The 72089-nt window shown below is 36.7% G+C and overlaps 1 protein-coding gene across 1 annotated transcript; it reads left to right on the plus strand.

The window, feature by feature from the left end:
- The first annotated feature begins 3073 nt into the window (after window positions 1-3073).
- Window positions 3074-58310, plus strand: GPCPD1 (glycerophosphocholine phosphodiesterase 1). Its single transcript, XM_065892746.1, has 19 exons — window positions 3074-3122; window positions 6358-6454; window positions 10971-11055; window positions 16811-16886; window positions 18753-18794; window positions 20786-20909; window positions 24470-24701; window positions 26837-26999; window positions 27309-27441; window positions 28207-28261; window positions 32583-32675; window positions 36512-36589; window positions 37295-37334; window positions 38978-39039; window positions 41675-41740; window positions 43119-43255; window positions 43732-43867; window positions 44292-44452; window positions 56922-58310. Exons 1-19 carry the CDS (start codon window positions 3074-3076, stop codon window positions 57109-57111), a joined length of 2019 nt encoding a protein of 672 aa, XP_065748818.1. The 3' UTR covers window positions 57112-58310.
- Window positions 58311-72089: the final 13779 nt, after the last annotated feature.

A 72089-nucleotide genomic window follows, 5' to 3' on the forward strand; every position in this document is an offset into this window, starting at 1 on the left:
CTAGGTGTTGATTTTAATACATAGGAATAATTACATCTGATTTCCCTAAAATTGGTTAAAATAGTTACTTAAAATTGATCAACAAATAACTGAACACCAGCTTTTAATGATGTAGATGAGATTGTTCTTAGTAACTGGCAGTAAACACTGGGTGAAAGTACAGGTTATATGTTGAGATGGTGGTTGGTTATTAAGCAATTTGCTGGATGATAGGGCTTTTTGCTATGTCTCAAAATTAATTCAGTAACTTAAAAAACCAAGCCTTTTTGCTAGCCTTAAGGTTTCTTCTTGATATGATTGATACAGATAAATTAAATGTAAGATATAGATAAATGTAAGATTGCAGTACTTCAATGAATCATTTTATTTATTAGGAAAGGAAATAGTCTTATTATCTTAGGGTTATACTCAGATTCATATCAGATGTCATATTAAAAGACAACTATTAAGATATTTGGGTTAAATAGGTAAAAGGTGAGGTAACAATCTAGAGCTAATTTTAGATTTGGAACATTCTTTGGCCATGCTACAACTGGATGTATATGCTTTAAATAGATCATGTTTACTCTTAGACACAGAAAGTAGATTAAGGTATCAAGGACAGGTGTTTTTTCCTCCAGTGTGGAATCTTGGGTTTTCTAACTGAAATGGTAGAGTGGCCAGATACGGAATTCTTTAGCCAAGTGACATGAAACCACATTGACTGGTGTTCTTGCTTAGTATATATACTGTATTTACATTTTGTAATTGATGTAGGTGGGATGATGCATAGTTTATAGCTAACATTGGCTATAAACTATGATCCTCGTTGCAGCCCCCCTGTGGTTAGATATTAGAGATTCCTCATCCTCAGCCCACTTGATATTTGGAGCTGGACAATTATTTGTGGAGAGCTGTTCTGTGCATTGTACGGTGTTGAGCATCACTCCTGGCTTCTACCCACTAAATGCCAGGAGCATCACCCACAGTTGTGGCAACCAAAAATGTCTCCTGACATTGCCAAATGTCCTTTAGAGGACAAAATTGCCTCCAGTGGCAACTGCTGCTATCGATCTATCTGCCTTGACTTGGAAGCGTGGTTAACTGTGGGTATTAGTGTTCATTAAATGACCATTGCAGAGTTGTGCATGTGTTCACAGGGAGGGGAACATAGCGAAAATGGAAGAAAGAATAGCTAGGAAAGGTACTTGAGGATTTTTTTTTTTTGAATAAAATAATGTGTAAATGAAGATAAGCAATTTCAGTTGGTAAATTAAAGGAAATGATGTAAAGACATCATTGGAATTATTTTAGGAACATTGATGGATTGGGGGTATGAAAGTTTTTTTGGAGGTGTTGGAGAAGTTATGTACAATATGATGTGACCTTGTGTGGAGTATATATTCTTTCTATATTTAAATTCTATAAACTGCATGAGAATTGATGTACATTAATTTTTTAAAAAAATTTCCTATCTTGGGACTTCCCTGGTGGGCTAGTGGTTAGGACTCCATGCTTCCACTGCAGAGGGCATGGGGTTCCATCCCTGGTCGGAGAACTAAGTTCCCGTGTGCCGTGGCCAAAAATAAATAAATAAATAAATAAATAAAACTAAAAACAATTTTAAATTTCCAGTCTTTTCTTAAGTACTTAAATTAAGGGATAATAAGGTGAATAGGTTGGTTAGGCTGGGAAAAACAGTGAAGAAATGAAAAGTAAGCTGGAGAGAAAATGTGGGTAAGGAATAAAGGACATCAAAGACTTCGGGATTTAGATTTCTATAAGTAATGGAAGTGATTCCAAGCCAGGGATGTGAGGGATATTCTAATTGACATAAAATGTATTGTTGGGAAGTGATTGAGAAACCAAAATATAAGTAGGAGACTTAGGGTTTTTAATGAAGTTTAAACTTAGAAAGAAAGGCATGTATATAAGATCAATTAAAATCTACAGGATTTGGTAATGTTGACTTGGCCAAAAATTCGTTCGGTTAATGAATATGTTGTTCAATAAAGTTCTTGGTGAAAATGAAAAATGGCAGACTTCCTGCTGGCGCAGTGGTTAAGAATCCACCTGCCAATGTGGGGGACATGGGTTCGAGCCCTGGTCCGGGAAGATCCCACATGCCGCAGAGCAACTAAGCCTGTGTGCTACAACTACTGAGCCTGTGCTCTAGAGCCTCTGAGCCACAACTACTGAAGCCCGCATGCCTAGAGCCCGTGCTTCGCAACAAGAGAAGCCACCGCAGTGAGAAGCCTGCACACTGCAGCGAAGAGTAGCCCCCGCTCCCAGCAACTCCCAGAGAAAGCTCGCCCGCAGCAATGAAGACCCAATGCAGCCAAAAATAAATATATTTTAAAAATGTCTACTTAAAACGAACGAACTTTTTGGCCAACCCAATAGATTGCAGAGTTGAGACTAAATTCAAGTCTGCAGAACTACAGTAATGATGGGCCTGTGGTTAATAAAGAGAAACTTGAAAAGAGTGATTTGTGAGGGGGAAGGGGTTTTTGTTATTGTATTTTTTAAGCCATTGGTTAGGTCACTTAGAAGCAGGTTCTCAAACTTGTTTCAGAACTTAACTAGTTTGTTTCAGTGGGTGGTACTTAAGTTCTTTGGTTGTTTTCTTGTTATTAAAATTGGAACCTTCTTAATTAAAGTAGAAATGCTCTCTTGAGCCAAGTTTTTTTCTGTCTCTAGTTGTTGGTTGTGTGTGTTTCCCTCCACTATAAACATGAGCCTGGTCAGGAAAGATAGGTTGAGTTCAGAACAGCTGCTTATTAGAGGAGAAGGTATATGACAAGATAATCTTGAATTCTTAAAAAAAGTTTGGACACACTTGTTTTGCAGATTTTTCTAGTCCATACATTCTTACAGAATAGGTTTGTAACACTAGGTCCTAAAACTTGCTAGGTACTTCCTAAATAATTCTATATATAAGGTATCTGAAATCTTTTGCTCACAGTTGAGATTCATTTTTGTTTTTGTGTGTTTTAACTTGTTTCTTGGTGGTAGCTATCTAGAGCTGATATTCATGTACTATAAATGACATCTTTTTCTTTCTAGCACAACGTCCTAAAATAAATCCATCAGAATGACACCTTCTCAGGTTACCTTTGAAATAAGAGGAGCTCTTTTACCAGGTATTGTAAAACTTTACTTTTAAACATTTAAAAAAAAATAAATGAGTGTTTTTCTTATCTGGATTATCTTAAATATAGAGTTGTTACTAGAATGAGCCTGATTATTAGATGAAAGTATCTTTAGGACATGCCTGATAACAGAAATGTGCTCGGAGTATAACAAATTCAAGAAAAAAAACTTCCCAAATAGTAAGTGTCTTAGTCTCATGTTTTCCAGGAAAGCTGTGAATTTTGAACAGGACAGATAATTGAACTGTAATTTGTTTGTTTGTTTGTTTTTCGGCTGTACTCCGCAGCTTGTGGTATCTTATTGTTTGTTTTCGGCTGTACTCCGCAGCTTGTGGTATCTTAGTTCCCTGACTAGGGATTGAACCTGGGCCCTTGGCAGTGAGAGCGTGGAGTCCTAACCATTGGACCGCCAGGGAATTCTCTGAGCTATGATTTTTAAGTCATGAAAATGAAGGAAATTTTTCTAGTGTTGAGGAGTTGGTGAAATATTTGGTGAAGGTAAATTTGTTCCTTACTTGTACATCTATTTTTTTAAGCTTTATTGTATTTTTTAACTGTCTACTGAAGCAGTGTGAAATAATTTTAGTGTAAGGTAACATGTCAAAACAGTATCACACCTTGCTACTTACCTGGTTAAGACTCCTCCCTTCTGCTGCAGGGGACACGGGTTCGATCCCTGGTTGGGGAACGAAGATCCCACATGCCGCACAGTGCGGCCCAAAAAACAAAAACAAAAACAAAAACAGTATCACACTTGGGTTAAAAATTCCTTGTTTAATACACTCTGGCTATGCTGGCCAGTTCCTCAAATCTTTTGCATTCCTTTCCTCCTTTGGGGCTTTCTCAAATTGTTTCCTTTGTTTAGATCTGTGCCCCCACCCGCCTAACTCTCCTTATCCCAGCTTCCTGTATTCAACTAGGTTAAGGTCCCTGTGAAATTCAAGGTTCTTTTTTGTAGTACCTCTTATGAGTTTTATGGAGTCATATGAGTAATTTTTCTTGTGGACAGATTGTAAACTCTATGAAAAATAATGTGACTTTATCTTATTCATGCTGAATTCCTGTACCTAGCACAGTACCTGGCTCAGAGCAGGGGTAAGTATGTGTTCGAACAATGAATAAATGATTCATTCTGTATGTCAGGCATCTTTGATACAGCATCCATCACAGCACCTGACGGTGTGTGTTTGTCCAAGTTCAGATTCTTAGCCAGGATGATTTTGTACAGCTCCACCTCTAGGCAAGATTCTGCAGATTGAAGATTGCTAGTCAGTTGATGGGGTTGCTCCCTTATGTCTAGTACTCACCTCTTGTCCTGTGTGTAACCTCTTCTGTGGAGAGAAGACTGCAGACCTATATCATACTTTTGTGCATAGGCAGTTTAAGCTAGAAGGAGCTGGCCACATCAGGCAAATGTGGTGACCACAGAGTTAGCCACAGAAGGATCAGCTTGACAAGGTGGAACGCCTTCTCAAGGACTAGTGGCAGATGTGAATGTAGGTGGGAAGGAAGGGAGGTAGAGGGACAGGGAGGGGATGTTGGGGTGGATTCTCACCTCCCCCCCAGATCTCAGGTCACCTTGATTTCCTCCCCAAAGCAAGGAGGAAGTGTTCTCTGCTGAAAGTGGAAAGACTGCAGAGAGAAGTGAAGTAAGAGGGAACAAGTAAAAAGAATATGTGGGGGTGCTGTTTGCAGATTCCTTTAGTTAGCATTCAGGTCTTTATAATCTTCTATAAATGAAATCCAATTAAAGAAATAGGTCTGTTCTGGTAAAAAGTTTCCGGTTTTTCCTCATAGAAACCATATTCAAAGGCAATCAGCAGAAAGACAGAGTAACATTGCAGGAGGGAATTGGTAAAATGCAGGAGCACTTATATAGAAGGAACGTAACCACAGATTGTCCAAGTTTCACTTTTTCCATGTGGGTTACATGTTCTTTCCAGAGCAGAGAGTAGCTGCTGTTTTGTATGGGGATAAGAAATAACTGACTCCATGAGGAAGGTTAATGAGACTCTCCTTTACAAAGGAAGTGTAACCGGCCTGAATCAGTGATTTGATGGTAATCTGGACTTTGAGCTAGGAGCCGCTGCATGTGCTGTACATATGCAGAGCAACATATATGATCTTGAGAATAAATATTTGTGCCTTGTATTTAGCAAGTGTTTATCTTTTTTTTTTTTTTAATGCGAAGAGGTAGTGATAACCTAAGTTAATTGCAAAAAAAAAATCTGGTTACTTTAAAGGATTGGTGAGTATTTTAACATGAAATCTTTATACATAACCACTTTATGTTTTTACAGACATGTGTTTAGAACCCTGAAAACTCCTGAATGACTACCACATTTGGGATTTTAGTTAAGTTTTAGACAGTCCAAGCATATATAATGCCATGCAGGTGGCTAAAGCCAATTAGAACTCGAGTCTTACTATAGTAGTGCCCAGAGCTTGGAAACCAAGCTACTCTCAGAGTGCGGAGGAGTTTGTCCTGAAGTTTGTTCACTTGGGCTCAGTTCCTTGTTTTTTTCTTTATGGATTTTAATTATAGTAATTCAGAATGTGTTGATATATAAGTTAAAGATATCTGCATACTTATATTCAAGAAACTGTAGACTTTTGCTAAATATATGGAATTTAGCAAATATAGGTGATGACTATATGTTGGTTTGTGTGTTGATGACAAGTGTTCAGATGAAGTGTGATAGTTTTTATTTTAGTAAGGAATATGAGATTTTTGTCTAGTTTTTCACTAGTCTTTGTTCTGGGGACTTTTTTTTCTTTGTTGTTGTTACATTGCTCATTTCCCATTGATAATTTTCTTGATCTTTAGCTTCTTGGTAGCTGCTGTTTGAGTTCCTGGAAAATATCAGGTACTGGTTCTGTAGGATACTTATATGCTCCTTTAAATTGGAAGCTGCCTTGAAGGCAAGGATTGCCATTTGATCACCTTGTCTTGGTGCTCATTATTGGCTCAGTAAGTAGTTGAAAAATGAAGAAAAGTCTGTCCCTGTACATCCTTCCTTTTCTCTGCTTTTGGTTCTATAGAGGTGGGTCAGGTTAATAACGTAGGTGCTAGTGTGAGTGGCACCTGGGTCGAAACCCATTTCTCCACTGAAGCTCTTCCATCTCCACTGAAAGGGACTCTGCATCCCATTAAATTAGTGCAGTTTCCTAAAACTAAAATGAGATGTTCCTACTTAACCCACTATAACTCGTTATGTTTCTTTAGGAGAGGTTTTTGCAATATGTGGAAGCTCTGATGCTTTGGGAAACTGGAATCCTCAAAATGCTGTGGCTCTTCTTCCAGAGAACGAGACAAGTGAAAGGTAAGCATGGACATGTCATAATACTGAATAATTGTGACATTCAGATTATAAACTTGGGGGTTTCTAAGATACCTTGGTATATTTTTCTTTTAATTTTTATCAAACTTATCACATATGTATAAAGAGTGAAGTCATTTTACAGAGTTTGCTGTGAAAAAACAAGTTCCTCTGTTTCTCAATTTCCACCTCGCAAAAAGTCATTTTCAACTCTTGGCTGTTGGCTGGTTCTTTTGATGCTTAATACCATATTTCTAAACAGGCTTATATTGTTATTTCTTATTTTTAAAAAATTAAGGCATTTTTTTGCTTCTCAGTACTATTCTTGATAAAAGATCTAATTTTTGCTTTAGCTTATGAAATAATTTTTTGAGACATGTATTCTTTTAAAAGTAGCAGAGGGCGGAACACATCCTTAGAAATTTTAGCTAATGTAGTGAAATAAGTTTACTACTGACATTAAATACAGCACTAAACTTAGCATGGGTGTGTTGGTGCATTGGAGTGGGGAAAGGAGGATCTGGGTGCCAGTTTCAGTTCCGCAGTTAGCTGTGATCTTGGGCAGATCTCATATCTCTAAGCCTTGGTTCCTTTATCTGCATGGTAAAGGGGTTAGGATAGAATCAGTGTTGTCAACAAAGGTGGTCCTTCTCTGTATGGATATTTTGAAGTGTTATGGATTGTCAAGATGTATGCGTGGGGGTAAAGGAAAGATGAGGAGATTCTAAATAGTATACAAATACATGCAGTGCCCCCAGGGAGAAACATCAGATTAGATGATTGTTAAGCAGTGCTACTAAAAATGTGGCCTGTGGACTCAGTGCTAGACAAAAAACATTTTTTTATCAGTGCACGATGTGAGAAATACAAAGATTGAGAGCAAGCATTTAGAAATGTTTATGACAGTTTGACATTGCTGGGATACCCATGCATGTCATGGACTTATCTCATTGAACTGGGTACATCATAGACCAGAAGTATTGGTCATGGGACAAGTAGAGTAACATAAGTAAACAGAAACTGGTCCTTCACAGCAGACAGTTTGAGGAGCACTGATGGCAAAGCAGAGGGAAATAACAAGGAAAGTAAAACAATACCATAATGTAAGCTCAGGAAAAAAAAACAAAAAACATACATAGAACACCCGTTTCTCTCTTTGTCATTAGTGTGACACGTTTTCTCAGCCAATTCTCTTCTGTTTTTATAAGTTAAGTTCTGTTGACAAATGATATTGGGATCACAGAAAAACGAGATGTTTATTCTCTTCTAGTGCCTATTTTTTCCTTGATTTGTGGATTAGTCACTCCTGTCTGAAGTGAAACCTCATGTCTTTCTAAACTTGTTTACCTCTGCTCTGAACTCTTGAGCTGCCCTGTTACCTGTCTTAAGTCCATTCTAGCCAACCTGGTCAAAGTGATGTGAACAGAATGAGAACAGTTAACTTCTTAATTTTAAGGAAGCAGCCATTTTGACATCGCTGTACAATGAAGTATAATTGATTCATATATGGCAGATAAACAGTGCTTCACAAAGAGAAAGGAAGTAGATGACACAGTTGATAAAAGTAGTTGATACAAGATGATACAAAAGGTAAACAAATCTGTTTGCCTGTAAACAACAGTCTCATGGGGGTTTTTGGTTGGTTGGTTTGTTTTTGACAGCGTGCTGGATCTTAGTTCCCGGACCAGGGATTGAACCCTTCCCGCTGCAGTGAAAACTCAGAGTCCTAACCACTGGACCACCAGGAAATTCCCCAGTCTTGTGTTTTAGAACTGTGTTTCTTTGGGATTTCAGTGTACTCTGCATTTAAGTCCTCTGTTCCTCCTTTTCAGTCTCTTAAGTCTCTCTGTACCTACAGGTTTGTGGTGACAAGAGCTCTGTTGGAATTTTTTTCTTACAAACAATTTGAAGGTTGTGGTGTCATTTCCTAATAATGCAGAAAATGTGGGTCACTTATGATTTTATTTGCCCTTCTTGGAGATTTTCATGGTATTTTTGTGGGGAGGATATTAGGGCAATTCAAAATCAGACAGGTGCACTAAACCTTCCCACTGCCCCTCGTTCCTGGTTTTTCTTGAGTTTCATCAGGTTACGTTCATTCTTGACGTCACTGAACAGTTCTGGTACATTTTTTTTTAAGTAATTTTATTTATTTATTTATTCATTCATTCATTCATGACTGTGTTGGGTCTTTGTTGCTACACTCAGGCTTTCTCTCTAGTTGCACTGAGCCGGGGCTACTCTTTGTTGTGGTGCGGTGGCTTCTCTTGTTGTGGAGCGTGGGCTGTAGGCCCACGGGCTCAGCAATTGTGGCTCACGGGCTCTAGAGCGCAGGCTCAGTAATTGTGGCGCACAGGCTTAGTTGCTCCGTGGCACGTGGGATCTTCCCGGACCAGGGATCGAACCCATGTTCCCTGCATTGGCAGGCGGATTCTTAACCACTGTTCTACCAGGGAAGTCCCTCTGGTTCATTTATAACTTTGCTATAGTTGCTTAGGGAAGTAAAGTAAAAAGACTGATTTTATTGCTCTCACCATCTGATCTTTTCATTTGGTGGTTCTTAACCAGGGGAGCACATTGGAATCACTTTAAAAAATGATTTAAAAAGCACTTTAACTGGTTTAAAGCACTTTAAAAGGGGGCTTTTAAAAAAATGCCGAGACCCTGCTCCTGTAAGATTGATAAATAGTGCACGAGAGAGGGGCCCCAGCACATTTTTAAAGCTTCCCACTAATTCTACTGTGCACATCTGGGGCTAGTTTCACATACTCTGGCTGGTTTTATGGGTGAAATAATACTGGAAATTTGCCTTTTTCTTTTTGGGTAGCAGAGATGGGAAATAAATTTCATCTCAGAGTTGGTAGAATCTGCCTGGAGCCCTGTGTTGAAAAGGATTCTGAGGCTTATCAGGGAGAAGTAGTCAGGGCACATGTTCCGAGCATTTAGGCTGTCCTTGTTGTGCAGCAGTGTTTCTCAACCAATCACATATGTCCAGTTTATCAAACTCCACGAGACAAAGCTCCACCCCAGACCTATGAAACCAGAGTTTCCCAGGGTGGAGCCAGGGCATATGTATTTTATTATTACCAGGTTAATCTGATTGTTGAAGCTAGGACCAGGGGTGACAGCTGGTTGTGGATATTTTGTTAGAAACCAAAATTGAGTCAGAGTGAGGATAATGCCCTAAGTCTGTCTTGGCAGAGCCAGGTGGGGAGCAGTGCTAGCCATCTGGTATCATGGAAGAATATTTGGAGCTGCCCTTTAGTCACTGAACTATTCATGCTGAATTAATGTTTGGGTAATGGTCTCTGACATGGGCTCTCAAACTTGTGTTCATCATCAGAGTCACCTGGACACTTGTTAAATTACAGAGTGCTTGGGCCCTCCCCCAGAGTTTCAAATTCAATAGGTCTAGATGCGGCGTGAGATTTTTTTTGTTTGTTTGGCTGTATTAGGTTTTCGTTGCTGCATGCAGGCTTTCTTTAGTTGCGTTGCGCAGGAGCTACTCTTCATGGTGGTGCGCAGGCTTCTTATTGCAGTGGCTTCTCTTGTTGTGGAGCACGGGCTCTAGGTGCGTGAGCTTCAGTAGTTGTGGCATGCAGGCTCAGTAGTTGTGGCACATGGGCTTAGTTGTTTCGCGGCATGTGGGATCTTCCCGGACCAGGGCTCGAACCCGTGTCCCCTGCATTGGTAGGTGGATTCTTAACCCCTACGCAACCAGGGAAGCCCTGGCCTGAGATTTTGCATTTCTAACAAGCTCCCAGTTGATACTGATGGTCCTGGGACCACACTTTGAATAACATTGGCCTATGATTTGAAGCTAAAAATCAGTTATAATCATGAATTGTAGTGAATTCTTTCACTGTTGAGTCTAAGCTTTAGAATTAGCATTAGAATATGTAGAATGACATAGTTCAGAGGAAGACGTTGAGTAAGATACAAGTACAAGTAAGATACAGACACTGATTGCTTGGCTAGGGAAATAGCCAGAGGCTGGGCAGGACAGAATAAGGGACAGTTGGGAACAGGCATTTAAGTTTGTGACCTTGGCCTCAAAGCCTGTTAGCAGCCATGTAACATCCCTAGCTAAGTGGAAAGTGAGAGGAGATTCAGAGGTCTGCACTGCTTGCCTTTTCTGGTTGGAATACTACTTCTCCTACTTCTTTGTATGGCTCATCATTTAGGTCTCAGCTCAGACAGTTCTTTCTTGTTGAGATCTCGCTCCAAAACTTCTTGTCACCTCAGAAAGGTCAGCTAGCCCTTCCTATGTATGCTGTTTGCTTATATATTTGTCTATCCACATAAGCAAGCAATCTCCTTGAAGATGGAGCTCTTTCTGCCTTATTCATCACTGTGTTCCCAGTACCTGGTTCAGATTAGGCCTGGAGTAAAATTTTGTGTAGGAATAAATAAATGGTATTGATCACAGACCTTACTTGAGGGGTTTTATGAATTAATGAAGACTTTATGCATTTTAGTTTGATACTGATGCTGCTGCTTTAATTCTTTTTTCTCACAGCATGTTATGGAAAGCAACCATTGTACTTAGTAGAGGAGTATCAGTTCAGTACCGCTACTTCAAAGGGTGCTTTTTAGAACCAAAGGTATGTTTTCTTTATCCAGTTTCCAGTTTCTTTAGAAGACTTCTTTCAAAAGCAACTAACTTAAGTTTGGAAACATTAAAAGTAAAATGAGTTTGTTTAGATCAAATAAGGAGAAAAGAACTCTGGATTAATAATATTTTAGCACCAAAAAGAAAGGAAGTAGCCTCTTCAGAGGCAAATAGTGTGTGCAATGGAATTTTTAAAAGACTAATAGTAAGTATGTTCTGCAATATTCTTATCATGAAATTGGTTTTAATGATAAGTGTTCTTGATAGGTGTGCATTTTCTATAACTTTTGTAAACTAGTTAGTAACCAGTAGTAAAGGTTTTTCTTTTTGTTTCAATTTTTTAATTCATCTGTGGTAAAGATATATTTAGAGGTGTATATAGCCAGCTTTAAGTGAGTAACTTTGAAAAAATTATTTCAACGCAGCTATCTCTTAGTGGCTGCATTAACTCCTATCAAAAATTGAAGTCATTCCTTTTAGATTTTTTTTCAGTGATAGTGTTGATAGACCAGGATCTTTTCTGAAGGCCTTTGGAATATCAGTTAGATCTAAATCTGCTTGCTCACAATGATTTATTTATTATTTTGGGAACATTTTCATATTTAGAAAAGTTGATTCTTTATTTTAAAGATACTTAATTTGCTGAAAGGATTATTTTCCTTCAGATTTTTACCTTTGAGCACACTTTGGGCTGCATGTGAACAAGGGCTTAGGCAGGAGTCTAGGAAGCAAACATGGATTAGATCTTTTTAAAAATTTATTTCCCTTTGGGGTCCTTGAATACTTGTTACATGTTAAAAAAAAAAAAATGCAAGCAGCCACTGTTACCTCAGTCTCTTAGCCACCATTATATAAAAGAGAAAAACTGACAAACCCACTTCAGCTGTCTTTTGCACCTATTACGTTTCTTATTCCAAGAATATATTGTGAATATACTCAGTAATTAAAATTAAATTACATTATAGTTGATCATTATGTTGGCTTATCTTGACAATAGTCTCACTTTAATGACTAAGGAAAAGATCGTTTATTTGGCATAGGGGTTGTACCTTGTGGCAAAGTTCTTTAGTATAAAGTGAACATTTGTACAGAGTTATGTAGATCATAGCACTTGTGAGTTTGAAAGCATATTTGAGGATCCTGGTATGTGAAATTAACTAAATTTTACTTACGGGGGTGTTTGGACAAGAAAAATCATGAGTCCTTTGGGCGTAGTTTCCTAAAGTAAGACTGTTGTCAACACAAATTAAGCCAACCTACAGTATTTTCTCTTTTCATTGAAAATGTAACCAAAAGCAGCAAATCCTTCCAAAATGCCTTTTCCAAAAAAATTGGCACGAAGTCTGCTTACAGTAAGAAACAAGTTTTTCCCCTTGTAATACTTGCAAAAGTTTACAGTATGTGTTGGTGAGTGTGTTTCTTTAAGTAGGTGCTCTGTATCGTGTACACATGTACCGTGTGATGCAGGGGCTGCCATGGTAAGTATGTTTTTCATGGAATAGAGTAAATAGCCACATAAAATCCCATGCATATGGCTAGAGGTTTTTTTTTTTCCCACACGCCAGCTTAAAGTGACACTTCTTTTTAAAGTTGGTGGCGCTTTTTAAATGAATCATAATTTTTAATAGACGTAATTAGAAACTTTGTCTCAATTGTGCACTGTCAAATGATAGAACTAATGTGCAAGGAATCTTAAATCGTGAAATGATGTAAATTATTGGAGTATATATTTTATGAATATAAAGAATGATTGGAAAGCAAAATGATTATGAAAGCATTGAAAAACTGAAATGGGTAATAAGGTTAATTTTACTGGGTCAAAAGTTTTAGGTTATCCAAGCAGTTGTAGAACCTAAGCTAAAAATCTTGTGATCTTGTCACTTGACCTTCAGAATTCAGCTTACTCATCTATAAAATGAAGGGTTTGAACTATAGATTTCTTACATCCCTTCGATTGCTAAAATTTTTCTATGAATAAAATTTTACCATTCATAATTTCTCTTCCGTAATTTGCTCTTTCTGGCATATTCCTTTTAGTTTAGAAGTTAAAGACTCTTGAAGTCCTTTTTCTCTTTAATTTCTCACAGCTGTATGTTCTTATGCTTTGTAGAATTAGAATAAGGTGTTAATATATTAAATTCTAAAATAATTTTTTACAGGTGACAAATATTATCTTATTTAAACATAGCAAACAAAAGTAGTAGATATTCCTGGAATGGAAACATTGCTGTGAGTCTGCAGATAACCCATTAATTTCACATCTTCACCAAAGATAATTTTTGAATTAATGTGTAATTTAAACATTTTTTAATCCATGTTCACCCCTTTTTATTTGTGGCTGGAATTAGGGATTGTTGTCTCATACTGAGATGTTAGCCACTTTTTAATTATATTGTCTTTGAAATTTTTCATTCATTTCAGTGAAATAGCTTATTTTTCAGTAACATCTGCTTTTAATTTTTACAGGTGTTAACATTCACTCATAATTAGATTCATTACAGATTCTTTTACCTTGTTCTTAATGTCCCTTGATTTTTATTTAAATCCTTTAACAAAAAAATCAGTCATCTGGTAGGCAGGCAATTGTTTATTTTCATAATAGCCCAGGTTGTCATTTTGTACAGTGGTTTCTTAATAAAATTCTTCTGCATGCTAAATACCCTCAGCTGTTAACTATGAATTTGAACCATCTGAGAGATGTATGTTGGCCTAGCCTTCTTTGCTTTACTCACTCCTAAGTGACCGTTTTTCTTCCTGGTCTTGTTAAAAATAGTGATTTTTAACTAACTGGTTCTGGCCTCTGACATAGATTAAAAATTCAGAGCCCCTTTCACATGGGCATTTTTTTTTCCATTTTTTTCAAAATCGTAGAAAGGAAACTGAAATTTTTACAGTTTACGCTTAACAGTTTCTATGATATTTGAAAGCAGTGATATTCCATGATAGTGATAGTTTTGCTTGGTGGTCTGTTAAAAACAAAACCCCCAGTCTACCTCTTATATAATCTTGTTTCTTTTTCTCAGTGCTTGATACAGCTGAGTGATGTCAATCAATAACTGTTTAAGAAAGCAGTCATTATGACTTTTTTGTAGAAACAGGTTTTTTGTATGAGAAACATTCCAGCAATCTTCTGATTTAATACATGCTAAAATGTGAAATAACTCTACCAGTCCTGTTAGTGGAGTACTATCTTGGACTGATATTGTTACTTTTGTCTCCAAAGAGCCATTTTCTGCTTGACTCTGAAGTGCTTAAAATTGTGGCAGTCTTTTACAGAATGGAACTCTTGTTTTTTTCCTAAGATCTTGAAGAATGACTTACTGCATTTAGCATATTAAAAAGGATTGTATGTTTTGGAATCGTTGCTAAGATCTTTAATTTCCCAATGCTCAGGTGTTAAGGTTTTTTTTTGTTTTAAAGAACATTGGTATGCTAAAATTTAAGATTACCTACTAAAGTTTAATAAAGTAGTCACAACAATTTTGGAAATTCAGTGTGTTTTAAAACTTGGTTCATTTGTCAATATTATCACATTTTATGTACCAACCATGAATTTGTAGTGTGAACTCCAGTAGACACAATTATAAGCCATCTGTTGAATTGACCCTTTGAACTGCTCCTCAAGACTCCATTCTGTTCAAGCCTAGTTTGCTTTATGCTATGGTTAGTGGGTTTGTAAACAGGAGTGGAGTTTTAAAAATTACTGTTCCCTCTCAAGTGTTTAATCCACAGGACTATTCTTACATGATTAAGTATAGATACTGTAATCAACACTTTTTGTGAAATTCCCCTGATACCTGAATTAAAACAAAAAATTAAAACAAAGTCTCTCCTTTCTTCTACCCACTTTTAATCCCTGCTGATATATACTATTATGTTCATGGCACCCTTTCAAGTCACATTTGATTAGTAACTTTTATAAGAATATGGATCTACACCACTTTTGTAGCAAAGAGGATTTTTTTTTTTTTTGAGGGGAGTGCAGGGGACATGGGAGGGGTGGAAGAAGGGAATAGATTAGTTATTTCTGGTTGCCCATTATTGCTAAGAAGCATTCCTATTTTTATTATATACATTTGTATCTTTTGAGGGTTAGAAAGTTTGATGTGTGAAAACAAATTCAAAAAAGTGACAGCAAAAAGTTGTAGTAAAAAACATCTAGCAGATGCAGGATCAGATGTTTCTTGTTTTTTTAGTGTAATTCACCATATTTTAAGATTAGTACTTTCACATTTACATTTTTTAAAATGTCTACACAGTATATTATCAATTCACAAGTGAACCCTTATAACAAGGATGTATTCAGCTAGAGAAAATGAGTTCCTGTATTATCCCAGGATTAAGGAATTGAATGTATATCTAATGCAATTTTAGTTCTCAAACTTCAAAAGTTTGCAAGTTTTAAAAAAAGATTTTAACCTCTGGTTATTTTAAATGACAGAATTATCTCTTGCCTAATTTGTTACATACTTATTTGTTATCATTTGGATCATTTATTATTAAATAAAATCAATATTGAAATCCTATAAAATGTTATAGAAGAGTATTTAATGTCATCTACAGATGTAATAAAGAGAGAAGCTTATATGTTCCAGACTTAAGAGTATATATGTGCCTAGACAAGGGTTTAAAGATACGTGAAAATATTGATAGTGATTATCCCTAAGTAGTGTGATAATGGGTGATTTTTGTTTCTTTTTGCTTCTCTGTATTTTACTAAATTTCTTCTTCAGAAGAAAAAAAATACCTTGTAAGGATATAGTTTGAAAATTTTCTTTTAAAATATGTATTTAAGGATTGTATTTTGGCACATAAGTTTAATTAGACAAGTGTAGGGTTTTTTGTTTTGTTTTAGATACTTCAAGGAAAATTAGGAAACACTTCATATACTTCAGTACTTTAGGAACACACAAGAGAATCCTTGTGGTAGTTCATTCTTGTGTTTAAATTGCTGTAGACATTATCAACAATACATAAAGCTTTATTTTCTTTTTTAGTAAGAGAATTTGATAACAGAAGACAGTATTAAAATTTTTCACACTGTATGAATTTATAAACTTTAAGGCAGTAAGAGTAAAACTGGATGTTCATTCCCCTTTAATCAAACTTGTTCTTCAGATTTAGCCATGCATGTGTCCTTTCCTAAAGGAAAGGGCTTCCTGTGCTCCTTAGAAACACTGGTTACTAAAATACGAGAATCTGATATTCTTCCTGTTACCTACTTACTAGTTAAATATATGTAATGAAGAACTTTATTATGCCCTCTAGTTCCTTGAGTAACTTGTGATAATTGATCTTGAAGTATTCGTTCTCAGTATTTCTACTATCAGAGAGTTTAGGCTTTTTCTGAACACTTGAGGAGTTACTTCAATCTTCCAGTAATACTTCGTTGACTTCCGACATACCAAACATAAAGTATATTTGCTGTTAACTTTAACTTACGACAGAGTATCAGTTAAAGATTAAAACTGAGTATTGTAGGCAGATTTAAGAATGGGTTTAAAATGGTTTTATTTGCCAGTTCATCTTATTTTTGTTTACTACCTCACCCTCATTTTCTTCCAGCATTCATCATGTTTTTTGACCTGGTACATTCCTGATTTTTTCGCATATAATATTGATATTAACAAGATGAATCTCTTGGTTTCATAATTAGTATAAGACTTAGGCCACAAACATCTAATGACGTCATGGGTAGAAAATAAGATACAAGAAATTATTGCAGACGTTTAACTTTTAAATTGCAGACTATCGGTGGTCCATGTCAAGTCATAGTTCACAAGTGGGAGACTCATCTACAACCACGATCAATAACCCCTTTAGGTATGGGCATTAACTGCATCTGTTTGAGGCATATGCATAAAGTTACTAATATGCTGCACAATGGCTTAGTGGGATTTAATAAATATTTATTTTAAAGTTTAAGGTCAATGCATTGTCAGTACTACAAGTTTCACTGAGCATATCATGGGTCTTACTTTCAAAACTAAACAGTTCTTAATTGCCTTTCTTCATAAACTTTATTAGAAATGCTTGCCTAGTTATTTTTAATTTCTTGAATTAGATGGGTTTATGGTGGAATATATATTTATATTTGGAGTAGTTACAAAAGTTTATAAAATAGCATTTTTTTTAACTGAGCATCCATCCGTGGCTTTGATATTACTTGCTCAGAGAACTTAGAACATTTGAGGAAAGAATTAATCCAAAACAATGATTCTTACATTTTTAACTTTGAATAGTAATAGAATAAGTTATTCTATTTGTGGGTGTTTTTTAAACTAGTAAATACTTGAATAAACTTGTATGAATGAATTCAGATTTCTTGGTTGTAGCAGACATTTTCCCCCAATACCCTGCTGGCTATGTTAAAGTTGCTATTTAGATAATTTTTGTTTGTTTGTTTGTTTAAACGTTATTTAGTTTTCTTGTGCCTAAAAGTGGCATTTCTCTTCATACAAGTATTTTTGAATTTCCTTTTCCATACTGAGATTAAAATTTGAAGTTCTTTTCACATACATTAAATTACCTACTTGGTTTCATCTATAAATTGACTTAGTGCTGAAAACTCTATTTTAGTTTCCAGAGAAAATTAGAATTTAAAGAATAAATGGCTTGTTATTTACTAGCTTAGATTAGAAAGTAGTGAGAGATTCTGCTTTACCCTATATATAGCAAGGACACATCTCGTTTAAACAGCTATCTCATTCCATCCTCTTTATTGGATTTTCTTTTTGTATATACATTTTTGTAATACATTTTTGATAGTATATTTAGAATTTTTATGTAGTGTACTTTAGAATTAAAAGAGTGCCATACTGAGGTTGGAAATTATTAGGAATTGAATATTTTAAAAATTGCATTTTGAAGCATCTTGCAGTTAAATATATTTTCTTATTTTGAGAAAGTAGGATGATTTTGTTTCTGGTCTTTTTAATCTATTTTATACTTTTGGAAAATAAAACTTCTGAACTTAAGAGCTGTGTGAAATATACCAGAGAATCTTTATTGGGAACTGTCACACTTATTTTAACAAATTCAGGTTTATGTTTAAAGTAAACTGGGAAAGGAAATAGCAGGGAAGATAATTAGTATTTTACTCAGAGGGTGGGGCTTAACAGCTTTTCTCATTTAGTTGAAATTTCTGTTAGGAGGCAATGTGCAAACACTTACTTTTTGGTAATTCCTCATAGCTCTATATATACAGGTAAGTTTATGCTGTTTTAAAAAGCTTTTAGCTGGCTATAGAGAATAGTTGGGGTTTGAGGAGCATTATATTTTAGGTAAGTTCAGAATACGCACTACGTAAGAATAAGCATTTTAATTGTGCCAAGACCTTTGGTTTGAAAAATCAACCAGGAGATAATGTTTTCCAGCACCTTGTCAGTCTCATGCATTGGTTGGTATAAACATTTGTCCCAGTGCCTCTAGAGCACCTCTCTGAGGAGTTTTCTTTCTCTTCCTTACAACATTGTGAATAATCACCATGAATATAAGAACCATTAGTTTGATAGCCTCCTTAAAAGGGATTTCTTTATTGAGGGCTACAATAAATATGCTTATTCACTTTGGGCTGCTTTTAAATTCTAAATTTTTAAAAAAATCCTTAAGGTAGGTAATTTCTCAATTGTTCATTCTGTATATACATCATGAATTTTAACTAGATTTTCTATTTTCCTTCAATTTTAGAAAGTGAAATTACTATTGACGATGGACAATTTGGAATCCACAGTAAGTGAGACTGAGTTTTGAAAATTTTTATTCACATGGTTGAGATGTTACCTTACATTTCATTAGAAACAGCACAGGGAAATATGACAGTATGATATTGAAAATAGAGACTAGAAGACTAGATCCAAAAAACAAATGCATTCTGTTAAATAATAGTTTCCAGTATTATTATTATTATTATTATTATTATTTTGGGCCATGCCACGTGGCTTGTGGGACCTTAGTTCCCGAACCAGGAGGATTGAACCCACACCCCCTGCAGTGGAAGCGCAGTCCTAACCGCTGGACCGCCAGGGAATTCCCTCTAGTATACTTCTTATGCTTTAAAATTTTATTTATTTTTTAGTTTTTATTTGGCTGTTGACTTTAGGTATATGAATTAATATAATCAATTTAAAAGTATTGTACTTAACTGTTACTATATCATCACTTAACACTATGTTTGAAAATGATGTTAATTGTTCTCAACATTTAAAGTGTGAAATGTTACTCATAAGCTACGTTTGTGCATTTTGTGTTAGTATGTGCATTTATAGTAAAATCAAGATTAAGTAGCAGAACGTTCTAGTAATTATGGCTGAGTATTTAAACAATTAATTTACAGTCATATACTTTCTGCATCAGTAAATACTTTATCCTAAGGATTCAAGTTTTTTCTTCAATGACTGGAATTCTCACAGTGTATCAGCATTATCATGCTAAACTGCATTTTCATTTTAGATACTATACTGTAGGAGTCAAAAGGTGTAAAGGGGGTGGACAGAATGCGTGCTTGCATTGACTGTGAACCAGAGATAATTGCTCATAACCAGTTTGCATTCCTGTTGAGTACAGGAAGGAATAGGGCCTGAATGTTTTGGTTGTGGTTTTACTAAGTACATATGTTTATCCACTTTAGAAATGTACATGCTTTTGCAGTATTTGGGCAGGAATTTAACTTATTTTTCTTGATTTTGTTTGGGATTATTTATATCACATCATAAGGTAGTCTAACATACTCGAATAGTTTTATTTAGTGTTTTAGAGACTACACAAAATTTATGCTACATGTTTTGGAGAGCTTTTTTAATGGAGAAGTTGTTTTCTCATTTCTTCAACTGTAATGATGACATTATATCCTTCTATTATATGTTAGTTACTATGCCTGGTTATAAATGCATGGCATTTCTTTCGTCATCTGTTGCTGTTGTCATCATCTTCCTAAATTCAGCGTTAGTTGGCCTTCAGGATAGAAAGCCATTTCTCCAACTCTGTCCATTTCTGGAAACAGTTTAAAATTAAGAGATGGTAGTGGTTTCTCTTCATGTATGAAATTTGATAGTTACGAAATCATACCGAAGAAGAAAAGTTTCTTGTTTTTTTTTTTTTTTTTAAGTTCTCTTGATGAAGAACTTAGGTCCAAAACAGTTGTCAGCTCCCTGGTATTTATGAAAATGTTATTACCTTTGTTAGTAAGAAACTTCAAGTTAAACAGTGCTAACAGTGCTATCACAGTCATACAGTTTATCTATGGCAGAATATGTAAATGGAGAATACATTTGTTATTACCACCTCATATCTACGCTGCCAGCACTAGTGGAATAACTAGTTTCAGCTGAATATTTCATGTGAAACTTCGGAAGTGTAGTAGTTATCCACTGCCAGTGGAACAAATGCTAGGTTAGAAGCCATCTTGCAATATGTATTCTTTCTGAGATAGATTTGTATTACTTCAATAATATATTCAAAAAGAGTATTTTAATTTACTTTAGTGCTAAAGTTTGGCTAGTTGTTAATGTTCATTTAACTTTTCCCTCCTACTTGATATAAAAGTTATTTTTCAATGACAAGTAAGACTACTTATATATTTGCTTTGGAGAGAAATACCAGTGATAGATAACCTGAGTATATTAAACGGAATGTGAACTAGAATTGTCAATATATATTGTACTTATTGGATTGGCTTTAAAAATATGTATATTAATTACTGTTCTTCATATTTACTTTGCCAGATGGTGTTGAGACTCTGGATTCTGGATGGCTGACTTGTCAGACTGAAATCAGATTACGTTTGCATTATTCTGAGAAACCTCCTGTCTCAATAACCAAGAAAAAATTAAAAAAATCTAGATTTAGGTATGACCATGTGTATTTGTTACTTAGCCTATTTATTTTCACTAATGGTGTAGATTTCTGATCCATCTGGTTATAGCCTTTATGTGTATAAACTAAGAAAATAACACACAGATAATGTCACATTTTCTAATAAATGCGGTGTCTTGTGAGAGTGAACTGCTTCCCTGCCTGAAGATTGCTACAGTTAAATGTACTTATGTTAGTCTTAATCTCCAAATTGGAAACAAGAAAATTTTGTTTTTACTTAGATAAGTGATTTCTAGGCTTATTATCTTTGTAGTTTCTACCATTTAAAATTTCTTAGTGTAGCAATAAATATTTTGTTTTAAAATTGACATAACGAAATGATTTTGAGCTAAATGAAGGGAGAATGGCATGAACAGAAAAATGATTGTTGGAAATATACTTCAGTGTCCTAAATTTTCTGGTGGCTTGAAAACGAGAAACTTTTCCATTAAGCAGGTCACAGTTATCATAGCAGTTCCAGGTTAGTTTAATTTTAATCTTAATTTAAGAAGATTTAGGTGTCAAGCTTTGTATAAATAACAAAATAGTAAGTAACTTAATTTTTCTGTAATGTCACCATGTATCTGTGGTTTTTTTTGTTTTGTTTTTTGTTTTTGTGGTACACGGGCTTCTCACTGTTGTGACCTTTCCCGTTGTGGAGCACAGGCTCAGGACGCGCAGGTTCAGCAGCCATGGCTCACAGGCCCAGCCGCTCCGCAGCATGTGGGGTCTTCCCGGACCGGGGCACGAACCTGTGTCCCCTGCATCGGCAGGTGGACTCTCAACCACTGCCACCAGGGAAGCCCTACCATGTTATATCTTTGAGTGAACTGATTTCTCAACGACGGAGGCAGCCCTATCATTTGAATTTTTGTAACTTTGGGACTGAGAGTTCTAAGTCTTGATACGTTATGCAGCTTTTTCTGACAATGTGTCAGGGCTGGGTTTAAAGGGCCATTTTCAGTAACTGAAGTAATTAATAGTAATACTTATTATCTTCAGAATAAAATTGATAATGATGTTGCAGTTTGTAAATCCATAAATGTTTTACAATAACTGCTGAAAATATTATAGTACTTACCTATACCAGTAATAAAATACATAAGGGAAAGGGTGGGTAACACTTCACAGCCCTTTCCATTGGCTATTCTGTGAGTAAATAGTGTTGGGTGTACCTTGCCTCTGTTCATTAGCTTTTCTAGGCCTGTGCTTTGCTTCTGAAAAACCTAGGTAATTGGACCACGTGGCTGATCTGCAAGATCCATTTGATCGCAGAGATTCTCTAACCAGTTAGTCATAAATAACTGAATATTTTATTTACATGTTAAAAGAAGCAAATAAATTGTGTTAACCGCTGTAAAGTGTTTATTAGCATAAGACCCTGAAATAAAGGTAGCAGTAGAAGATAAAGCCTTGGTTGGTTGGGCTTATTAGGATTTTTTTTTTCTTTGACTATAATTAAGAAATTAATAGAGGGAATTTCCTGGCAGTCCAGTGGTTAGGACTCTGTGCTTCTACTGCAGGGAGAACAGGTTCGATCCTTGGTTGGGAAACTAAGATCCTGCATGCTGCGGTGTGGCCAAAAAAAAAAAAAAAAAATTAGTAGATAATTAATGGGGTTCTGATTGCATTGCACATGCATCCTGAGTCCTGTACTGTTCTTGTGTAAATAGTGATTGATTATATTATTGTATTGCTTAAGCTTAAATTGGAAGATTTTTATAACCATACTTAGTTGGGCTCTACAAATTAAGTGACTGATTCCTACTGAAATAATTGTGCGTAGCTAGAAACCGATGTTGTTTTGACCATCTTTTTCCCCCAGAATTCATATTATCGATAGGTTAAGCCTTCAGTGGCTAGAAAATAAATTTATCTGCAGGTTTATCAGGACTTTTAAAAACTTAGCAACAGCATTTAAATTTTAAATAAAACACTAGACATGATGTTTTATCTCATTACCACCACGTTTTCAACAACACAAGTTTCTCTTTCGCTTGATTCCACCAGAACTTGGAAAGCAATGTTACTTATGATAGACTATAACATTTATATAGCTATTTGAGTAAAACCTTTAATGTTTAGTTCTTTTAGAACTAAATTCTTTCATAGATCCCTTTAAACTTGATTTTTTGGGGGGGGGCATAGATGCACATTGCTATTTGTAGGTTAGCCTTTTTTTTGGGGGGGGGGGCTATGGCACGCGGGATTCTGGTTGCCTTACCAGGGATCGAACCCCTGCCCACTGTGTTGGGAGCGTGGAATCTTAACCACTGGACCACCAGGGAAGTCCCTAGAATAGCCATTTTTAATCTTCCATTCCTTCCTTGCTTGTTCATTACTATCCACTTGTGGTCGCTTTTCATATGTCCTGGTAGAGAATGTTTGTTCCTTCAGGCTGACCAACAAAATCAGTTGTTCAGAACTGTTCCTAAGAGTTTGGAGAGAAGAGATTATCATTTTTGTTTGGATTATTAAAGTGGTGCTGCTTTTGGTTTTACAGTATGATTACGGAACATTATTACTAATTGAATAACCTGTGTTCATATCCCCTCTGGAAGGTTTCAGAGTGTGTGCCTATGAGGCAAGTCTGCACTGTGGTTGAAGGCAGCAGCGTCATTTGGACAGAGCAGGCCTCACTAATACAGTTCTGTTACTTGTATTATTAAGTGGATCTCATTTAAATCTAGAATGAAAAGTTTTCTTAGCGCAGCTGTATTCTGTACAATAACGTTGCTTCTACATCACTGGTATTAAAGTTGTTTAATCTATGTACATTCCAGTTGGTGCAAGAAATATTCTAGAATTGAGTTGACTGTTTGGCATTACAAGTGCTCTGTGCAACTAATCGCTTCTCATTGGGAGTAAACTAGTCTTTGTGACCCAGTAGCTTGGGTAACTTGTATTTTGTTTTCATTGCTGTGGAGTCTGTAAGAGTTTTAGACTCTTGGTTTATTTTTTTATTCATTTGTTTCATTAAAAAGGTACATACATATAAATATACATACATAAAAACCATGAATACATGCAAATATATATATTTAATACAATAGTTTTCTTTAATGATGTACTGTTCACAAAGTACGTGGACTCACTGTGGTGAGGAGAAGAAAGAGGAAATTTAAAAATTTACAACTATGAACTCTAACAGTCTTTTAATGCACACTAACAGAATATGGTTCAAATATGTACTTGTTTTATATATATATTTGTGAAACTTCTCATAAGAAATTGAGATAGCCAATTATAAATGGATAATAGTAAATGCCCTTTTAGATTCATTTTAAAAAACCTAAAGAATTAATGAAAACAGCCTTAGCATAATGAGCATTTATCTCATTTTAATACTTTGCAGAAATGTGTGGAGATAAAATCACTATTTTATAAAGTATAACTAATGCCTTAACCTGTAGTATGTGTAGTCTGCGTAATATTTTTATTTGAGGGTTTAGCATATACAAGGAGCATTTTTAAATTTAATGTTTTGGTAACATTTATATGGATTTTCCTTCTTTTTCACTTTTTGCATTTCATTATTTTTTCCTTTTATGTAGGGTAAAGCTGACACTAGAGGGTCTGGAGGAAGATGACGATGATAGGGTATCTCCCACTGTTCTTCACAAAATGTCCAATAGTCTGGAGATATCCTTAATAAGCGACAATGAGTTCAAGTGCAGGCATTCACAGCCAGAGTGTGGGTATGGCTTACAGCCTGATCGTTGGACAGAGTATAGTATACAGACAATGGAACCAGATAACCTGGAACTAATATTTGATTTTTTTGAGGTGAGTATATTTCACTGAGGGGGGTGAGAGACAACGCAGACAAGAGCTTATTTTTACATATGCTTTGATTTTTATCATAGGTTAATTTGTATAAATGCATGATTCATACAAATTTTTAGATGTTTACTCCTCTATACATGTTAGCAGATTTTAAAAATGCAAGAGTTGACAGATTCAGGTACTATTAAAATTATAATTGAGAACTTCAGAATTGATGTTTTCAATAATTTTTCTTTGTCTTTAATTTTTGTCAATTTGATTACTATGTGTCTCGGCATGTTTCTCCTTGGGTTTATCCTGCCTGGGACTCTCTGTGCTTCCTGGACTTGGATGGCTATTTACTCTCCCACATTAGGGAAGTTTTCCACTATAATTTCTTCAGATATTTTCTCAGGTCCTTTCTTTCTCTTCCCTTTCTGGGACCCCTATAATGTGAATGGTGGTGTATTTAATGTTGTCCCAGAGGACTCCTGGGCTGTCTTCATTTCTTTTCATTCTTTTTTCTTTATTTTGTTCCATGGCAGTGAATTCCGCCATTCTGTCTTCCAGGTCACTTATCCGTTCTTCTGCCTCAGTTATTCTGCTATTGATTCCTTCTAGTGTATTTTTCATTTCAGTTATTGTATTGTTCATCTCTGTTTGTTTGTTCTTTAATCTTCTAGGCATTTGCTCTTTAATTCTTCTAGGTCTTTATTAAACATTTCTTGCATCCTCTCGATCTTTGCCTCCATTCTTTTTCTGAGGTCCTGGATCATCTTCACTATCATTATTTTGAATTCTTTTTCTGGAAGGTTGCCTGTCTCCACTTCATTTAGTTGTTTTTCTGGGGTTTTATCTTGTTCCTTCATCTGGTACATAGTCCTCTGCCTTTTCATTTTGTCTATCTTTCTGTGAATGGGGTTTCATTCCACAGGCTGCAGAATTCAGAATTGATGTTTTAAATCAAGACCATATGTCTTGATGTCTGTGTCTATTCTAAATATAAATGAATTGTATCCAGAGGAGCTTCCAAGGATAGAGTGAAGTGCAGGCTGTGTAACTTTTGGTGGCAAACTGATGTAACTAGCATGATTGAGTCCTTTATGACTGAAGTCTGTGGTTTATTGAAGCATTTTATAAGAATTCATTGTAACAGTGGACCCATTTTTGCAACTTTACTTGATAGTATAAATATGTAAGAAAAAATAGTTGCTATGAAAATTGTGCCAGGTTATTCAGAATCTGTGCTGCCAACTTTCCAGAGCTGCTTGTGCCACTTTACACTAGAGCTCTCTGCTTATGGGCTGTTCAGCTGCTCCTCATGAATAACACTGGGTCCTCCCCTAAGGTCCTGGCTCTTTGGTGTTTCCACTCTCATTTCCACTAGATTAGAGTTTAGCTTTTTGAGAGTAAGGAATATTCCTTGCCCAACAGTAGCACCTAGCCACTGTTTCTTAAAATAACAAGATTCAGGATGGATTAGAATCCAGTAAGTAACACTTATAATAAAGTTATAACCTTATAATTAGATCTTGCCTAATTAATAAGATCTGGGAGACTTTTATTCTAAAAATATGAGGTTTTGGTTGAACATTTCCTTGTTCTTTTAGTACCTACCTCTTAATAATTTCTCGAGCAGCCTAACTTCCCTTTCATTTGGTTAGCAGTTTTGGAAATACAAATTTATTCATAGACTGAGGATGAAATATGCTGTATAATCTCAAAGTTGAGTATTTGGTGTCCTATCCCTCTGTGTCATCTGTGTAGATGCATTTTTAAAGAATAAAATATACATTAAAAGTCACTACAGGTATATCTTAGTCTTGGAATGTAAAAAGTACTTAGAAACTTTCAATCTGAGCTTTATATTCGCCTAATACATGTTAGAGAATCAGAAGTGCAAATCAACAGTTTTGATCAATAAAGTAACACATAAAATCTTAAATATACTATATACTAAATATCTTTATATACTAAAAGAAAATGTGTTACTCATTACAACAAAGCTGTCTAAATTACCTGAATATAAATTTGGTTGTGTTTCTTACTGATCTTCCTCCATAGATTCTGAGTTGATTTTAAAGGATGTCTTTTGATCTTTAAATGGAAAATATTGAAGTATAAGAATTTGGGTTATTCTTAACCTCATTTTTCAGGAAGATCTCAGTGAACACATAGTTCAGGGCGACACTCTTCCTGGACATGTGGGTACAGCATGCCTCTTATCATCCACCATTGCAGAGAGTGGGAAGAGTGCTGGAATCCTTACTCTTCCCATCATGAGCAGAAATTCCAGAAAAACAATAGGCAAAGTGAGAGGTAAGCCTGGAGAAGCAGGGTGACCCTTTACAAATAAGCAGATTAAGTTAGGATTTTAATTAGTTTCAAATTGAGCTTTTGAGAATGGTAAAGAATTAAATTAATAAGTAGTTTTAGAATATTAACAAATACAATAACAATAAAGACATATCTTATTTTCTGGAAGCTTTAATTTGAATGTGTTTTGACTTGATTTCTTTCTATTTGATCGATTGATAAAGCTGTTTTGAGTGGTTTTTAAGTGTAATTGAGCTCATCATAGCCTTTTTAATTGTCTTTATTTCCCTTCCCCCTTTTTTCATATGAAAGTTGACTATATAATTATTAAGCCGTTACCAGGATACAATTGTGACATGAAATCTTCATTTTCCAAGTATTGGAAGCCAAGAATACCATTGGATGTTGGACATCGAGGTGCAGGAAATTCTACAACAACTGCTCAGTAGGTTGAATATTTGAGTAGTACTAGCATTTGGTAGCTCATGCTTGATAAGGTTAAATAGGTTTGGCCAACTAAAAGGTCAAACGATCCTTTTAATTATTACCCTGGGATTTAAATGTAATTTGGTAATTGGGGTTTCCAGTTCAAATTAATTAGAGACTAACTCTCTTGTAAGATTCTGGTCAGTCTTTTTAGTATTCTGCTGAATTGATGAGAGAGACATTAAAACTAGAAAGCCAGGAGGGGAGAGCTTGATGCAGTCACCCTGATGACATCAGTGTGTCTGTGTTGTGGTCCTGACTTTCAGCATGTTGTTCTCTCAGGGTCTTAGTTTCCTCACCGGTTCTCAGTACAGTTTCCATTCTTTCAACCTGTTGGTGTGTCTGCCTTTTTCCACCCTTCCCTGGTCTGCCAGTATCAAGTCACCTGAGGCTTCAATGCAGGGAGCAAGTTTCTCCACTACTTCATGCCCATTGCAAAGGATTGTTTTCCTTAACTGGTCACCTCACTTGGGGAGGTATGGGGTGGTATAGGATATGTCTGTATTCAGCTTGTAAATACCTAAAATTGTTAGAGCTTGATTGATGGAATGAATGCACACACCAACCAAGTCATGGTCACAGTCTTATTTTGGGGATGGCAAAGTTAGCCTCAAAATAGAGAATAAGTACTATGTCCATTGTTTAAAATGTAGTTGACTTCTTTACTAAATTTTTTTTTCTATAGTAATGATAACTATATTTCTATATATTTCTTTCCTCGCAGACTTGCTAAAGTTCAGGAAAATACTATTGCTTCTTTAAGAAATGCTGCTAGTCATGTAAGTGAATCTCTCTTTCTTTAAACAACTTTGGACTGATGGTCCAAAGGTAGAAAAGTAGAGAAATGTAGGCCTGGAGAGCCTCCTTCAGTCTGCATTAATAGGTTAAAAGGGAGAATATTTATGCTTTTTCTGAATATATTTCTAAGTGAAGGTAAAGTATTTCTAGGCATTTTTATTTAGATTCATGGTGAAGATTGAAGTTAATGGAATCCTAAGCATCCTCTTAAAAAAATTAATTAATTAATTTGAAGTATAGTTGATGTATATTATATAAATTACAGCTATACAATATAGTAATTCACAATTTTTAAAGATTATTCTCCATTTATAGTTATTATAAAATATTTGCTGTATTCCCCATGTTGTACAATATAGCCTTGTAGCTTATTTTAAACCTAATTGTTTGTACCACTTAACCCCCTACCCCTTTACTGCCCCTCCTCCCACCTTCCCTCTCCCCACTGGTAACCACTGATTTGTTCTCTATATCTGTGAGTCTGTTTCTTTTTTGTTTTATTCACTCGTTGTTATGTTCTTTAGATTCCACCTAAGTGATGTCATACAGTATTTGTCTTTCTCTGACTTATTTCACTTAGCATAATACCCTCCAAGTCCATCCATGTTATTAAAAATGGCAAAATGTCACCCTTTTTCTATGGTTGAGCAGTATTCCATTGTGTGTGTGTGTGTGTGTGTGTGTGCGCACACACACACACACACACACACACCCCTTCTTTATCCATTCACTTAGGTTGCTCCCATATCTTGGCAGTTGTAACTAATGTGCTGTGAACATTGGAGTGCATATGCCTTTTCGAATTAGTGTTTTTGTTTTCTTTGTATACTCTGGAGTGGAATTGCCGGATCATATAGTAGTTCTCTTTTTAATTTTTTGAAAAACCTCCATACTGTTTGCCACAGTGGCTACACCAGTTTACATTCCCATCAACAGTGTAGGAGGGCTCCCTTTTCTTTACATCCTTTCCAACATTTGTATTTGTGTTCTTTTTGATGATAGCCATTCTGACAGCTGTGAGATGATAACTCATTGTAGTTTTGATTTGCATTTCCCTAATGATTAGCGATGCTGAGCATCTTTTAAAAAAAAAAAAATTATTTATTTGGTTGCACCAGGTCTTAGTTGCAGTAGGCAGGCTCCTTAGTTGTGGCATGCGAACTCTTAGTTGTGGCATGCATATGGGATCTAGTTCTCTGACCAGGGATCGAACCTGGGCCCCCTTCATTGGGAGCACGGAGTCTTATCCACTGCGTCACCAGGGAAGTCCCTGAGCATCTTTTCATGTGCCTGTTGGCCATCTGCATTTCCTCTTTGGAAAAATGTCAGTTCATTTCTTCTGCCAGTTTTTTACTTGGGTGGTTTGTTTTTTTGATGTTGAGTTGCATAAGCTTTTTATATATGTTGGATATTAACTCCTTATGAGTCATAATCACGTGCAAATATTTTCTCCCATTCAGTAGGTTGTCTTTTCGTTTCATTGATGGTTTGCTTTGCTGTGCAAAAGCTTTTAAGTTTAATTCTGTCCCATTTGTTTGTTTTTTAAGCATCCTTTTTTTTTGAGATAACATTTTAAGTGTTTGAGGCATGAAAAACATTCCCCATTAAGCACTGCATTTCATCAATTGAATTACTATGCTTATTTAGATACTCACTTTGGAAATAATGTTTACAGAAGGATTTGATAGTGTTTTTTTTTTTTTTTTTTTTTTGCGGTATGTGGGCCTCTCACTGTTGCGGCCTTTCCTGTTGCGGAGCACAGGCTCCGGACACGCAGGCTCAGCGGCCATGGCTCATGGGCCCAGCCGCTCCGCGGCATGTGGGATCTTCCTGGACTGGGGCACAAACGCGTGTCCCCTGCATCGGCAGGCGGACCCTCAACCACTGCACCACCAGGGAAGCCCTGATAGTGATTTTATGTAACACTTTTTGAAGTCTGTCAGTTTGCATCCTGTATACCAACTTGATTATGTTGAATTTCTTAACTCCTTTTATGTAATTATTCAGAGATAGTCCTTTTTTCTTCTTTCAGCTTTTAGTTTTTTCAGCACCTGAAACTTGACATTTTTAATCAAGAACCTGCATTATTTCCCCCCACATTCCACTGTACCTCAAGTTAAGCCTCATGTTCTCAAGTTAAACTAAGGGAAAAATGGAGGAACATCTCATTTTATTTTGTTTTTTTTTTCCAGTGTCCTCCACATGCCTTAAACTTAGCCTTTTTTAAAATAGTTCACCAAATAAATTTGATTTGTCATATGTTTAACTTTATCACTTATATGAGCAAACATCTATTCTAAGACATACTTTTTTCATATTTTAATATCTCTAAAATTGGGATAGTTTTACAGCTGTTTTAGCTTGTCATGGTTTGATTGGCATTGTTTTTCTCCCTCTTAGTGGTATATAAAATAATGGTGCATTTTATATTTCATGACATATTAGATTGATTATCATAATTATTTTGATATTTAAAAATGTTAATAGTGGATAGTTCTGTCTTTGTATTGAAAGGATATTAAATCTGTGAGTATGTTGTGCTGTAGGTCATTATTTGGAACGAGTTTTAGTTCATTGTAGCTAAGTAATCTAAGCGTGGTTTTATTAGCTGTCAACAGATGAAGATCCTTGATAAAGAATTTTTAGGGTCTCTGCTTTTTTGTTTTGTTTGCGGTACGCGGACCTCTCACTGTTGTGGCCTCTCCCGTTGTGGAGCACAGGCTCCGGACGTGCAGGCCCAGCGGCCATGGCTCACGGGCCTAGCCGCTCCACGGCATGTGGGATCTTCCCAGACCGGGGCACGAACCCGTGTCCCCTGCATCGGCAGGCGGACTTTCAACCACTGCACCACCAGGGGAGACCTAGGGTCTCTGCTTTTTGAGAGAGGATTTCATTAAGCTCTTTTCTTCTGTTGAAACCCTTTGTACTTTTATGGATCTTATGTTAGTTACGAAAATCTGGTTTGATTTTAATGTTAAAGACATCTTTGAAGAGATTTTGGTTATTATTGGCTTATTTCTTAAATCTTGCTCACACATGAATTTTTTCTTTTTTTTTTAATTTTTGGCTGCACTGCACGGCATGCGGGATTAGTTCCCTGACCAGGGATCGAACCTGCACCCCTGCAATGGAAGCGTGGAGTCTTAACTACTGGATTGCCAGGGAAGTCCCTTACACATGAATTTTGAGATCAAGTTCTACCTCTTAGTAAATTTATCTTTCTAAAGGATGGTGATCATGTAAAATTAAACTTTTAAACTGGAAAACTATAATTTCTTTTAATTATTGTAACTATTTAGGGGACATAGGGTTTGTTCTCTTTGGTAAAAATGATTTGTGTCATTGTCTTGTTGACAATAGAAGGAGCTAAGCTTATTTCCTGCTTCAGAAGTCATTGAGGAAGTAGGCTCCTTTTGTTCTAGTCTCTGATCCATATGTACTGAAAAGTTGGGCATCTTCCTTGACCTAAAGCTAGGGTAAGGGATGGAAACGTGTCCATCCATTCTTATACAGCACTTGTCTGGGCCATAGACACATTACAGAATCCTCAAACCTTGTATTCTTTGATCCCAGCTGGCTTTCTTTTAGTGAATGCACAAATTTGTATGTCAGTTTATGTTCTCAGCCTTTATTTGGATTAATTCATATGTCATGATGGATCTGACTTAAGTCTAATTTGTGTCCACCTTTCTTCTGTTTAGGCTTCTATTAGGAAATTTGGCATATGCATCATTCTTGTTGCCCATTTCTGCTTTCTCTTTCTTTTCAGCAGAAGTTACAGTTTCCTCTGTAATCTGATTATTGAGGTTTTATTAAGAAAGGTTGTAAAGTGTACTGCTCAAGTGCACCAAGGAGCAGAGCTAAGAGACTGAAGCTTATTCTTGTTCCCACCTCACCGTTGAGGTTCCCCTGTCCATCTGAGGTGTGTAGGGGCAATGAGGTGCGAGGTAGCCATGCTCCAGGTGCCATTTCTGCTAATAGCAATAGCAGAGGTGACACTGGTGGAGGCTGTCCACTGCCACAGAAGGGCCCCAGGGTGTGTTCGAGTAGGATCAGAACCCATTTTTTTGCCAGGAAAAAATTGGTGTGCTATTGCAAAAAAGAAATTATAATTGTTTTAAAAGAAGAAATTACCTTTTAGGAAAAGCTTGAAGTATAGCATTAAATGATTCATGAAGAAGTTTTGTGTGTACAAGTCTATAATTTTATGGTGAACAATAAATTTCTCATGTTCTTATAGTTTTAGATGTATCGTGGGCCAGATAATATTTTTCAAATACTTGTTTCTTTTATTTCTGTCAGGGTGCAGCCTTTGTAGAATTTGATGTACATCTTTCAAAAGATTTTGTGCCTGTAGTGTATCATGATCTGACCTGTTGTTTGACTATGAAAAAGGTATGTAGAAATTCCTTTATTTTAAACTCTTACAGTTAGACAATAGGTTTTAAAACTAGGAAGTTTTGTATACACATATTATGCCATTTTACATAAGGGACATGAGCATCTGTAGATTTTGGTATCTGTGAAGAGTCCTGGAACCAATCCCCTGCAGATACTGATGGATGACTATATATTTAATTATTTATTTAATAGAGTTGGTTAGTTCATTTTCTTAGGGAATTACTGCCAGTTCTTTCCTCTCTCAAGCTCCTTCCTAAAACATCAAGAGAGAGGGAGGAGTCAGGAATTAATTTTCTAGAGTATTTTCTCTGTATGGCTGAATTTTCTTTTTTTAATGTTATTTAACAAAAAGGCTATTACACGTGGTTTCTGTGTCCTTCTGCCACTGTCCCTCTGTTGAGGTAGGAAAGGAAGCTATCAGAGTGTTTGTTTTCAGGCTCCTTTCTCTTTTTGCTTCAAGCTTTTTCCCAAGTTAATAAGCTTATATGATTTGACTAGTGGGAAGAGCCACAGTGAAAAATAAAATTGGAGAAGTGCTTCAGAGCCAGATAGTGGAGAGCCTCAGGGGTTTAGACTTAGGAGCTAGGGACTTCTTTTGAAAGACTTTTGAACCAAGTAGGGAAATGTTTTAGAAGTAAACTTTCAGATGAATATTTTGATACCTGATATAAGGACAACTTAAGAGGACAGAGACTAGAGACAAGGGGAGTGGAAATGTGGGCCAAACCTTAAGACAAGCCAGAACTGGAGTAGAGACAATGAGAATGGAAAAGAGGGCATGATAGAGGAGAAAGTCCAGAAGGAGATTTAAAAAGCATATAATTTCTTTAAAATTATAATTACTGTTGTACGGAAATAATTGTAATAATTATATAGCATCTGGACTTCAGTATACAAGTTAACCAAGTGATTTCTCAGGGACTTAAACTAGGAGGGTCCTTTAAAACCCTTTTCTTTGGCATTTTCTTTAAAACTGTGTTGGGTATCATTTTCCGTTGTGTTGATCTAAAGTTAAGGCTGGGAAAACTTGACAGCTGCATGTGGAAGAATGAATTAGAACATTCTCTAACACCATATATAAGAATAAACTCAAATTGGATTAAAGATCTAAATGTAAGACCAGATACTATAAAACTCTTAGAGGAAAACATAGGCAGAATGTTTGACATAAATTGCAGCAATATTTTTTTAGATCTGTATCCTAGAGTAATGGAAATAAAAACAAAAATAAACGGGACCCAATTAAACATTAAAGCTTTTGCACAGCAAAGGAAACCATAAACAAAACAAAAAGACAGCCTACTGACTGGGAGAAAATATTTGGAAATGATGCTACTGACAAGGGATTAATTTCCAAAATATACAAAGAGCTCATACAGCTTAATATCAAAAAAACAAACATCCCGATCAAAAAGTGGGCAGAACTAAATAGACATTTCTCCAAAGAAGACATACAGATGGCCAGCAGGCACATGAAAAGATGCTCAGTATCTCTAATTGTTAGAGAAACGCAAATCAAAACTGCAATGAGGTTATCACCTCACACCAATCAGAATGGCCATCATCAAAAAGTCTAAAAATAATAAATGCTGGAGAGGGTATGGAGAAAAGGGAACCTTCCTACACTGTTGGTGGGAAGTAAATTGGTGCAGCCAGTATGGAGGTTCCTCAAAAAACTAAAAAATTAAGTTACTATATGATCCTGCAATCCCAATCCTGGGATTTCTGGAGAAAACTATAATTCGAAAAAATACATGCACCCCAGTGTTCATTGCAGCACTCTTCACAATAGCCAAGACATGGCTAAATGTCCATTGACAGATGAATGGATACAGATGAATGTGTAAAGATATGCACACATACAATGGAATACTACTCAGCCATAAAAAAGAATAAAATAATGCCATTTATAGTGACATGAATGGACCTAGAGATTATCATACTAATTGAAGTAAGTTAGAAAAATAAAGACAAATACCATATGATATCACTTACATGTATAATCTAAAATATGACACAAATGAACTTATTTACAAAACAGAAACAGACTTAGAAAACAAAGTTATGGTTACCAAAGGGGAAAAGGGGTGGTTGAGGTATAAATCAAGAGTTTGGAATTAGCAGATACAAACTACTATATATAAAATAGATAAACAAGGTCCTATTGTACAGCATAGGGAACAATATTCAATATCTTATAACCTGTAATGGAAAAGAATCTGAAAAAGAATAGATATATAATTACTTATATATGTATACACACATATATAAAAGTATAACAATCACTTTTCTGTACACCTGAAAGTAACACAATATTGTAAACTAAGTATACTTCAAGATAAATAAAGTTTGATTTGCTGACATGTATCAGACACTGCATGGTGTAGTATGCAAGGCACCTATGACAAGGCACCTAGCTCTGCCTGCTAGTGGATTCTAAACAGTCGTATCAGTTTGGATTATTATCATTTATAGAAAAGGACCCTTCCCTTTCTGTGAAAGGGTATTAGGAGAAGGAAGGAAGGTGATGTACCTATTTGTTTGTTTAAATTTATTTATTTATTTGTTTAAATTTATTTATTTTTGGGGGGCCATGCTGCATGGCTTGTGGGATCTTAGTTCCCTGACTAGGGATTCAGCCTGGGCTCTTGGCAGTGGAGAGCACTGAGTCCTAACCACTGGACCTCCCGGGAATTTCCGAGATGCACCTATTTAGATGACAGAAGTAGAATTACTTAATAGAATTGGGGCAGGTGGTTTTTGCTGTGGGGAAACGTTAATGCAAAGCGAAATGAGAAGGAATGGAGTGGTGAAGGAACTCACTAACCAAGATTGAGATTAATGACTAGCTGTAATTTCTAAAAATTCATGAGGGCTAATTGAAGAGTATAACTGATCCCCAGTTTTCACCAGAACTCGTCCTGCTCTTAAGTTGAACCTGGTTCAGTTAATTGCGGAATGAAAGCAATAAATTATATATTTTTTAGTATTAATTTTTAAGTTGGTATTTTCCTTAAAAAAACAATTTATGTTCATTTATAAAATTATAAGTAGTTCAGAAGATTATGAAATGAAAAGTAAATCTTCCTTTACTTTTTCTCCTTGGTGGTACTCCCTTCTCTTAATAGTTTCTTGTGTGTCCTTCCAGAAGAAATTTATACATATATAGCCTCATACTATATATACATGAATGAATATAAATGTAACGGATTTTAATATATTTGTTGGATTGATGATTTATTGGTGGTACATTAACTCATTTTCTTAAGATAGAAGTGCCTAAACAGTGTGACATTTGATATGATATTAAAATCTAATAAAACAGATTTGCTCCTTGGGAAAGCATTTATAATAGATTAGGGTTCCTATTAAATATTACTACTTACAGCTAACCAGACGATTTTTTCATGACAGTTGATTTCTGTGGCTATTTTTAACCAAACTTCAGTTTAAAAGGTTTAGAAACTTAGTGATAGAAACTAATCCTTAGTTAGATCCTGCATGCCTGTTGATTTCCTAGTCCTGTAGCATGGATATGTGTCAAACAAAATGTATACAGCATGACAGGAAATAGGGGAAATGACTGACTTGTGGCTTGGTTCTCAGTGTGTCTTTAGTGCTACAGCTTCTTCCCAGCTGTTTTCTTCCAGGCACTCCCACCTACGTTAAAAACAAAAGCCAGAATTTAAGAGCTGGGAGGTGGTGTTCTGTAGCAAGGGCTCCCCTGCATGGGCTCACTGTGGCCACCAAGCTGTTATTCTCATCAGTAAATTGAGATATTAGGCCAGTTTAGAGTAATAACGTGGGGCCCAATTTTCTCTCTCTTTTAGAAATTTGATGCTGATCCAGTTGAATTATTTGAAATTCCAGTAAAAGAATTAACCTTTGACCAACTCCAGTTGTTAAAGGTAGTAATAATAATGTAAAACGTAAATTATCTTTTAGTTTTAGGACTATTTGTATTTGTTTGTATATAGTAATGTTCTCTTTGTGCATGGGGATGACTAGATATATACAGCAGGTATTGAGTCTGTGCTTTGGTTTTCTGTTCTGTTAGGAAGAATGGGTTCGTGCTCATCCATCTGTCTTCTTTAACAGTTTCTATGGGCCCCATCTTTTTTTTGCTTTTTTGAAGGAGATGGGCTATAAGTCTTTATAGGCCATAGGGGCTAGCCATAATCTTAGGTTGTCTCTGGTCTGCTTTAGCTCTTTTTTATTTTATACTTAGCCTTCTGTACTATTGTTGATTTTTATAGCTATGCTACTATCTAAGATCCTCCTGTATTTTACTATGTAATTTTACATGATCCCTCTTCTTATTCTCATTAGATACCTAAATTATTGGTTGATTGAGTATAAACAGTTTCCTAACCTAATAATTTTTATATTCTCCCCTACTTGGGTATTTGATCATGATCTTATGCATATGTATGTAAATATAAAATATGTACAGTGGTAAGTGCTTATTCTTATTAAACTGATGATTCTACATTTTATAATTTCTCCTAACTTGCTAGCTTTTCAAGTTATAGTTCTATTAACCATATCTTCATAAACTAAGGCCTTTTTTTGATTACATTTTGTGTGTGTGTGTGTGTGTGTGTGTTTTCTAGCTCACTCATGTGACTGCACTAAAATCTAAAGAACTGAAAGGTATGTACCAATGTGAAAACACTGTTTTCATTTCATAATTAGCATCATGAATTTCCTTATCCATTTTAACTTACTCTTGGTGACTTTAATATAATACTGGCTTGTATAAATGTAATTTTATAGACATGAAGGCTTTATGTGTATTAATTGCCAAATGCATACATGTCATGTATAGTAAGCATGATTTTTCACTTTTATGAATTTTCTTAGCTTGATGATCAAAAATTCTTTATAATTTTGTACCTTCCATTCTTTTTTTTTTAATTAATTAATTTGGGTCTTAGTTGCAGCTGGTGGGCTCCTTAGTTGCAGCTCACCGGCTCCTTAGTTGTGGCATGTGGGCTCCTAAGTTGTGGCACGTGGGCTCCTTAGTTGTGGCACACAGGCTCCTTAGTGTGGCATGTGAACTCTTAGTTGCAGCATGCATGTGGGATCTAGTTCCCTGACCAGGGATCGAACCCAGGCCCCCTGCATTGGGAGCACGGAGTCTTAGCCACTGTGCCACCAGGGAGGTCCCTCTTTCCAGACATTCTTAAGCATTACAAAGTACAGAATGTATCAAGTATAGAATCTGGCTCCAGAGCCAGGAATTTGAAACCAGCTCTAGCATTTACCAACTGTGACCTCGGTTACTTTATTTAACCACTCTGTGCCTCAGTTTCCTCAAAGCTTGTCCTACCCACAAAATCCCTTTGTAATTCCACTTTACTTTCTACTTCCACAGAATTTAATAGTCTGTGACATTCATTTTAGCCTTGGTGTGTCCTTTTTTTAACCCTTTATTTTTCTGTATGTCCTGTCTCTTCCTCCAGGATGTAAATCTCTCAAGGGTGGGGGAAATGTTTTTATATTCCCTGAAACATTTACAGTACTCTGGTTATAGTAGGTACTCATTAGATGTTAATCTGCATTTAGGATAACAGGATAGTTGGAATGCCTTTATGAAGAAATTACTGAGGTGCCAAAGACTCCAAAGATTATTCTCAGAGCATAAATATGACTTTACAAGCTTGTAAATAGTTCATAACTATTAATAGTAAAATCAATTTTACCTTTATTTGACTGGAAAATTTTACATGATTTAGTTTTTGAATTTGTAATGCACTAGGGTTGGTTATTTTTGTTGTAATTTTTGTTTTGCTTGTTCCTGGGTGATTTTTTTTTTAATCTTGATATAAAAATTTTTCTCTTTTGGAAAAAAATTCTTGTGCGCCTTGAGACATAATCAATTTTGGATTAAATGGTAATGGTACCTATAGATTCTCTTAGTTTCTAACTTGATATCTCAAGTAGAAGTATTAGCAAGATTACACAGCCCTTAATTTCACTGAGAAATAACAAATCACTGCTTGTGACTCCTTTCTTAAAATTATATTACAGTTTTTATAAGAAAATAATCACTGTTGAGGTCATAAACTGTGATGTTCCTACTAAATGTTGTAAACCAGTCTTCATAAAGGATGCTTATTTTGAAAATGGGGGTTTTAATGGTTAAAATTAATAAATACAGGAGCCTTCAAAAATACTATATATGAAAGGATCTCATAACTACATCTTTTTTTTTTTTGCCTTCAGAATTTAGGAAAAGGTCTTAGTGATAAAATGGCATTTATCTACTGAGTTTTTGTAATTTAAATTTTCAGAATCTGTGGTTGAGGAGGAAAATTCCTTTTCTGAAAATCAGCCATTTCCTTCTCTTAAGATGGTAAGTTCCTTAGGAAAACTAGGGCAGGCTATCATTCTGTTATATCTGAATAATTTATTTTGGTCTTTTAAATGGGCACTAAAAAGGCTGTGTAAAAGACAACATTAATGTAAACTTATGTTTGATGCTTTTTAGAGAAGATACATTCTTGTGAAGTGTTCCTATGGTGCCTTTTTTTTTTTTTTTTGAGAAACTTATTTGCTCAAATGAATAAAATTCCTACCTCATTGGGTTAATTTGGTAAGAATAGGAAATTCACATATTTCTGTATATAAACAGGAAGGAAAGGGCACAGAAAAGGGGTTGGGGAGTGTGACGATGGGAGAGGCATTTTTACAATATGTAAGGCTGGTCCTTAGCTTTTAGAGAGAAATTCCCCAACCAAAGAAAGTAAGTACCCTGGTTACTTAAAATGAAATACAGATTTCAAGTATTCACTCTGAAAATGTGTAACAAAAACTGGCATGAACATTTAAAAACTAGACCCAATTCATAGAGGAATTCCTTTGACAGCGTCAGGCAAGCCTGCGTGAATACCAGATACCTTCTTTGGCCATGCTGAGTCTCATTTTCTTGCTGGCTCCATTTCCTAATTTTTTCTCTTCTCCACTGTCTTTTTCTGGTGATGTGTCAGGTACAATAGACTTCTTAGGCAAAAATAGGTAATTTCAGTTTATCATGATTATTCACCCTCCAAAAAGGATGCTACAAGAGAGCCCCTAAAATAGACATTGTCTTAGTGAATTTAGAGCATGATTTGTATAAATTTTCAGATATTTATGAAGCCCAGCTAAGTCATTCCTTCTAGTCCAAAATTCTGAAATAGTTTGGTTCTTAGAAATTCCATGATTTCTAGACTTGTGATTTCATAGAACAGAAAAACAGGCTTTAAAAAAATTGTTGATCAAAGGTTTGACAACTTTCATTTAGCCAAATAAACACACATTTATTCATTCACTTTGCCATCACTATAATTTAGTCAGAAAGTTTGAATCCAAAGAAAGGCCAAACGCAATCTTAGTATAAAGGGGAATCCTGCAAATTTGATGTATACCAATCTCAACACTAATATACACTATTGTCCTTATTTTTCTGACTTTACATTAGTCCAGTAAAATTGTGGAAGGTATGTTAACTAAATAAGGCTAAACATATCGGAGAAATTCAAAAAGCCCCATAGGAAATTGAGTACAACCTGTTTTAGGTACTGTACTTTTCATGCAGCAGGGGCTAGATCCCAGGTCACCAGAGTCCCAGGCTGTGTTCTTAACTCTGTTAGCATTCTTTTATTTGCTATTATAAAATTAAATACCATATATATTATACATGTTAAGTGATTTCTATACTTTGAAATACTGACTAAACCAGCTGATTGTAAGTTAATAACCAAGCTTCATTTTTTTTTTTTTTTTTTGTGGTACACGGGCCTCTCACTGTTGTGGCCTCTCCTGTTGCGGAGCACAGGCTCCGGACGCACAGGCTCAGCGGCCATGGCTCACGGGCCCAGCCGCTCCGCGGCATGTGGGATCTTCCCGGACCGGGGCACGAACCCTTGTCCCCTGCATCGGCAGGCGGACTCTCAACCACTGCGCCACCAGGGAAGCCCCAAGCTTCATATTTTAGATTGGATTTTCTAGTTATGCTGCCCAAGTGGTGTTATTGCAAAGTGTGTAGATAATTTAGTTTTTATTTTTTAATAAATTTATTTTACTTATTTTTGGCTGCATTGGGTCTTTGTTGCTGTGCGTGGGCTTTCTCTAGTTCTGGCGAGCGGGGGCTACTCTTCATTGCAATGCGCGGGCTTCTCATTGCAGTGGCTTCTCTTGTTGCAGACCACAGGCTCTAGGCGCGTGGGCCTCAGTTGTGGCTCATGGGCTCTAGAACGCAGGCTCAGTAGTTGTGGCGCACAGGCTTAGTTGCTCCGTGGCATGTGGGATCTTCCCAGACCAGGACTCGAACCTGTGTCCCCAGCATTGGCAGGCGGATTCTTAACCACTGTGCCACCAGGGATGTCCAAAGTTTCTAGATAATTTAGATATATTGACACTATATTATTTGTTAATTTATATAGATATAGACTTATTTATTTATGAGCCTCTTTAATTTGGAGTTAACATCTTTCCAGGAGGTTATCACTGTGGTGTTAAGCATCACCACCTTCACAGCAAGCTAGAAATCATGGTTTTTCATATAACCATATCTTAGTAAAGTAGACTGACATACCTGAATGCAATTCAGAAAACATGACAAATGTCTTTTTAAATTCATGAGGCTGCCTATCTTATTACTGCTCACTTTAGCTGTTCAGTAGTGATGGTGAAAAGGATTTTAGGTCAGGATCATCTTTGCGGTTAGTAGTGATCGATTATCACAGATATTGCTAAAGACTACTGCCTTTGCTATTTAATTTCTTTTGACTTTCTTATCCAACTTAATCATCAACCAGGTTGTCAGTTTGAGTATAAGAAAAGATAGTGGTTTTTGCTGAAGGCACAAAACACTTTATCCTTACTAGTGATATGTTTTCTTATAGTTTGCTTTTTGTAATTAATCCATTTTTCTTTTTTCCTTCTTATTCTACCATTCATCTCACCAAAAATGAAACAAAATTTACCACCAACAAACACAACTCTAGGTTTTAGAGTCTTTGCCAGAAGATGTAGGGTTTAACATAGAAATAAAATGGATCTGCCAACAAAGGGTAAGTCATTTTCCATGTGGCACATTCTTCGTTCCTCCCTCCCCCGTTTCTTTAAATGCATTCATTCCTGTCTCTTTGTTTCAATGGAATAAATGAAACTGAAATTGTGGCTTCTTCCAGCAAGCACAGTGCTTGTTGGAACTTTGAAGTAAAGCATATCTTACACTTACACTAATATTTAAGTTCTTAAAAGTAGTGATGAATGTATTATAGTAGAAATTCTAATTTACATGTGTCTCATGTGCACATTAATATGGATGGTTTCTGGGCACACTTATAAAGTGAACAGTGAGAACTGTGGCCAGTCAGAACTTTATAACTCTGATTAGTTTTTGGGTTTTTTTTTTTAACCCCCTGTCTCAATATATACCTTAAATAAGTACCTAAGCAGTTTTCTGTTAAGTGGCAGTAGCTAGTAATAATTAATCAGGAAAAGAAGTTTCTGCAGGCATGTTTTAAATCACTCTGAAGTTTAGTCATTCTTTTGTTCAATAATTATTGAAAAGCTGCTATGCGCCAGGCATTTTCTGAGTTCTGTGCTTACATAGTGAAGAAAACAGAATAAAGCCTTGCCTTCCTGAAACTTAACAGTCTTCTAGTCGAGGAAAACAACTTGGATGTATCAGATGGGGATATGTGTAAATGGATAAGTCTGCATGGTAAGAGGGCTGATTGGGCTGGGGGGACATTGGAAGTAGTTAATCCAGGCATCATGATTGGGCAATCCTGGTATTTGTTCTGGTCAGAATAATCTATAACTGCCCTTAAAGCATGTCTTCTATGTAGCTATTTATGATAAGCCGGTCCTGGCTAACATACAACATCAAGTGCACAACCATGCTTTTTCTAGTAGGTGATTTTTAGTTTTCAGAACTTTTAGAATTATTGTAATGACTAATAATTAAAATTTTTAATATTTGAATATCAACAGGGCTCTTGGTATCTTAGCTATAATTAGAAAATTATTTTTATTATTTATTGAGGGCACTTGATATGCCTAAGACTCAAAAAATGAGATTTTTAACTGGTAATTCTTAATTACCAGGGTTTTTGGGGTAGCGAGTTAGCAAATGAAGTGGAGTCTTTTTGTCCACTTATAGTTTATGAAGATTGCATAAAAATATTTTAAAGTCATGGTAGATTTCAAATTTACAGAGTTTTAGTTTTTATTTTGTTAACCTTATTAAAGCAAAGGTCTTTTGATGTTATAATTGCTTTGTATATAAGTGTCTCTATACCTAATTATGATAATAATTCACACAGGCCTTTGCTTTCTCATCTGTAAAATAAGAGCTGGACTAAATGTTCTCGAGAATTTTTCCTAGCACTGTGATTCTAAGGTATTTAATGACTTTTGTTTTCCTATTCTTCCATATAGGATGGAATATGGGATGGTAACTTATCAACATATTTTGACATGAATCTGTTTTTGGATATAATTTTAAAAACTGTCTTAGAAAATTCTGGGAAGAGGAGAATAGTATTTTCTTCATTTGATGCAGATATTTGCACAATGTGAGTAATTCAGTTTTTTTCTCCTATATGCTTAGACTGTAGCTAGGACTAAGGGCACAGAGATTGTAGTTGGAGGTGGGGAAGTTCCCAGACAAATCAAGTTCCCACCCTTGATTTGTCTTCTCAGTCCCATTGTATATATTCTCTACTGGGATGGCCTCCACACCCGCTGGGTTATAGCACCTCATGCCTTGTGTTTCATTTTACAGATGTATAATATCCTCCTTACCAAATTGTAAGCCCTCAAGGGATTTCTTTTTGCCCATTTCTGAGAATATTTTAACTCTTGTATAGAATAATTTAAATTTTTCTTTTTTTGACTAAAAGGCAATACACATTAATGGTGGTTATATCTCAGTAATGAGTATGCTTTTAAAATTTTGTTTCTTTATATTTTTCGTATTTTCTAAAATTTCAAAACAATATGTTATGGTTATCTCCCCAATGAAAAGTAGTTTTTAAACTGTCTTTTTTAGGGTTCGGCAAAAGCAGAACAAATATCCCATATTATTTTTGACTCAGGGGAAATCTGATATTTACCCTGAACTCATGGATCTCAGATCTCGGACAACCCCCATTGCAATGAGCTTTGCACAGTTTGAAAATCTACTGGTAAGCTGTGGTTGAATATTTTAATATTTGTTTTTTAAAAATGTTTTAGGGCACTAGTAAATAAAGTTATATATTAATTTAACATCTACTTGGTTAGTTTTGACCTATGTATAATGAGCAGGTAGCTCTACTTAAAATGAGGATATTAAATCTCAGACTGAAAAGCAGTTAAATGATCACCACCATCAAAGATTTTCTTGCAGGCCTAGGTTAAGTACGTTTTGTAGTTTAGTTTTCTGAGTGGGTTTTATGAATCATCTAAAATGGTTAGACTGTAAACTTGTTTGATTGCATAAATTGGAAGAAAAAATTCTAACATTTTCTTTCCCTGTCCCTTCTGTTTTGCAGCAGGTTCTTATTAGTTATGTATTTTATACATATAATAAGTTTCTCTTTCATGAGTAACTTATCTTTCTTCTTTTAGGGGATAAATGCACATACTGAAGACCTTCTCAGAAACCCATCCTATATTCAAGAGGCAAAAGCTAAGGGACTGGTCATATTCTGCTGGGGTGATGATACCAATGATCCTGAAAACAGAAAGAAATTAAAGGAATTTGGAGTTAATGGTCTAATTTATGATAGGTATTTGTTTTTCATGAAAAATTTTCATGGATTGTTAGAAAAAAAGTAGTAGAATTATCTTAACATTTGTCAGTGGAATTTTTCAAATTTTGAAGTTATACCACAGTCACTTGGGAAGCTTGTTTAAAAATTCAGATGACTGGGCCCTAAGCCAGATGTATTGAGTCATCTTGCGGGTGAAGGTGGCCGCCCTAGACCTCTTCTCTATCTACACCAACTTTCTTGGTGATCTCATCCAGTTCTGTGCCTTTTCCTACCTTTGTATATCCCAACTCAAGCCTTTCCCCTGACCTCTAAACTTTTATATCCATCTATCAACGCCTATTCTTCCTATAGACTTCCTGATTTCAGTATAAATGACAACTTTCTTTCCAGTTTCTGAGGCCAGATCCCTGGAGTCTTTCATGATTCTGTTCTTTATCTCATACCCAAATCCAGTCAGACAAAATCAGAATCATGTTAATTCTGTCTTCGATATATATCCTGAATCCTTTACTGTTGTCATTCTCCACTAAGCCACATCATTTCTCAGGTGGATTATGAAAGTAACCTGCTTACTGGGACTGCGTCCACTCATGCACCCTGCTGTCCATTACGGGGGCGGGCAGGACAGAAAACTGAAGTCAGATCATGTTACTGCTTAACCTTCCCCCCCTATTCTGTGTCTCCTAGTGTAAAATCCCACATCCTTAGAAGGCCCTACGTGAGATGATCCCCGACCCCACCCCTAATTGGCCTCCTGCTGTTTCTCTTCTGATAAAGATGTCAGGAAAGACTAAAATGTCACCTTCTTAGTAGGGCCTTCCCCAAATATCCTAATTCAAATCAAAACCTCTACTCACAGTGCACTTCCTGACTTTTCTCCATACATTTACCACCACGTGATATATCCATATACATACTATATTTTACTTATTTTCTCCCCAACCTCCTTTCCCATCCCACCCCCAACACCCCCCCACAAGCAGAAGCTCCATGAGGGCAAGACTTTGCCTGTTTTGTGCACTACCAGAGGTTAGATGTAGAAGCTCAAATATTTGTTGAACTAATCTTTTCTTTTTAAATAAACTCCCTGGGTATTTAGGATGTAAGTCTGAGATCTCAGATGAAAAGGTTGCTCAGCGTAAAGAAATTTTGGGTTAGAGGGAATGTCATTTGTTCTGCTGAGGGGATTAGTGGGCTTGCTAATGCTTGAGCAGCATCATACAAAGAGTAAGTGATGAAATTGTTACCAGGCCTGCTTTAAAAAATACAGTTGTTGGATTTAGTTTATATTACTGTTTGTTCTATAAAGTTATATCACTTTCTTAATAAAGCTTTTCCCCACCCCAACTTTTTTGTCTGAATTAGTCTGGTTTTAAAACTGCCACCCGGATAATGCCTGCCTTTTAAATACTGGTTAATACTGCTTTAAGTGGCATGATTCATAGCTCTTTTTAATAGACGTTTCCAACTTATTAAAGGAAAATTAAAATTTTTAAATTACAATTTGATGGAAGTACTTTATTTAGCAAATTTTGGGAGAATATTTCTTTCTTGGAGGAGGAGGAAGGGATGATTGCAAATATTTTCAGGCAAGAAAAGTATATTGTGAGATTATACCAGGTATGGCAGTTGTAGGGTATACAAATTTTAGTTAGATCCTTCACTAAAGGGCCTTACTTGGTTGTAGCCAAACACTGACCTTGCAGGGAGAACAGGAAGATACTATGTGATACAAAAGGCCCTAAAGAAAGTAAGTTCTTCCTGGCTCAGGGTCAACAAGAATAATTTTAAAGAGGAAGGATTGAGATGGATTTGGGCAGGGGTGGGGTGGGGTGGGGGGCTTAAATCAGCTTTGACAGGATTTGCATTTTAGGCAGAGGTGCAAGCAGGCACCAGGGCAGGACTGTGTTGAGGGTGTGGAGGATGTTGAGGCAGCCCAGCACTGGCCTCCTGTTCAGACCTGGTGAGAGGAGAGGTGGACTGTGTTAGAGTCAAGTCAGTCTTTATTATCCTTGGAAGTTTTTTCAATTTTAGTCAAAGAACTACATATGTATATATAATCAGCCACACTTATGTGTGTGTTGTGTGTGTGTGTATATACTTCAAATAGTTCTACAAGACTAACAGTAAAAACCAACAGTCCTGGGAATTCCCTGGCGGTCTGTGGTTAGGACTCTGTGCTTTCACTGCTGAGGGCCCGGGTTCAGTCCCTGGTTGGGAAGCTAAGACCCCACAAGCCACGAGGTGCAGCCAAAAAAAAATTAAAAAAAACAAACTAGCAGTCCCTTACACCTATCCCTTCCATTGTCTCTAGCTGAATTCCTGTGCCCTAATATTTTTTGGAACTATTTCTTGGTACTTAAGATGCTTATGCTATTATTTTTTCATTATCAAATTTAGACCTATAGAAGGTTTGAATGATAGTGATTCAGAACCTTTGTTTCATTTTACATGTGGGAGCATTGTGATGTGTTTTAGTTTATCAAAAACCAATTTGTTCTCTTTTACAAAGGCATTAACACAGATGTTGCATTTAATCGTGGTTTTGTGATATAAGCTGCTGTGCTTGATTTGCTGATATTTGGAATTTCTGCATTTGTAGTAATGAGTAAGGTGGCCTTTAATTTACCTTTATCAAATGGTGGTTGTTTAATTTTGGCATGAGGATAATACTTGCCTCGTAGAGTAAATTGAGCAATGTTTCGTCTTTCTATACTGTGTCTGCTGAAATTATTTTTAAAAATTCAGTAACAGACACCCACATTTAAAGAACATTATTATTAGATTTGAACTCCCCTGTGTTCTCCTCTCTAATTCTATGCCCCTACCTCCTCCCATAGATATAACTGATAAGCAAGCAATTACTCGTTTAAAAGTTTTTAAATTCTTATATCTATCGCTAAACAATATAACATTTAGTTTTTCATGGCTTTAAGCTTTATTTATACTCTTTTCCTACTTGTTATATTCTTAAAAATCAATCCATTTGTTACGTTTAGCTGTACTTTATTCATCTTCCTGGCTGTATGATTCTACCACAATTTATTTTACTATTGGAGAACACTGAGGTGGTTGCCAGGTTTTTGTTTGTTTGTTTTTGTTTTGCGGTACACGGCCCTCTGACTGTTGTGGCCTCTCCCATTGTGGAGCACAGGCTCCTGATGCGCAGGCTCAGCAGCCATGGCTCGCGGGCCCAGCCACTCCGCGGCATGTAGGATCTTCCTGGACTGGGGCACGAACCCGTGTCCCCTGCATCGGCAGATGGACTCTCAACCACTGCGCCACCAGGGAAGCCTTTTTTTTTTTTTTTTCAGGTTTTTGCTATTACAGTGTTTGCTGTAAACATCGTTGACCAGCTGTCCTATGGTACGTGTATAAGTTTCTTTAGGGCAGTGACTTAAACCTTTTGACCGCAAAACCAGTTAGAAATGCATTTCACGTTGCAGCCCAGTGCACACTTAGATATGTATATCTACAAGTGTGTACCTGAAACTAAATTAAAAAGATAATGCCTCTTGAATATTTTATTTATATGTGTGTGCTTTTTAAATGATTGTGCCACTGGCTCACACCTATTTCAATGCTTTTCTTAACTTTCTGAACTGATTTGTGACCCACTAGGTCTCTAGCTCAGCATGACAAGACATCCGTCCGTGGGTCAGGCATTGGAAGTACAGCAGGAATATAGGTACATGGAGTGGGCTGTTCTGTGCTCATTGGAGCCTCCTACCAGTTCTCAGGAGTAGGCCACCCATAATAAACCTGTCAGGTAGAGTGGACACTGAATCAACACATGTTAAATGGCTCAGGGCACTCTGTAGGTTTCAAAGCTGGTAGGGTGGGCAGGGGCCCTCCTAGAGTGATAGCCCTGAGCATACCTGTCCACCCACGCAGGCTCCTCCAGTACATATTGTTTGACTTCTTTGGGCACAGCTGCCATGCTGAGCTACAGTTCTTGTGTCAGACCTTCTGTTTCCTGTAGTCCAAATCTTTTTCTCTTACTTTACTGTCATTTTTATGGAACACATCCTTCAGTATCTTCTTGAGAAAGGATGGAAAGTAAATGTTTTTGAGGTCTTGTGTGTCTGGAAGTATTGTGGCCAGGCATAAAATTCCATGTTAGAAATCATTTTCCTTTAGACTTTTAAAAGCATTTCTCCATCCTCTTTACAATTCCATTGTGCTGTTAAGGAATGTGAAACCATGTTGATTCCTACTCGCTCACATGTGATTTCTTTGTTTCTTCTCTGGAAGTTTGGAGATTTTTCTCATCACCAGTGTTCTAAACTTTCATAGAGATGGTCTTGTGGGTCTGGTTTTACCCATCATGCTGGACACTTGGTAGCCCTTTTAGTCTATTGATATATGTCCTTGAAGATGTGGAATAGTTAGTGAATTATTTCTTTGATTTTTATTTCTTCCATTTTTCTGAGTTTGTTTTTTTTTCTTTATAGAATCCTTTTGTTGTATATTATACACTCCTGGACGAGACTTAAAATTCTTATCTTTTCTCATATTTTCTATCTTTGTCTTTTCCACTTTCAAAGATTTCCTCAACCTTACCTTACACTCATGCTATTGAGTTTTTCATATCTGCTATTGTGTTTTTAATTTTCAAGAACTGTCCTTTTTTCTCTGGATTCTCTTTTCTATATATAGTTAAGAAATCCTGTTCTCATTTGATGAAAGTACTATTTGAAGGCATTAAGGAACTTTTTTAAAAAAAATTTTCTTTTGCTTACTATCTTACCTGTTAGAAGCTTTCCTCAGATATTTAGAAATTCTTGGCTGCTTCTTACGATAAGGAATTAAGATCTAAAAAGCTTGTTGGAAGCTCTGAGCGTGTGAATAGGGCTTATGGGGTTTTACTATGGGGTGATCTGGGTGACCTGTTTGGTCATACATCTGTCAGTAGATTAAAAAACTTTGCTTTTTGACTAGTCAGATTCCTCGTAGAAGACGCTATAATATATTCTTAGAGGATACAGGTCTGGTTTCTTGGAGTCGAGTGTGGGAAGAGAGATGGGGGAAGGAGGGCATGTCTGTATTTAGCATGTGTTGTATTTGTACCATCTCTAATATCCCTGATGATGATGGCCATTTTATAAAATGCCCCAAACTCTCTAACCTGGTCTTGTCCTCCATTCCAGATTTCCTGTTTAATTCTGGAAATAAACCTCAACCAAGTGGGGTAAGAGCAGCCTCCGCAGCAGGGAGTAAGAGGAAGGGAACCACTTGCTGCTGCTCAAGCCTTCATCTCATCGTTCCTCTTTGAGCCCCTTCCTTCCCCCTCAAGATCTACAGAAGTTTGGGGCTGCTTTTAACTCGCCCTTTTCATTTTTTCAACTACTGGCTTGTGGTTTGACCTATCCATTCTGCTAACTGAAACACTTTGTTATTACTTAATCCATCTGTTTTCTAGCTTCCAAAATTCTGTTGTACCGTCTCTTTGGTTCTTATGTTCGAATTTTCTTTTAATACCTTTATTTAATTTTTAACACAATATAGGGGGTGAACTTAGATGCTTTTGTTCCGTCTGATACCTTGACCCAGAGGTAACTTTTCATTTTCTTATGTATGTCTTTAACAGGAAGTCTTTATATTAGAATAGTCAAATACTTAATAGAATCAATACTTTAAAAATCTTGTTTAAGAAATTCTTCCCTACTGTGAGGTCATAAAGAGTTAGTTCCTCACATAAATTGTCTGGCTTTCACATTTAAAGCATGAAAGACCTTTCTTTCTCTGCTGATAGGCAATGCTAGCGCTGCCATTGTCACTTGGGGCCTTTTCTGGACTCTCAACTCTAGGTACATCTGCCAGTACTGCATAGCTTTAGGATAATTTTCACACTGGTGAGAAGTCCTTTATTTTATTTTACTTTATTTTATTATTATTTTTTTGGCGGCACCGCATGGCATGCAGGGTCTTAGTTGCCCAACCAAGGATGAAACCCGTGCCCACTGCAGTGGAAGCTTGGAGTCTTTTTTTTGCAGGGGTGGGTATTTTATTTATTTATTTCCTTATTATCTATTTTATACATATTAGTAATATATGTAAATCCCAGTCTACCTATTCACCCCCCTCCACCCTGCTTTACCCCTTGGTGTCCATATGTTTGTTCTCTACATCTGTGTCTCTATTTCTGCCCTGAAAACAGGTTCATCTGTACCATTTTTCTAGATTTCACATATATGCGTTAATATATGATATTTGTTTTTCTCTTTCTGACTTAACTTCACACTGTATGACAGTCTCAAGGTCCATCCACGTCTCTACAAATGACCCAATTTCGTTCCTTTTTATCTCTGAGTAATATTCCATTGTATATATGTGCCACATTTTCTTTAACCATTCATCTGTCGATGGACACTTAGGTTGTTTCTATGTCCTGGCTATTGTAAATAGAGCTGAAGTGAACATTGGGGTGCATGTTTTTTTTTAATTATGGTTTTCTCTGGGTATATGCCCAGTAGTGGGATTGCTGGGTCATATGATAGTTCTATTTTTAGTTTTTTTAAGGAACCACCATACTGTTCTCCGTAGTGGCTGTATCAATTTACATTCCCACCAACAGTGCAAGAGGGTTCCCTTTCTTCCACACCCTCTCCAGCATTTATTGTTCGTAGATTTTTTGATGACCATTCTGACTGGTGTGAGGTGATACAGCATTGTAGTTTTGATTTGCATTTCTCTAATTATTAGTCACGTTGCGCATCCTTTCATGTGTTTGTTGGCAATCTGTATATCTTCTTTGGAGAAATGTCTGTGTAGGTCTTCTGCCCATTTTTGGATTGGGTTGTTTGTTTTTTTGTTATTGAGCTGCATGAGCTGCTTATAAATCTTGGAGATTAATCCTTTATCAGTTGCTTCATTTGCAAATATTTTCTCCCATTCTGAGGGTTGTTTCTTTGTCTTGTTTCTGGTTTCCTTTGCTGTGCAAAAGCTTTGAAGTTTCATTAAGTCCTATTTATTAATTTTGTTTTTATTTCCATTTCTCTAGGAGGTGGGTCAAAAAGGGTCTTGCTGTGATTTATGTCATAGAGTGTTCTGCCTGTTTTCCTTTAAGAGTTTGATAGTGTCTGGCCTTACATTTACGTCTTTATTCCTTTTTGAGTTTATTTTTGTGTATGGTGTTAGGGACTGTTCTAATTTCATTCTTTTACATTCAGCTGTCCAGTTTTCCCAGCACCACTTATTGAAGACACTGTGTCTTTTCTCCATTGTATATCCTTGCCTCCTTTGTCATAGATTAGTTGACCATAGGTGTGTGGGTTTATCTCTGGGCTTTCTGTCCTGTTCCATTGATCTGTATTTCTGTTTTTGTGCCAGTACCATATTGTCTTGATTACTGTAGCTTTGTAGTATAGTCTGAAGTCAGGGAGTCTGATTCCTCCACCTCCATTTTTTTCCCTCAAGATTGCTTTGGCTGTTCGGGGTCTTTTGTGTCTCCATACAGATTTTAAGATTCTTTGTTCTAGTTCTGTAGAAAATGTCACTGGTAATTTGATAGGGATTGTACTGAATCTGTGGATTTTTTTGGGTACTATAGTCATTTTGACAATATTGATTCTTCCAATCCAAGAACATGGTATATCTTACCATCTGTTTGTGTTGTCTTTGATTTCTTTCATCACTGTCATATAGTTCTGTGAGTATAAGTCTTTTGCCTCCTTAGGTAGATTTATTCCTAGGTATTTTATTCTTTTTGTTGCAGTGGTGAATGGGATTGTTCCCTTAATTTCTTTCTGATTTTTTCATCATTAGTGTATAGGAGTGCGAGAGATTTCTGTACATTAATTTTGTATCCTGCTACTTTAACAAACTCATTGATTAGCCCTGATAGTTTTCTAGTGACATCTTTAGGATTTTCTGTGTGTAGTATCATGTCATCTGCAAACAGTGACAGTTTTACTTCTCTTTTCCGATTTGGATTCCTTTTATTTCGTTTTCTTCTCTGATTGCCATGGCTAGGAATTCCAAAACTATGTTGAATAAAAGTAGCAAGAGTGGACATCCTTGTCTTGTTCCTTATCTTAGAGGAGATGCTTTCAGTTTTTGACCATTGAGAATGATGTTTGCTATGGGTTTGTCATATATGGTCTTTATTATGTTGAGGTAGGTTCCCTCTATGCCCACTTTCTGGAGTTTTTATCATAAATGGGTGTTGAATTTTGCAAAAGCCTTTCCTGCATCTATTGAGATGATCATATGGCTTTTCTCCTTCAATTAGTTAATATGGTGTATCACATTGATTGATTTGCATATATTGAAGAATCCTTGCATCCCTGGGATAAATCCCACTTGATCATGGTGTATGATCCTTTTAATGTTTTGTTGGATTCTGTTTGCTAGTATTTTGTTGAGGATTTTTGCATCTATATCAGTGATACTGGTCTGTAATTTTCTTTTTTTGTAATACCCTTGTCTGGTTTTGGTATCAGGGTGATGGTGGCTTCATAGAATGAGTTTAGGAGTGTTCCTTCCTCTGCAGTTTTTTGGAAGAGTTTGAGAAGGATGGGTGTTAGCTCTTCTCTAAATGTTTGATAGAAGCCATCTGGTCCTGGACTTGTGTTTCTTGGAAGATTTTTAATCACACTTTCAATTTCATTACTTGTGATTGGTCTGTTCATATTTTCTATTTCTTCCTGGTTTACTCTCAGAAGTTTATACCTTTCTAAGAATTTGTCCATTTCCTCCAGGTTGTCAGTTTTATTGGCATATAGTTGTTTGTCGTAGTCTCATGATGCTTTTTATTTCTGTGGTGTCCATTGTAACTTCTCCTTTTTCATTTCTAATTTTATTGATTTGAGTCCTCTCCCTCTTGATGAGTCTGGCTAAAGGTTTATCAAGGTTGTTTTATCTTCTCAAAGAACCAGATTTTAGTTTTATTAATCTTTGCTTTTTTTTTTTTTTTTTTTTGTGGTACACGGCCCTCTCATTGTTGTGACCTCTCCTGTTGAGCACAGGCTCTGGATGCACAGGCTCAGCAGCTATGGTTCACAGGCCCAGCCGCTCCACGGCATGTGGGATCTTCCCAGACCGGGGCATGAACCCATGTCCCCTGCATCAGCAGGTGGACTCTCAACCACTGCACCGCCAGGGAAGCCCTTTGCTATTGTTTTGTTTCTATTTCATTTATTTCTGCTCTGATCTTAATGATTTCTTTCCTTCTGCTAACTCTGGGTTTTGTTTGTTCTTCTTTCTCTAGTTCCTCTAGGTAAAACGTTAGATGTTTATTTGAGATTTTTCTTGTTTCTTGAGGTAGGATATATTGCCATAAACTTCCCTCTTAGAACTGCTTTTGCTGCATCCCATAGGTTTTGGATCATCGTGTTTTTGTTTTCATTTGTCTGTATGTATTTTTTGATTTCCTCTTTGATTTCTTCAGTGATCTCTTGTTTATTTACTAGTATTTAGCCTCTGTGTGTTTATGGCTTTTACATATTTTCCCTCTAATTGATTTCTAATCTCATAGTGTTATGGTCGGAAAAGATGCTTGATATGATTACAGTTTTCTTAAATTTACCAAGGTGTGATTTATGACCGAAGATGTGATCTATCCTTCAGAATGTTCCATGTGCACTTGAAATGAAAGTGTAATCTGCTGTTTTCAGATGGAATGTCCTATAAATATCAATTAAATCTATCTGGCCTGTTGTGTTTCTTTATTAATTTTCTGTCTGGATGATCTATCCATTGGTGTAAGTGAGGTGTTAAAGTCCCCCACTATTACTGTGTTACTGTTGATTTCCTCTTTTATAGCTGTTAGCAGTTGCCTTATGTATTGAGGTGCTCCTATGTTGCGTGCATATATATTTGTAATTGATCTTGGATTGATCCCTTGATCATTATGTAGTGTCCTTCCTTGTCTCTTGTAACATTCTTTATTTTAAAGTCTATTTTATCTGATACGAGTATTGCTCCTCCAGCTTTCTTTTGATTTCCATTTGCATGGAATATCTTTTTCCATCCCCTCACTTTCAGTCTGTATGTGTCCCTAGGTCTGAAGTGGGTCTCCTGTAGGCAGCATATATATAGTCTTGTATTTTTTATCTATTCAGCAAGCCTGTGTCTTTTGCTTGCAGCATTTAATCCATTTACATTTAAGGTAATTATCGATATGTATGTTCCTATTACCATTTTCTTAATTGTTATGGGTTTGTTTTTGTAGGTCCTTTTCTTCTCTTGTGTTTCCTACTTAGAGAAGTTCCTTTAGCCTTTGTGTAGAGCTGGTTTGGTGGTGCTGAATTCTCTTAGCTTTTGCTTGTCTGTAAAGCTTTTGATTTCTCTGTCAAATCTGAATTAGATCCTTGCTGAGTAATCTTGCTTGTAGGTTCTTCCCTTTTATCACTTTAAACATATTGTGGCACTCCCGTCTGGCTTCCAGAGTTTCTGCTGAGAAATCAGCTGTTAACCTTATGGGAGTTCCCATGTATGTTATTTGTCAGTTTTCCCTTGTTGCTTTTAATAATTTGTCTTTGTCTTTAATTTTTGTCAATTTTTAAATTTTTAAATTTTGTCAATTTTTGTCAATTTGATTACTATGTGTCTTGGTGTGTTTCTCCTTGGGTTTATCCTGCCTGGGACTCTCTGTGCTTCCTGGACTTGGGAGGCTGTTTCCTTTCCCATGTTAGGGAAGTTTTCGACTATAATCTCTTCAGATATTTTCTCAGGTCCTTTCTTTCTCTCTTCTCCTTTTGGGACCCCTATAATAAGAATGTTGGTGCGTTTAATGTTGTACCAGAGGTTTCTTGGGCTGTCTTCATTTCTTCTCATTCTTTATTCTGTTCCCCGGCAGTGAATTTCACCCTTCTGTCTTCTAGGTCACTTATCTGTTCTTCTGCCTTAGTTATTCTGGTATTGATTCCTTCTAGTGTATTTTTCATTTCAGTTACTGTATTCATCTCTGTTTGTTTGTTCTTTAATTCTTCTAGGTCTTTGTTAAACATTTCTTGCATCTTCTCAGTCTTTGCCTACATTCTTTTTCCAAGGTCCTGGATCATCTTCACTATCATTATTCTGAATTCTTTTTCTGGACAGTTGCCTGTCTCCACTTCATTAAATTGTTTTTTGGGGGTTTTATCTTGTTCCTTCAACTGGGACATAGTCCTCTGCCTTTTCATTTTGTCTGTCTTTCTTTGATATTGGTTTTTCTTCCACAGGCTGCAGGATTGTAGTTCTTCTTGCTTCTGCTGTCTGCCTCTTGTGGGTGAGGCTATCTAAGAGGCTTGTGCAAGCTTCCTGATCGGAGGGACTAGTGAGCTGGGTTTTGCTCTGGTGGGCAGAGCTCAGTAAAACTTTAATCCACTTGTTTGCTGATGGGTGGTGCTGAGTTCCCTCTCTGTTGGTTGTTCGGCCTGAGTCTACCCAGCACTGGAGCCTACAGGCTCTTTGGTGCGGCTAATTGTGGGCTCTGTGAGGGCTTACACCAATGAGTACTTCCCAGAACTTCTGCTCCCAGTATCCTGTCCCCGTGGTGAGCCACAGCCAGCCCCCCCCACCGCCTCTGCAGGACACCCTCCCAACTCTAGCAGGTGGGTCTGATTCAGTCTCCTGTGAGGTCACTGCTAGTTTCCCCTGGGTCCTTGTGCACACACTACTTTGTGTGTGCCCCCCAAGAATGGAGTCTCTGTTTCCCCAGTCCTGTCGAAGTCCTGCAGTCAAATCCCCTGGCCTTCAAAGTCTGATTCTCAGGGGATTCCTTCTCTCGTTGCCAGACCCCCAGGTTGGGAAGCCTGACATGGGGCTCAGAACCTTCACTCCAGTGGGTGGACTTCTGTGGTGTAATTGTTCAGTTTGTGAGTCGCCCACCCAGCGATTATGGGATTTGATTTCATTGTGATTGAGCCCCTCCTACCATCTCATTGCAGCTTCTCCTTTGTCTTTGGGGTGTCTTTTTTGGTGAGTTCCAGTGTCTTCCTGTTGAGAATTGTTCAGCAGTTAGTTGTACTTCTGGTGCTGTCGCAAGAGAGAGTGAGTGCACGTCCTTCTCCTCCACCATCTTGAACCAATCCGGAAGCTTGGAGTGTTAACCACTGGGACTTCCATGGAAGTCCCGAGCAGTCCTTTTCATCTTGATCTTCAGTGCTTTGAAGTCAGAACTGGATAGGAATTCCAGCTCTACCATGTAGTAACTTTCCATCCGTCAAATGAGGCATTGCTGATGGATTAACTTGGAGAAAAGATACTTGAAGAATCACTAATAAGCTACAGATTTCACATTCTATCAATTTATAATCAGCTCTTTTGCTTCAGGGGTACAAAAGGCAGTGATGCTATTCTGGATTATTGGAAAGACTAGGAGAAGAGAAATATTTTTGAATAGAACTGATGCTTATATCTTTTAAAGAAAAAATAAGAGGACTCTGTAGTATAGGTGTTTTAGGCATTCGGTAAGCAAATTCTCCTGAAAAAGTTAAGTCAGGTCCTAAGTAAACCATAAAATTACCATATTTTATGTTTTGTGTTTTTTTCATCACAGGATATATGATTGGATGCCTGAACAGCCAAATATATTCCAAGTGGAGCAGTTGGAACGTCTGAAGCAAGAATTGCCAGAGCTTAAGAGCTGTTTGTGTCCCACTGTTAGCCGCTTTGTCCCCTCGTCTTTTTGTGGGGAGCCTGACATCCATGTGGATGCCAATGGCATAGATAATGCGGAGAATGCTTAGTGTTTATTGGGCGGAGACCATTCGGGGCATGCATCGCTGTTCTGGGTATTCACTTTTCATCACTGAGCATTGTTTATCTATGCCTTTTAGGTTTTCAGTCCAGTGAAGCAATAATGAAGTATTTTAATATTTCACTACAGTTCTTACTAGAATTTCAAGTATTCTATTTAAATCACTTGGCCAGGTATAATTACCAGTCAGTCTCTTTACAATGAAAAACTTTATTGGTTGGTAAATATTTTAAACTAAATATGTAAGTTATAATGTTAAACAAATATTCATTAAAAACATAACACTTTGAAATTAGCTATACAAATATCTCATATTTACACTTATTACAGCTTCTCATTTGATCAGGTCTGAAATATTTAGCACTCAAGGAACATGACTATGCATAATTATACCTGACCATGGGAAAAATAAGTACCTCAAATGCATGCATTTGCACTGGTGATTCCAACTGCACAAACCTTTGTGCCATCTGTGTATTTTTGACATGAATTGACATTCACACCATTTTCATTCAGTATGAACCTTGAGGCTGCTGCCATTTCCCCACTTAACCAAACCAATGCCTGTGTAAATAGCCTAGAGGTGATCCTTGAAAACTTGTTTCATAAATCTTTCAAAAGTTGTTTTGCATAAATATTAAAATTTCAAAAAGCTGCAGGGTAACTTAATGTATAAAGTATTAAAAGAATGGATTGAAGACTTAGTACAGTAGATAATAATGTATGAATTCTGTTGAATGCATGTTTTTTGTTTTAAGCATGAGATAGTACACGTTTACTGTAAGTCCTTGCATCTGTGGTGCTAGGTGAGTGTGAGAAGGTGTCAAGGACAGAAAAATAATTTGTTGCCTAAAAAAAAAAAGGAAAAAAAAAGCCTATTTGTAGGCATTTTAAATATGCTTAAGTGTCTCTCACTACCTATTGCTTTATGGGTTTGTTTTGTGTGTGTGTTGTACGGTAGTTAAATCTCTGTGCAGAAAAATAAATGTCCTGAATTCTTATATCGGTATTCTTTATTGGTTAATGAATATCATGCATGTAATTTATTTAGAAATGCAGAAGATTCTATTAAATGTATATGCATGTTAGGATTATACCAAGGTTTTTTTCATTAGAAGCAGATTGTTTTGGCATAACTGTAACTTATGAATGAATGTTGAATAAAATACACAGATTTATTTTCTTCATTATAAAATGAAATTTCAAGAAGGTGTTACTTTTATAGCATTGGTTCTATATTATTATTATGAGAAATTGGAATTTAGTGTCTACTCTGCAAGGATGGCTTATTTGCATATACCTTTTATTGCATGTTCCTCACTAGGCATTTTATTCATGTATTGACATGATTTGGTAGTAGCTGAGAACCTGAAACTTGGATTATATATTTGTATCTTTTTATTTTTTTAAGCCAAGCAATGCAGCTTTGGTCAGATCTAAATTGTGTGAAGATAGGCTTTAAAAGCCTATGGTATTGTGTTTGTAACACTGATATTTAATGGAAAATAGTTTAGGAAATGGAGTCTTCTGCAGGGGTTTTATATACTTCTCATGTTGAAAGAGATTTTCCATCACTTGATGTGAATTAGGCACTTTTAGAAAACTGAAAAAGAATTACTTTTCTTGATCTGCAGACCGGGTACAGTACAATTACCATTACCTTACAGTAACTTGATTAGCCATATGTGTATTTCAAGTCGTGTTTGTTTGCTCCTCCCCTGTGCCTTTCCAGTTCCGGCTCCATTTTGAAGACCTGCAGATCATGAGAAAACAGGAAAGGAAGTGATGTGGGGGTCAGTTTCCTGAACTGTGTAATTTGCTGAGAAGAGCTTACAGCCATTGCTTATGACAAGGACAGAACCTCACTGCTCAGTTTCTTTCCTGTCTCTTCCTAACCTTATAAACACCAGGGTTAGTGGATGATTAACTCATAGCAAGCAGTGGCTCTCGTTTTTATAGGACTAGGTCCTGGCTTCCATATCACTAGCTATTGCCTTGTATACTCTGCTCCAGCTACACTGTACCTGTGCTAGGCCCTAGCCACGCCATATTCCTACACTACTTCCTGTCTGTAGCCATGTGACCTCTGCCTGGAAGCCTTCTTTTTCCTTGATACTTTCTCCCTGCCAAACTCATTTCTCCTTAAGCCATTCATTGACCTCTCTCCGCTGCACCCTTGCCAAAACTTAAGAAGGGATGAATCCACCTTTTCTACTCCATGGCCCAATGTTCATTCCTTGATCATGCCATGTATCATAGCACACTTTAGGTAGACATAGTTGAGGTTTGTCTCACCAGGCTGCAGGCACTTCAGGGGCAGGGACCTTGTCTTACAAATTTTTATTTCCACAGTGCATGAAACATAGTAGAAACTAAACTTTGGAATTGTGGGGATAATTTGTATCAAATGTCTTTTTGAATTAAGAGATTTAGTTATGTTTACTAAGAATGTAAAGTTTGAATTGGTTTACATTTGGCAGTTGGAACAGTTTATTGATGTCAGTTTTAAATGTAGAGGTATAATGTTAAATTATTTTATATTTTCTGGAAACTGAGTGAAATGTTTGATAAAATGCTGCCATTGTTCTCTGATAATTCTACTGTCCGGAATTATGTACTGTAACCGCCTGGATGTAAATGTGAGGAATACAGCTCATTGCTGTGTCAGTGGTGCCTGAGGGCAGCCACAGCCACCCGTGACCTCACTCCCATTGCTCCTTGTGACACTCGTCTTTCTTCTCCCCTCTGAAGCCCATGCTTAGGCCTACCTCAGCACCGCTTTCCTTGTCTTCCTTCTGCGTTCAGCTCAGGTGCCACCTCTTCCAAAAAACATTCCTCAGCTCATGATGCAAACAAGTACAGACAGCCTCTAAATCTTACCAGTTTTATTTTCAGCCTGGGTTATAAACCCAGACAAGTTAACTGACTTACCGGGTTGGGACTAGAACTGGGCTTTGTGACTCCTAAACCCGTGTTCTTATACAATGCTGCCTTCTGAATTTTTGTGGCATTCTTTAGCATATGCTTTCTTGTAGTCCCACTTTTTATGTGCCTGTTATATTTCCCTAATAAGATTGTAAGCCCCTTAAGGGCAAGGACTTCATTGCATTTCTAGCACTACCATAGTGTTCTATACTTAGTTATGAACTAGATAAATAAATGGTGGTGAATACAATCCTAGTTTCTTAACTCAGATTGTTTCACAGTATACATATGTTTTCATGTGTGCGTGGCCGTGTTGTCTGGAGTGTGCTTGCATGTGCATGTACGTTGGCATGTTTACACATGGAGTTCTCACTCTACCCGTTTCTTGGGGTCACATAGTTAAGGGGTTACCACAACCAATTTTCTATTCCATGCTGAATGGGGACAGTCACAGGAATAAGTGGCAGATAAGGTACAGTTTTCCCCCAGGCCTTGTCCCTTTCTAGGGCAGTACACCTAAATCCTGCAGCCGGTGCCCCTTAAGTGAAGCAGGTACTGCCTCAGATAGAACTTGCGTGACCTGACCTGTGGGGGGCGCTGTTTCATGAGTCTTGAGGGACCGTCATTGTCCTTTGTGCCTTGGCTCACCACATCTTGACTGCATTTTGTTTTTCACATTATTCCTGGTTTGGTACTCTAGGTTGACAGTGGAGTCCTGTTAATTTAAATTTGGATACAAGTGATTTACTCCTTTATGTTTTAGGTTTGGATCATGTGCTTTTGGGGTAGAAAGCAAAGTATGCATATTAGAAATACTGCATTATTTGGTGTTCATGAGTGAAAATTTATTAAAATATAATCTCAGTGGGTTTATATAGTTTGAGAAATGGATGTGAAATGTTTAAAAAAGTAAGAGAGCATATGATTAACATCACAGGAGTATGTGTTGGAGGTAAGAAGGAGAGCTCATGGATTGGAGCAAAGACTTCATGAGGCTCTCAAGCCCTTGCAGAATGGGGTGGAGGTCAGAAGTTGTGAAGCCAGTTTGGGGCACAGCCTTTGTAAATTCAGACACCAGAGTACTATTGTGTTCAGAGAGGATCAAGGGGCCATCACAACAGTGGAAAGGATTTTGGGATGTCAGAGACTTTGCATCCTTGCAGGAGATAAAATTTTATTGGTGATTTTAAAGGAAAATGACATTAAGATGAAATGTGTTTTCAAATAATGAAGAAAGTAATATTAGTACAGGAATAATAAAAAGTACAGAGATTAATTTGTCTAGTCCTTTACTAAATTGATCCAAACGTACGTCTACCTGTTTCCTCAGATAGAAAACAGAAACACAGGGGGGATGGGTGAACTTTTGAAACTTACTTGCAAAGCCAAATTATATAATTTCACAGAAAGAAAACTAAAACCTAGTAAAAGTTCCATGGCTTCCCATGATTTCAAATGTGTCTCTCTGCAGCCCAGACCTCTCCTAAGCTCCAGATTCATATATCCAGCTGTCACCACTTCTCTACTTGGAGTTCTAATGGGCATCTCACATTTAATGTACCTCAACAAAACTCTTTTTCCCTCCTTTCACCAAACCTGCTCCCATCCCACCTCCTCTAGTGTGCTGTATCTCAGTAAGTGGCATTATTTTCCTATTTCCTTGTGATTAGTACAACTTTTAACTATGATATGTAATAGGTCAGTGGTCCATTTATCCTTTTTCAATTTTTAAAAACTTCACATATTTTGTTTAATAACACAAGAATCACCTTTTCAAGCCAACAAAGTCCCCTTGAGATCTTGATCAGTGTTGGATTGATTTTCTAGATTAATGTGAGGGAAGGATTAGTATTTAAAAATATGACATCTAAATATTTAGAGCACAGGTGTGTTTCCATTCAGAATTTTTATGTCCTCCTGTAGGTGTTGTATACTGTTTAGGTGGTGTATACTTTTTTAAAGTTTATTTTAAACACTACTTTCCTTAAATACGTTCTTCACTAATAATTAGCAGTTAATTTTTATCTTATCTAGCTACTTTGCTGAATTCAATTAGTCAAAATAGTTATGTATTAAGTCTCTGGGATTTTCTAAATAGATAAATTTGATCTGCAAATGTGTTTTTCTGATTTTAAGTAACAGCTCTTTATCTTGCCTTGTTTCATTAGCTAATAACAGTTGTAGGCATCCTTGTTTTTTTTCCTGCCTATCATAGGAAGTAAGTATGATGGCTGCTGAAGTTTCTAGTAGGTGACCTTTATCAAGTTAAGAAATGTTCCTTTTCTCCTTAGTTTGCTAAAGGATCTCTTCCCCCCCCCCCACCCTTGACCCCCAAGGGATACGTTTTGAATGTATCCAGTGAGTTTTTGAAGATTTAGAATATAGTTCTAGTTGTTATTTGTGAATTTTAATGTAGTGAATGATGCTAATATATTTTCTGAATTTGGATTACCTTTCAGTAAGTGGTATAAATGTATTTATGAACTTCTGATTTGCTAGTTTGTTTAGGATTTATTATCTACACTCATAAATGAGATTGACTTAGTTTTCTTATGCTATTATGTTTAGTTTAAGAGACCTTTGGGATAGCCTTATAAAATGAGTAAGCTCTTCAGGTTTTTCTATTTTGTCAAACAGTTTATATGTTGTGAGAGTCATCTATTCATTGAAAGTTTAGATAAACTCTCCTATGTGCATATTTTCAAGTGTTTTTTACTGCCCTTACAGTTTCTTCTTTAGTTATTGCCTGTTCATTACTGCTCTTAAATTTAGTTTTAAAAATTCTACCTAATTTTGATTTATTTATACCTTCTTGAGTTGAATCTACCTCAATATTAAATACAATGGAATAATAGAACTGATCTTAGACAAATATTGTTTTAATGGAAATGGAACAAGAACTTTATTTTTTAATTTTATTTATTTATCTATTTATTTATTTATGGCTGCGTTGCATCTTTGTTGCTGTGCGTGGGCTTCTCATTGCGGTGGCTTCTCTTGTTGCAGAGCATGGGCTCTAGGCATGCAGGCTTCAGTAGTTGTGGCTCACAGGCTCTAGAGTGCGGGCTCAGTAGTTGTGGTGCATGGGCTTAGTTGCTCCACGGCATGTGGGATATTCCCAGACCAGGGCTTGAACCCGTGTCCCCTGCATTGGCAGGTGGATTCTTAACCGCTGTGCCACCAGGGAAGTCTCAAGAACTTTAATTTAAAAAAAAAAAGGAAAGAAAAATATGTACTCCTAAGAGCTGATGTTTCTATAATAATGGAACTATGCACTGTATACTGTATACACTATATAAAGTGTAAATCTTTTTAGTTTCTAACTAGTTTGCTTGCATTGAATTTCCTTATATTCATTAAAACAACCAAAATCAAATATTTGTTGAGGGCTTGGGCAGTAGAATAAAGTTAGCTTCTGTTTTCAGTATGCTAATTATTTAGTTAAGGTAATATATATTTTAAAAAATGCAAAAATGTAGTAGTTATCCAAGAGAACAATAGAAGGAAAGTCTCCAAGCTATATCCTAATGCTCATTTAGCAACATAGATCAGTCCTACCACTGAAATGGCTCTGCTTTGACAACTTTTATTTCTTCTAGTAGAGATGTGATTTGAAGATGTGATTTGGCCAAAAATATTTAAGACGCCTATTATACATGTAATTTGAGAGGTGTGTATGTTGCATTTTGGGTGATTTCCTCAATGTTGTCTTCCAATTCACTCATTCACCCTTTCACTATATCCAGCTTACTTATTTAATTGTATTTTAAATATTAAAACATATTTTTCATTTGCAAGATTTCTAATTGATTATGTCCATCTGATGTTATTTCATTCCCTTCCGTTTTTATTAAATAATTTAGAGTTCTTTTTTTTTTCATTTTAACATCTTTATTGGAGTATAATTGCTTTACAATGGTATGTTTCAGCTTCACAACAAAATAAATCAGTTATATATATACATATGTTCCCATATCTCTTCCCGCTTGCGTCTCCCTCCCTCCCACCCTCCCTATCCCACCCCTCCAGGCGGTCACAAAGCACCGAGCTGATCTCCCTGTGCTATGCGGCTGCTTCCCACTAGCTATCTACCTTACGTTTGGTAGTGTATATATGTCCATGCCTCTCTCTCGCTTTGTCACAGTTTACCCTTCTGCCTCCCCATAGCCTCAAGTCCACTCTCTAGTAAGTCTGTGTCTTTATTCCTGTTTCACCCCTAGGTTTTTCATGACATTTTTTTTCTTAAATTCCATATATATGTGTTATCATATGGTATTTGTCTCTCTCTTTCTGACTTACTTCACTCTGTATGACAGACTCTAGGTCTATCCACCTCATTACAAATAGCTCAATTTCGTTTCTTTTTAGGGCTGAGTAATATTCCATTGTATATATGTGCCACATCTTCTTTATCCATTCATGTGCTGATGGACACTTAGGTTGCTTCCAGGTTCTAGCTATTGTAAATAGAGCTGCAATGAACATTTTGGTACATGACTCTTTTTGAATTATGGTTTTCTCAGGGTATATGCCCAGTAGTGGGATTGCTGGGTCATATGGTAGTTCTATTTGTAGTTTTTTAAGGAACCTCCATACTGTTCTCCACAGTGGCTGTATCAATTTACATTCCCACCAACAGTGTAAGAGGGTTCCCTTTTCTCCACACCCTCTCCAGCATTTATTGTTTCTAGATTTTTTGATGATGGCCATTCTGACTGGTGTGAAATGATATCTCATTGTAGTTTTGATTTGCATTTCTCTAATGATTAGTGATGTTGAGCATTCTTTCATGTGTTTGTTGGCAGTCTGTATATCTTCTTTGGAGAAATGTCTATTTAGGTCTTCTGCCCATTTTTGGATTGGGGTCTTTGTTTTTTCGTTATTAAGCTGCATGAGCTGCTTATAAATTTTGAAGATTAATCCTTTGTCAGTTGCTTCATTTGCAAATATTTCTCCCATTCTGAGGGTTGTCTTTTGGTCTTGTTTATGGTTTCCTTTGCTGCGCAAAAGCTTTTAAGTTTCATTAGGTCCCATTTGTTTATTTTTGTTTTTATTTCCATTTCTCTAGGAGGTGGGTCAAAAAGGACCTTGCTGTGATTTATGTCATAGAGTGTCCTGCCTATGTTTTCCTCTAAGAGTTTGATCGTTTCTGGCCTTACATTTAGGTCTTTAATCCATTTTGAGTTTATTTTTGTGTATGGTGTTAGGGAGTGATCTAATCTCACACTTTTACATGTAGCTGAAAAACTGAAAGCATTTCCACTAAGATCAGGAACAAGACAAGATTGCCCACTCTCACCACTCTTATTCAACATAGTTTTGGAAGTTTTAGCCACAGCAATCAGAGAAGAAAAGGAAATAAAAGGAATCAAAATTGGAAAAGAAGAAGTAAAGCTGTCACTCTTTGCAGATGACATGATACTATACATAGAAAATCCTAAAGATGCTACCAGAAAACTACTAGAGCTAATCAGTGAATTTGGTAAAGTAGCAGGATACAAAATTAATGCACAGAAATCTCTGGCATTCCTATACACTAAGGATGAAAAATCTGAAAGTGAAATCAAGAAAACACTCCCATTTACCATTGCAACAGAAAGAATAAAATATCTAGGAATAAACCTACCTAAGGAGACAAAAGACTTGTATGCAGAAAATTATAAGACACTGATGAAATAAATTAAAGGTGATACAAATAGATAGAGAGATATACCATGTTCTTGGATGGGAAGAATCAACATTGTGAAAATGACTCTACTACCCAAAGCAATCTACAGATTCAATGCAATCCCTATCAAAATACCACTGGCATTTTTCACAGAACTAGAACAAAAAATTTCACAATTTGTATGGAAACACAAAAGACCCCGAATAGCCAAAGCAATCTTGAGAACGAAAAACGGAGCTGGAGGAATCAGGCTTCCTGACTTCAAACTATACTACAAAGCTATAGTAATCAAGACAGTATGGTACTGGCACAAAAACAGAAATATAGATCAATGGAACAGGATAGAAAGCCCAGAGATAAACCCATGCACATATGGTCACCTTATCTTTGATAAAGGAGGCAGGAATGTACAGTGGCGAAAGGACAGCCTCTTCAATAAGTGGTGCTGGGAAAACTAGAGTTCTTTCTTAAATGGAAGTGTAACTTCCATTTAGCTCTTTGAACATTTTCAATCTGTTTGATTATTTTATCCTTTTCTGGCTGTTCTGGAATGAACTCTCATTTTGATTTTATCGGCTTTTTCTTAGCTTTGAGTTTCCTCGTGCCTCATGCGTTTCGGAGTTTTGGTATGCAAGATCATGTTTCTGTGTCTTTCCTTCCTTCTTCCAGTCTCTCTGCTGGTCTTGTGGCTGCCTCCCTTAGGGGCTCCAAGACCTCAGTCTAGATCCAAGTATATCATGGTGCCTGACAGTTAATGCCTGGAAGGACACTAGGGATATTGCACCCCACCCTAGATTCACCCAGCAGCATCGTTTTGATTTCTGGTCCAAGGAGATTTTTCTTTTTTTCTCTTTTCTAGTTGCTTGCCTTGTATACTTATGTGTCTGTGAGTCCAGGATATAAACAAGACGTTGCTTTGATGGCTTGTCAGAGAAGCTTGTCCCAGTGCTTTATACACATATACTTGCCTTCTGTCTTTTGAGTGCCCATCAGGGAATTATATCTGTGTTACTCTATCCATTCAGGTAGCAGATCCCACACGCACACAGGAAATTTATTACCTGGTGCCAAAGATAGAAACCAGCTGCCCCCAAAAGGATTTGACTCCACTCTCACCTCAGAAACCTGCTTATTGAAACTTATAGTATGTAACTTCCTTCCCAGCATCTCTAACCCCTTCCTCCCTTATGGCCCGTCACTTTCTGTGCTAACTTTTCCTGTCTTCCCACCTCTCCCTGGTACTGAGAATCTTTGTTGCCCCTCTAGCAGCTGATGATTAGAGAGGGGACAGCATCGTCTAACTTGGGTTAGCCAATGAGTAACAACCAATGGCTGATTTTTTCTATGGCTGATTCTAGTTCTTGAGCTGTCAGAAACTTTCTTGAGAGTTGCAATTGGAGAGACTGAGGTCCTGCATGTCCTCAACTCCTGGAACCTGGACCTCTGATCATAGAGCCACACCCTATGGGTGGCTCCTAGAAATTCTCTGTTTACATGTATATAGAGAGCTTTTAAAATCCAATTTCTTGCTTTGGTAGTGAGGAAACTCAGATACTTTACTTTCTGAGAACTAATAAAAGCCAAAATCAGCCTACATCAATTAGAGATGGTAACAGTCTCTCTTTTAAATTAACTAAATTATTTTTTTAAATTTGCATTGAAATATAGTTGATTTACAATGTTGTGTTAGTTTCAGGTGTACAGCAAAGTGATTCAGTTTTATATATGTGTGTGTGTATATATATATATATGTATATATATGGTACTTTTTAAGATTCTTTTCCATTATAAGTTATTAAAAGATACTGAGTATAGTTCCCTGTGCTATACAGTAGGTACTTGTTGGTTATCTACTTTAGATATAGTAGTGTTTATATTTTAATCCAAAATTCTTCATTTATCCCTCCCCCCCTCCCCCGTAATAGTCTCCTGAAAATAGAAAATAGATTTCTCAAATGGTCAGGGGCCCACCAATATGTCCATATTTAAATATTTAATACTTTTTATAACAGGTGAAATAGCTCCATAATAATCTCACCTAGTTAATATCCATAGGAAATGAGCTGAATGTATGAGGTCTCTGGGAAGAGTTACTAATCTGAAGGTGACAACGGTAAATGGCTGCTTTAGTCTACTAAAGACTGAGAAGAAAAGATGTAAAAATTTGGAGGTAGGGTTTATATTGGCAGTTAGGAAGGTTTCCTGTTGTAAGTTATTGGATCTGAACAGGTAGCAGTTTTGTGTGGTTTTTTTTTTTTTTTTTTTTTTTTTAGTTAGTGTGCTACTCTGGGCTGAAATGGAAAAAAATCTCATATGACCTGTAAGAGAATGAACAATGACTTTATTTTTATTTTGACCTTATGTGTGAGCCGTTTTCAGTTTTTAAGTTAAATATACACCTACCATACAACCAGCCATTCCACTCCTAACTGTTTACCCACAAGAAATGAAAGCCAATGTCTATATAAAGACTTGCATGTGAATGTTCATAGCAGCACATTTGTAAGAGTCCCAAACTGGAAACAACCTATATGTCCATTAACAATTGAATGGTTACAAAAAAAGGAACAAACTATCAATACAACAGTCTTCTACAATACAGCAGAAGAATCTCAACAATAATTTTACTTAGTATAAAAGGCAAGACAAAAAAGGATTTAATGCCATATGAGTTCACTTATTAAAAATTGTAGAAAATGAAAACTAATCTAGAGTAATAGCAGATCAGTGCTTGCCGAGGAATGGGGGTGAAGTGGGGAGAGAGGAATGAATTATAAAGGCATGAGGAAATTTGGGGGAGTGATGGATATGTTTAGTATCTCGATTGAAAATGCTTATTTGAAAAAAATTTTATTTGTACTGCAGCTCCATCTGAATAAAACAAACCAGATGTGGTGTTTGGAAGATAAGCCAGGTCTCACAAGAAAGGCTGTTAGAACTGATCCGCAGACTGGAACATGTTGCTGTAGGGTGGGAAATATATGTATATGGATATATATATCTCTCTCTCTCTCAATACTCTGACTCTCAAGAGTATCCATCGTATCCATACAGGCAGATGGGGGTTACTCATGTTTGTCGGGCTGACTAGCCCACTTACAAGTGTCATTTGTCAGTGGTGGCAATCACAGAGGGCCTACACCTTTGTCCAAGATACCAACTTTTCTCCCCTATGGTTCCATTGATTCCCTTGGGCAGAAAGAGCCCAGGGGATCCATACCTGGAAAGTAGGGGGCAGGACACAAATCTGTAAAGTATCAGCTTATCGGGAGTTTTTAAAAGCACACTAAAATAAGGATTCAAATGCTATTCGTTGTTAGTTGGATGGAACCCATACTCCCGTTGCAAAAGTGAACATAACCTGGGGTGCATCACATGAAGGGAAGACAGTAGTAGAAATCAACTTGTAGGAACATGACTTTTTATTATGTCCAAAGTGACACATGTTCATTATTTGAAACATGGAAAATAGAGGTAAGCAAAAGTAACATAAATATTATCCAGAAATCTACTACCCACATATTACCATTATTATAATTTGGTATTTTTTCTAGGCAGATATGTTCTATTTTTAACAAAATTGTGGATCTTACTGTTTTTTTCATTTTTTGACTAAAATGTATATAATGAAAAATTGAACTTCCTCCAGAAAGATGGAATATACATACTTCCCATATTCCTCCTGCCAGTACAGCTAAAACCCCTGAACATTATATGAACAATTATATGCAAAATAAGCATAAAAAGACTCAAAGATGAAGAGAAGACAGACTAACCAGGAACCTCAGGACTCAAGGAACAACATGTGGTGAGTTCCCTGGGTTTTCTTATCTGCCTCATCTATCCCAGACAATACTGGTGAAGTTGGCAACCAGGAAACACCAGTAGATATAGGCAAAAACCAAACCAAACCAAAACAAAAAAAACAGCAAAAGCCTGCTCTCTCCAGGTAAAGGACCAGGAAAAAGGCAGCCTAAGAAGACAGAAATCCATTAGACAGTAACTGCTTTGTTCCAATCAAATACCTCAGGAAAGACTGCAACCCTATCTTCACCCCCACAAGTTAAGGCTAAGGGGAGAGCCTAGATTCCACTCAAGCAGGCTTAAACTTAGCACCTCAACCCTCTACAAGGATGATGTCAGAGGAGGTCTAGTGAGGAGCCTGGACTCCATCCTCCTTGCTTTCTGGGATGGAAGCAGAGGAGACCCCATGGAGAATCAGGGTTTTCACCACTGCACAGAGGTAACAAAGCTGCCTGTACTGCAGTGTCGGTGGAGACTGCACAGGGAGGCTAGACTTCATCCCCATCCTGCAGTAACAAGGTGCCTCTCCCCCTGCCCACTGGGTGGTGTCAGAGGAGGTCTAGGGTGAAGCCGGAACTCCCAGCCCTTCCTGTCCCCAGGTGTCAACAGGAACATTCTCCTACCTGGCAGTAATGAGGCAGTGCTGTGGTAGAGGGAGCCTGTTAAAAATACAAGACTTAAATAAGATTCAGAGTCTTATAATACCAAAAATGTCCAGGTTTCAATTAATAATCACTTGTCATACCAAAAACCAGGAGGATCTCAAACCATGTGAGAAAAGACAACACAGATGACATAGGTGTTAGAATTATCTGACAAGGATTTTAAAGCAGCTGTCAGAAAATGCTTTGACAAGCAATTAGAAATATACTTGAAACAAGTGAAAAATGGTCTCAAGTGAAGATATAAGGAAGAACCACACAAAAATTTTAGAATGAAAATGAACAAATTTTAAAAGTCAGTGAATGGGCTCAACAGCAGAATGAAGAGGACAGAGGAAAGAATAAGAGAACTTGTAGACAGAAAAAAAATTACCTAATCTAAACAGAAAGTAGACTGGGGGAAAAAATGAGCATGACCTCAGGAACATGTGGGACTAAAACAAAAATCTTGACATGTCATCAGAGTTCCAGAGAAGAGGAAAAACAGGGTGGGGCTGAAAGATTGAAGAAAAAATGGCTGTAAATTTCCCAAATTTGGGGGGAAAACTAACTTGTAAACCTAGAGATTTAAGAAGCTGAGCATACCACAAACAAAATAAACCCAATGAAATCCACACCAAGACACATGGTAGGTCAGCTTCCGAAAATTAAAGACAAAATCTTGAAAGCAGCTAGAGAGAAATGGCCCATTACCTATAGGGGAAAAACAATTCAAACAACACGTTTCTCTTCAGAAACTATGGAGACTAGAAGGATATGACATTTTTCAAGTGTTGAAAGTACTGCCAAACCAGAATTCGATATCCAGCAGAAATAATATCCTCTAGAAATGAAGGGGAAATCAAGGTATCAGGTAAAGGAGAACTAAGAGAATTTCTTGCCATCAGACCTACCCTGAAAGAAGAGCTGAGGGGGAGGTCTCTAAAGAGAAAATGGTAAGATGAAATGCAAAAACACAGGCCAATGCAATAGAATTTCTTTATCCTATTGAGTCTTCTAAATTATGTTTGATGCTTGAGGCAAAAATTATAACACTGCCTAATGTGGTTCTCAGTGTATATAGGGGAAGTATTTGGGAGAGGGAAAAGCATGTAAAGGAGATGTTTCTACACTCAAATTGGTAAAATCATGGCACCAGTACACTTTGATAAATTGTATATATAAAAGGTAATAAGTTGAGTAACCACTAAAAAAGCTATACAAGGAAATACACTCAAAATACTATAAGAAAATAAAAATGCAATTGTAAAAAATGATCAAGTAACCCACAGGATGTTGGGGAAAAGAAAGCAAAGAAAAATATCAGAACAAGTAAGAAACAAAAAACAAAATAGCACATTTAAGCCTTAACATCAGTAATTACATTAAATGTAACTAAACATACCAGTTAAAAGACAGATTTGTAGAGTGAATATGTTGTTGACAAGAAACTCAAGTGTAATGATAAAGGCAGGTTGAAAGTAAAAGGACAGAAAAAGATATGCCATGCAAAAAATCAAAGACAAGTACAACAGCTATTAATATCAACTAAGGTAGGCATCAGAGCAAAAGTTACCATAGACGACAAGAGACATCACAGGCTTCCCTGGTGGCACAGTGGTTGAGAGTCCGCCTGCCGATGCAGGGGACACGGGTTCGTGCCGTGGTCCGGGAAGATCCCACATGCCACGGAGCGGCTGGGCCTGTGAGCCATGGCCGCTGAGCCTGCACATCCGGAGCCTGTGCTCCACAATGGGAGAGGCCACAACAGTGAGAGACCTACGTACTGCAAAAAAAAAAAAAAAAGAAGAAGAGACATCACATAATGATAAAAGGGTCAATACACCAAGAAAACAGCAATCTTAATGGTGTATATGTAAAAAAAAAAAAACAGGGTTGCAAAATATGTGAAGCAAAAACTGCTAGAAC

This window comes from Phocoena phocoena, chromosome 15 (assembly GCF_963924675.1).
Source record: "Phocoena phocoena chromosome 15, mPhoPho1.1, whole genome shotgun sequence".
In the NCBI taxonomy this organism is placed as follows: Eukaryota; Metazoa; Chordata; class Mammalia; order Artiodactyla; family Phocoenidae; genus Phocoena; species Phocoena phocoena.

Excerpts from the sequence above, each read along its gene's own strand:
- GPCPD1 (XM_065892746.1), top strand. The coding sequence starts at position 3,074 with ATGACACCTTCTCAGGTTACCTTTGAAATAAGAGGAGCTCTTTTACCA. Across the intron at positions 11,056-16,810 it reads GGTGCTTTTTAGAACCAAAG|ACTATCGGTGGTCCATGTCA; the intron begins GTATGTTTTCTT and ends TTTAAATTGCAG. Across the intron at positions 37,335-38,977 it reads AAAATCTAAAGAACTGAAAG|AATCTGTGGTTGAGGAGGAA; the intron begins GTATGTACCAAT and ends TTAAATTTTCAG.